Source organism: Xiphophorus couchianus, chromosome 8, assembly GCF_001444195.1.
Source record: "Xiphophorus couchianus chromosome 8, X_couchianus-1.0, whole genome shotgun sequence".
In the NCBI taxonomy this organism is placed as follows: Eukaryota; Metazoa; Chordata; class Actinopteri; order Cyprinodontiformes; family Poeciliidae; genus Xiphophorus; species Xiphophorus couchianus.
Genome location: NC_040235.1, coordinates 10,694,037 through 10,766,125, shown reverse-complemented (window position 1 = coordinate 10,766,125; position 72,089 = coordinate 10,694,037). Strand labels below are relative to the sequence as shown.

General features: G+C 36.4%; 1 protein-coding gene across 1 annotated transcript; it reads right to left on the bottom strand.

Annotated features, from left to right (window-relative positions):
* Nucleotides 1-15,147: 15,147 nt before the first annotated feature.
* On the bottom strand, nucleotides 15,148-67,556 carry trabd2a (TraB domain containing 2A). Its single transcript, XM_028024577.1, has 7 exons — nucleotides 66,910-67,556; nucleotides 64,864-65,424; nucleotides 38,903-39,049; nucleotides 38,522-38,696; nucleotides 20,622-20,712; nucleotides 18,040-18,312; nucleotides 15,148-16,479 (listed from the first exon to the last, which is right to left on the bottom strand). The coding sequence occupies exons 1-7, from the start codon at nucleotides 67,012-67,014 to the stop codon at nucleotides 16,275-16,277; spliced, it is 1,557 nt and encodes a 518-aa protein (XP_027880378.1). The 5' UTR covers nucleotides 67,015-67,556; the 3' UTR covers nucleotides 15,148-16,274.
* Nucleotides 67,557-72,089: the final 4,533 nt, after the last annotated feature.

The window sequence follows — 72,089 nt, the reverse complement described above, 5'->3', positions numbered from 1 at the left end:
AGGTCTTTCTCAGACTTGGATGTCTACACAGTGCAGCTTTACTCCATTCTTCCTTTTAAAACTGTTCAACCTCTGACAGGTTGCATGTGGATCCTGCCCTGGGAGTTCAGTACCTTTTTAGGCACTGTAGATGTAGATATTATGTGACACAAAGACACATTTCCTTTAGCCACTGGTCACCTGACTGAATGAGAACCCATATTTATCTAGCCACACACACAGTGAGCAGGATGGTAAAGGACCTAAAAAAAGATGTTCAAAGCTCACTGTTGGAGAATTGCAGCATGGGGTGTGTGGGCGCATGTGGGCGTGTGTGTGTGTGTAGAGGGGCAGGGGTACAGCCAGAGGTACTTGCAGACTCTTTGGCAGGTTTTTGGTCCTCGATGGCCTGGACAACTCCAAAAAAAATTGATTTCACACAATATGAATTATCAAATGCTTTAGTTATAATATATGTATACTATATGTTTACAGACAAAACATTATTGTATGAAATTTGCTGTAAGATAGTCACTAAGCTGGCAAAATAAGGAGTTGCTTATTAGTACAAAACAAGTTCTTGTAAACAGATTAGTCAGACTTTTTTGTGGCCAACTTGGCTCCTCATGCAAACTCTTTCATTAATCACATAACAGCAAATGAGTAAATCAAATACAGGTCCATGTTTTTTTCCTCATGGTCACTTTTTATTGACTTTGTAAAGTAGCTCATTAAATGTGCCACTTTTATGGCCCAATGAATAAATTGAGGAAGACTAATCAATACTGTTGAGTGCATCTCAGATTCTTCACAAATGTGATCTTACTGACAAGTGTGACTGATATTTGCACAATGAATTGTATGAAAAGCTGAATAAAGAATGTTTAGATTAATAAATGTACCATTTAATGTTTTACTCACTAGCTGACAATTTGTTTGTAATGTGGGGGACTTAACTGGAGTTGGACCCCGAACCTCTGATTGATTCTGCTCCACAGCTACCATCTGACTGTACCAGCATGCTAACCAGTTGCATTTGTGCAACGTAAAATGTCACAATTTGTTGTTAGAACTCAAAGTAATGAGGCAATGTAAAGGCTAAATTATGTTTATAGCATAATAAAAGTTAGTAGCTAATAAAAGACTGAGTTAAAATGGAAGAAGGAAAGTCTAGTTAACTAAATGAATTGTTGCTGAGTGGGGATACAAACTGTAGAGCCGAAGGCAATCAGTAAACAGAGCACGAAATGAGCTCGTCAAAGAGAACCTAAAAATTACAATACAAATCAGAATTTTAATATGTGAAATACTAAAGAACAGAACACCAGAAAACACCTGACATATAAGAAGTAAGAAATGAGCTCAATATTGAACATCAGGTATGCCAAAACCAAAAGTAATCAGATAAAACAAAATAAAAAACCAAAGTAAACTACAGATCATGACACAAAGAATGTAATTTTCTGTCCCAGCAAAACACAATTTGTGGAAAGAATTTATTAAACACTACAGGAGTTTTCCATTAAGCTATGTGATTGTGTCAGATGAGATGAAAATTAACTTTTCATCAGCAACCACCCAATCTGGATCAGGTGTAAAACAAAACAAAAAAGAAGCAATATGTAGAAAATAAGAAAAAGTGGCATGATGTTCTGTGTCTTTTCCAAAGATCCAGGGAAACCTGTTAGAGAACATTGCATCATAAACAGTTTGAAATATCAAACAGTTCAACATCACATTTTCAATTAAAATTTGACAGCATCTGCCAGTTAACTGAAATTGGTATTTAGCAGATCTTTCACCAGGGTAATGACTTAAAACATACTTTCACTCTGCAGCGATTTACCAAAAATCAAAATGAACTCCTTTCATCATCTCACTGCTTAGACTTAAAAGTGAGAGAAAACCTGTAGGGTGCTGAAGAGAAGACAGCATGACAGTGGTCCAGATTTTTAAAAGATCAGAAACATTTAGCAAAAAGTAATAGTTAAATTTACCTTACGTTATATTCTCCAACCTTGAGTGCAAAATATCGACAAAAGTGTTACCAGTTTTTTTTCTCCCACATTGTAGCATTTTGCCAAAAAATGCTACTGTACACATATTATTTGCTTTATTATTTGTTTCAAATTGACTCTTTTTATATGTATATGAACATTGAAGTATGTGGTGAGCACGACAAGAGAAGAAGGCAAAAATAATTTATGTAGATATGTTAAGAACAGTAAAATTGTACATCTCTCGTAACATAAATAGGTCAGATCAATATTGGATACTCATATTTTAAGGAGATCACCTTTTAATTTGTGCAAGAATAGAAGTAAAAAAGATGAACAACCCACTTAAAAAATTGCTGATTTTTTTTTTAGCTTGAATGGAAATACATGTAATTTTGAACAAACTAAAAAGTAGAAACCAAATTAAATTATCTGAAATTATACTGAGCAGACTGTCCTTGAATTTCCACAATTGCACCTCCTCATTGGATTTTATGAGTGCAATTTTAAAAATATATCAGTATTTTCATTTTGTCATACTCCCTGCATTGCTTTTAAGCAGACTTAGATAAATTGTGTCACTGTTGGCCAGAAACATAAAGAGTTATTCGGTGAGTGGCAAATATGAGGGGACAGCCAATGAGAGGCTAAAACTTATAATATCTGGAAATGTAACCATTTCTTACTGAAATTAAATGGTTCCACTTGAGTGCTTAAAGGAAAAATAGCTTACTTTGTATACACAGCCATCCCTCTAATTTTTCAATATTGATGTCCCATTTACAGCTTCTATTATCAAACCTCTGAGTTTACAATGAAAGTGTATTAAAGGTTACCCATTTCTCAAAGTGTTTTAAATTCTCATAGTTCAGTTCAGCTGATTATGTTGCTTTTGAGTGTTTCTCTAAAGGGTCTATTGCAAAACTGAGGCAGTACCTCAGTGTAGGTCTTTTAATCTGTTGTTTTGAATCCAAAATGCATAACAAATCAAGGTTATAGATCTTTACTTACACTCTGCGACATTGTTGCAGATATGGGTTGAATAAAAATGCATGAGTCCTCTTAGATTTAACTGATAACGCAGCTTTAATGCTTGGATTTATAGGAGGCTACACAATGATAAGATCAAATTAAATACTATTTGACATGTTATTGTGAAATCTTGTGTTGCCTGGAAACAGAGCGAAAGAAAAATGATATAAAGCTTGCACCCATAGACACTCAGTGGTGGCAACATACTGTAAATGCATTAGAACCTTTTGTAAAATCTACAGAGATAGTAAGGCTGTACTATTGCTACACTAAATCTAAAGTACATTGGAAACCAAAGTTCTTGTGAATACCTTTGTTTGTTTCTGCTTATCCAACAATGAGAAGATTGAATCATGAGGTTAAGAGACTAAACCAAGACATTCCTCACCCCAACAACTCTAGTTTACTCAAATGTATCCCAAAATATTCCTAGGCCAGAAGAGATAAAATAGGTAATGGGTAATAGGTAGGTAAATTATGTCTCCCTCAGTACAGATGGTCAGGACTTGAAGAAGCTAACAGAACCACATGCTGTGCAAAAAGGTTGCCAAACCTGACGCCCTCCTCTCCATAAGTTTGACAATCAGGTTTGTGAACACCAAAAACGGGATGGATGATAAGGAGCTGCCCTGGAGTAGTCCAATGTGACTGAATGCAGTCAGACAGCGGTACACATAAATAAAGAAATTAGTTATTGTGATTGATGAGGCATAGAAAAAACAAAGTGCTTTTGTCGGGGTATTTCAAACTTTACATTAACTTGAGCAGAAGTCCTTGAAACTCCTCATAGGTCAGTCCCACTGCAGCATCCATCATTGTAGTAACAATGACCCCTTAACATTTCTCACCAGTCACACCACCACATTTGGAGACACAAGAAAATTGATTTGCCCAGAACAGCTTTTTATCACAAATAAACTTTCCCCAAAGAAAATCTTAGATACGTACAGATAAACATTAAGAAGTTTGAGTTCTCAACAAAACTTTTAGGAACACTCTTAGGGTGATTATGAGGGTCTTTGTAGCTGTTCAGAGAAAAGTAACAGTGAGAATACAAAATCAGACAATTTTATATTTAATCATGTAAACACTTTGAATTGCTCTGTTGATGACTAAATTGTCTTGCCTTGTCTTAAATCTGCAAAAAACATTAAAGTAAAAGATGAAAACAATGTTTTGTTTTGTTTTTCGATTGAAGTAAACTAACCTCACACTTTTTTCAACAGTTTTTTGGTTGAAAGTATACATCGGCATTATTACTCAGTGCTTTCATCATTTACATTCACTAACTGAGGCAATGTTTATATCCCAGAGAGAGAACCTAAAATCAATTGTGGGTTACGTCAATCAAGGCTCAGTGATAATTTAGACGGTAATATTATCCCAATCAGCATCACCAAACAACAGCAATTACCATGACAGCTGGCAAAGTAATTTCAGGTCTGAAGTTTCCAGCAGAAACATAGTGTCAAAGTCCCTTCTAGCATTCAAATCCCTCCACAAGTAAAAACCACTGAAGCCTTTCTTTATATTAAGAGATCATTCTTCTCCCCTTTGCCTTGTTGACATAAATCAAGCTGTCATAAATCATACAAGTCAGGTTGTAAAGTAATAATAAATTCTGGACAGAGGTAGCCCTACCTGATTCACACATTCTATCAGTTCTGACATGCATTTCCAAATGCCCTCTGTAAGTGTTCCTCCTTCCTCTCCAGCAATGGTTTTGATCAGTGGCTCTTTGGGGAGTCAATGAGCTTCATCTGCTCCAGCTTTTCCTTGTCAGTGTCAGTTTTCCGAACCTCAGTCTAGAATACCAGAAAAGCCTCGAGCAAGCAGCTTAATCATACGCATTGCCACGGAAGCTCTAAATAAAGAATCAGTCTTGTTTAAAAGTTAATCTTAGTGTGCATGAGAAGAAAATGATTAAACTATTAGGAGAGTGACATTTTCTTTTTTTTTCTAAATAATTTCTTTTGGAATAATGTACTCTGTATGATACTTTCAGTTCAGAAGTAAAATGGAAATATTTTCTTCTCTGCTTCATTGTTCAAATTCCCATGGAGTTTGACCGTCCCTTTGAGGTTAACAGGTCAGAATCCTCTCTTTGTGAAATTAATTGAACATATCTTCACGCATGACAATTTGATATATTATGGTTTACATATTCTCAAAATCTTAAACATATTCTGGATTTTGGAAATGAAAATGCATTCTCATATTTTAGATTTGAACTGTATTGGTACTTGTAACAGAGAAAAGAAAATGGCATTCCTTTGTAGATGACAGAAATACATAATTTAGGAACAACAACATCCACTGTGCTAAAAGCCTTTTTTTCCCCATTTCAGCTGCTCTGGATGCCAATCTGGTCAGGTCACGAGAGGTTAGCTCTCTTCATTTCTCCGTTTGCAGTATTGTGCACTCTGTCCTTCACTCACAAATTATCACAATGCCTTAAAATGGAATCTTCTTCCCAACATCATATTTCAATCTTTTCACTCCATTTGGACAATAGTACTGCAATGATTTTTTTCTACAATTCTCTGAAACAGTAAAAGTCAATAAAAGATATAAAAAAAGATAAATCTCTCCAGATAACATTCATAGCTGGCCCAAGGTTGAATTCAGGCACCGAACAGAATTTGATTTGGGAACCAACTTGCAGATAGGATCTTCCATCAGTCACCACAGTGGCAACCTGTTTAATTGTTTGCACAAGACAATATGTCTTAGAGTTAAATAGTGAACTAATACTGATTTATTTGCCTTGTCTGTATGTCAGTTTACATTACATTTTACATAGAGGCCCTTGTGCTGTAAATAAAGTGTGAAGATTGGGTTATTTCTCCAATTTTGTGCTTTTTTCTTGCAGTCATGCACAGCACAGTACTTTCATACAGAATAAGAGACAGAGAGTATATGCAGAGTGTATTTGATCGTGCTAAACACATCAAAGCAATTGCCACTTACTATTCATAGTATATACTGTATATATCCCATTTAAGTTGTTGATCCCATTTAGGCTAGTTGTGACCTGTGATCAAACCAAAGTTAAACATAGGAAACATTCTGGTGGATATTAATTGGAATTACATAACCGCATCTCTTCTTTACAGGCAAATAGCATATAGAAAAGTAGTTAAAATCAATGGTTGTCAAAGTGGGTATGAAAAATCCCACTTGATGCATGGCCGGTAGATGATTCCATTTGGTACACGAATAAACCTTCAAAGATGCTTGATAATAATCACCTGATTTGCACTGTCTAAGAATGTGAGGGCTCTTGGACTCCCTCTGTTGGCCCGAATGTCCAAGGCAGCAGCTCAGTTTTCTTATGCCTTGATGGAGGTCTGACACCATTTAATTAAAAAGAGGCACTTTCTCTTGAAAGAGATAAGATTAATTTCAATACTTTAGATATGACAGTGTCACATCAAAGATATTGGTTTTCATCTCATAGCACATATTAAGAAGCTGCACTGTATTGTGGTCACGATTTGGGAGCTGAAAAACACTTCAGACTGAAAAAGCGGAACTAGCTTTTGTCTCATTTGCAGCAGGATGATAAGATGAATGCTGTTGTAAGCTTTCATTCATCTAGAGTGGGTTACTTTCAAATGCCAAGAAGTGGGAGAGAGTCAGAATAGGCTTCATCTGAATCACTGTTTCAAAGGTGTGACATCTGATGGGCATGCTAACACAGACCATTTCTTTACAAGATAGATTTTGGCACCTATTTAGCAATGCTATGGTTTAGACAACATTTAGCCACAAGATTCTTTTTAAATCTTTTAAATAAATTGCACTCTGAGAATTTGCAGAAGCGAAACTACTATTTAAACTTTGGAAGGAATACCATGCGATTTTATCTGTTCAACCATTGAGCATTTCACGCCTTTTTTACAACCTCTGACTAAAAATTGCTCCTAGCTGGCTGAAGAGTCACTCCCATTTTTTACTTCATATTCAATTGGGTTATCTCTACTTGCTCACAAAGACGTGGAGGTGAAGAGATGGGGAACAAGGAGATGTGGGGAGTTGAAGGGTGGAAGGGTTTTTTTTTTCTTTTTGTAAAAGATTATGCTTTTAGTCCAAGGAAAAGAAAAGTGGTTTAATATTATATTTTAGAATGGTTAATATTATTTTCTGCCATCTGGTACTTCCTACTTCATAATCTGAGTGACATTGCAAAGATTTGAAGACACTTTGATGAGTTAAATTCTGGTAAAACACTATCCAGACAATTGCTTTATTTACTGTATTCCATCACAAATTAAATGTTGTGTGCATTATGATAATTTGACATGAGTGTTGCAGAAGGAAGAAATTTACATTTTCCTCCTTGTTCAGAGATGTTTTACTTGACTGAAAGATTTTTACATGTTTGTAAAATACTAATTAAATATGCCTCATTTATGATATAATGAACAAAATTATGCCAGTTACATTGGTATCTTATATGGTGTTATCGCCGTCGATATTGATCTTTATAAGCAAAAATAAAACAAAATAAAGTAATATTAAGTTGATTTAAAGGACATTTTGCAGGTTACAACATTAGTTTCATTAAACCTTAATGAGTTTGATTAAACCCGCAACTTAATAAACACTTCATTTATATGTTAATGTTTTCCAACATAAGCAATGACTACTCCTTATTTTCTACTTGTTTATTCAATTTTGATAGCAGGCACTGGTTTGTTGCGTTTTTCTGGAGCGCTTTCATACATTTGTCAATTCAAATGCCGCATTTTCAAAACATTTAACACGCAGGCCTAAACATCAGTACTCATGATCTAAGGGATATTGTATTTGCAAAAGTCACTAACCATGCCAAAACTTTAAAAATATGATACAAAAGCAAATATTGCCTTCAAACAACCCATTGTAAGCATTCAGCTTACAATGAAGCGAGTGACTTCTTCTTATCAGTCATTACATAATGGACAACACAATACCATTCTTGGTGCATTACTGCTTGTCTTTGTAGTGTATTATATCACTTCCATGCCAGGGCCATAGACTGTATTACGTTTTCCTTCTCACAAAAAATTGGATCTAGAATCAAAAATACACTGGTGTAAATTTTATTGATTCCATTTTTAAACTGCAGTTAAAACCTGAAGTATTTTCAATATTAATGAAAATTCTGTAGACATAAACCAAAATAAAATTCATCAAAGTGAGAAATGCAATATCTATCTTCAGACTGGAGCTTTCAACTCTGGAAATGGCTTAAAGGTGATTTCATTAAATGTTTTACTACCTTTGCCATCCTCAATCTAAAAGCCTTATTCTGGTCAAAGCCGGACCTGTTTGTTTTACCCAAATACTAGAATAACTCAAACCAAGTTTGAGAACCTTTATTTGATTTGTGAAAAGTTCAACAAAGGGTAACTTTAGTGTTTGTCTTGCATCTGTACCATCTTAGACCTGGTCTTAGGAACTACAATACATTAACTCTGGACTAGATTATTCTATACTAACAGCAGAATTTGTATCTACATACTCTGTTTTCTGTGTGTTTTAATTCTCCTTTTATAACTTAGACTTAGACTTAGACTGACTTTATTGTCATTTTGCATGCACAGGGTGTATACAGAACGAAATTTCGTTGCATACGGCTCAGGACAATGTTTTGAGGTTCCAATGTTGTGAGGTTACTCCAGAATAAAATAAAATACAGTATAAAATATGAATATAAATATGAATATAAAATATAAAGTGCAGGACTGACAGTAAAATAGGAGTTATTTAGCTCTGTACATGTGCAAGGTATGAAGTGGAGACCAGATTTTGAGTGCAGTCCAGTTAAGAGTTCAGCAGTCTGATGGCAAGTGGGAAAAAGCTGTTTCGGAACCTGGTGGACCTGCACCGGATGCTGCGGAACCTCTTTCCAGAGGGCAGCAGGGAGAACAGTCCATGGTGGGGGTGTGAGGGGTCACTGATGATGTTTCGGCCTCGGGACACGCAGCGCTGGGATGAAATGCCCTGAATGGAGGGAAGGGGGGCCCCGATGATCCTCTCTGCTGTCCGCACCACTCTCCTCACGTTCTTCCAGTCGGAGGCGCTGCAGCCTCCACACCACACAGAGAGGCAGCTGGTCAGAATGCTCTCTATGGTGCTTCTGTAGAACGTCTTGAGGATGGGCGGGGGCAGGTGTGCTCTTCTCATCCTCCGCAGGAAGTACAAGCGTTTCTGTGCCCTCTTGACCAGAGACGTGGTGTTCCCAGTCCAGGTGAGGTCGTTAGTGATGTGCACCCCCAGGAATTTGGTGCTGCTGACCACCTCCACAGCCGAGCTGTTGATGAGCAGTGGAGCGTGGCTGGGCCGGTTCTTCCTGAAGTCGACGATCATCTCCTTCGTCTTGTCAACGTTCAGGATCAGGCTGTTGTCCAGTCCACCAGCTGCTCCACCTCCTCTCTGTAGTCCAGGTCGTTGTCGTCTCTGATGAGGCCCACCACTGTTGTGTCATCCGCGAACTTCACTTTCTTTAGTTTTGCATACTACTGTAAGCAAAATGCTGAAATCTACACAATTTATATCTGCAGAATTCCAGCACAACCTCTTTGTTTTTCAGTTGTAGTTGAAGCAAAAACAACCTTCTTGCAGAAATCAGCAGGTCATTAGAGGTGGAATAAATTACATTAAAAGCACAAGTATGAAACGGTGAAGAACTCTTAATAGCTCAGGTGCTATTAAGATGAAGGAGGCCTCAATCTTTGTCCTTGCCTCGATGCCACATGGGTGTAAATAACTGCAGGGTTAATGAGGTGTTCCACATGTGGGAGCTTACATTTACTTTCTGATAAACTCCTTGCAGGCACAACATCATTCCTTGCTTCTTCTAATGGCATTTTAATAGTTATCAGTTTATAATATCGCTTTGCCATCCGTGCATGGGGGGATGACAGGTATTAGGACCATGAGGTGTATAGACCTTTGTATGAGTGTTTATGGGGAATGCCAAGTAATTGCCTCTAATGATAGGAGGAACAAAATGAGCTAATAAAAGAAAACACAGAAGGCAGACACAAGATTAATATGAGGGTAGGACAAAACTTGACACGACTTCTGTACCTCTTTAAAAAGATTTTTTTGTTGTTTTCCTGGTGTTGAAGTGACAACAAATTCTGTCTTTTCTTAGACATGAAAACAAAGAGGTAAAATTCCTCAAGGTGTCATGCATTTTGATATTTGCATGCCATAGCAATGCAAGGAGAACAATGCACTGCATTGTGAAGCAATTAGGATATGAGGAACAGCTGGAAAAGGAGGTACACTGGCAAGCTGAGGAAAAGTGAAAGGGACAAAGCTCACAGCTGAGAGAAAACATAGAACTAAAAGGAAATAACCTGTAACTAAAAAAAAAAACTTTAAACAAGGAACACTAAAGAACCTCAATCTAAATGTACAAATAAAAAAAAAACCCTGAAAATAACTAGTACTAGTGTGCAATTTTTTAAATGTTTTTTTTTTAAAACATGCTATTTTTTTGTTGTTGTTGATTTTACTTCTAAAAGGGAGCTGAGCATACAGCAACATGGCTGACTTCTGCCAAAACAAGCAAAATAAAGTCAGATATGCTCTTCAATCAAACAAATCAAATGAGAGGAATTTACCTGCCTAACTTGGCTAAACAGGAAAAGAAGAGGATCAAAGTAAAAATAAAAAAGCAGTCCACACCTACAAACTCCTCCAAATCACATGCAAATTGTGAAGGTGAATACTGTCTGCACTTCAAATGTAAATGTATGGCAGCGTCATCTTACAAGTTAGATCCTTGTGGGTAGCCAAAACCTTCTCAGACAGAGTGACTGATTTGGCTGAATGACAGTTCCTGACTTTGCAGCCAGAGGGAGGCATTTGACACAGTTTGACTGATGTTTGCTGCAAGGCATTTTTCTTTATAGAGATGTCTTATCTTGATCTACATTTTCTTTTAGGATAAATAACACTGGAAAACGTGTAAAGTTATGAGCAAAGCAATATGTTTTTTTTTCTAAAGCAGTTCCCTCACACTCTACTTGATTGAGACAATCAGCATATTCTTTAAAAATCCAAACTTTTTAACTACAAATGTTTTCTCTTCTATTTAGATACTGGGTATGAAGTTAACTTTAAGGGAAGCAAGTTTTTAGTCTTTATAAGGTAGAGTACAGAAAGAGTAAAACTGCAAATAAACTTTTCAAACTATGCATGAAAAATTGGTGGCTTTAGATTGCATGGGTTAAGAGCCCAGAGACTCACTTCTGGTATGATGTGAGAGTGTGTGCTTGACTTTTTGGACTAACAGTGCAGTTATAATCATTTATGATTGTACATTTCTTGAGTTTGAGTTTGAATTGTGGGTTTTCTTCTCTTCGTAGCACGTCTCAGAAAAAAAGTCATTCTCGTGAATGGGATCCATTGACCCAAGCTGGAACTGAGTGACACCCTGTGGTGACGTGCCAGCACAAAACCGGCTCATTTGTTCATAAACTGACAATCAAAGGCAGGCCAACCTTGAGAAGCACTGAGAGACACAAAACATGGTTTTGTTCTGAAACCCCAACAAAACCAGAAAATTGATGTTTTAACTGTGCATGAATGACATTTCTTTTGGGTAAGTACTGTTATTTTTTCTACAAGAAAGACGTCCAATATTTGATTACAGAGAGAAATCTTGATTTTAGTTATTCTCTCTAAGGTTTTCCTTTGAGCCTACTCTAAAGAAAAAAGCCTTTCGACTGTGTAAAGACAAGAATTTTTGAGGTAACAGAATGCTTCCCCTGGTTGCTTCCTTCAGTTTTGACAATAAACAAACTCATCAGACTGATTTTCAAGTTTTTCTTTTAAACAGATATGAAATGTATTCTTTTTAATCAATACTCATATAATTTATCAGTTTATCAGTATGCAATGTTTTGTATTATTTTACGTTTTACTACTTCTCTATTGGCTAGTCAGCAGTCAGGGCTGTTTTGACAGCAGCTCTATTTCCCTCCTGTATCGCCAAATCGATAACCCCCAACTTAAAGGCTGCATCATATAAATTTGAAGAAATTTCTCTGTCGTCCCTGCTGCTAGCATGTGCTTGTTCTAAATGAAAATTAATGCTTTCTTCTTTGATTTCCAATTTTGACTTCCAATGATCACTTCCTGTTAAAGAGTCCCCAGGCGGTTGAAGAAAAATCCAGAGAAAAGCCGCACCGGGCTATAAGCCACATGATTCAAAGTGTAGGAAAAAAGTAGCGCCTCATAGTCCGAAAAATACGGTACTCTTTATGTAAGATTCAGAGAACTTACAAAGTAAGTTTCACCAAAGTAATCATTAGTTCTATCGAAGTCCAATGAAAGGTGATGAGTTTAAAAAAATAGCTTCTAAGTTTTGAAGTAATTAGTTTCATTAAAGTTTCATAAAAGTATCTGATAAGTATCAGAAAGTCCTTTGTAAGTTCAGAAAGGTCATCAATATGTTCCAGAAAAGTAACTTCTAGGGTCAGAGAAATATTGCACTAGAGTACTAATTTTTTTGTAAAACAAAGAGACTGTTCAACAAAAGCCAGTTTGTTCTGAGGTTTATAAATTAGCCTCACTCTGTTAAAGGTTTTAAACTCTGTTGTTGAGCTGTTATAAAAACTTCACTGAATAAAATTCAACCAATAGTAATTTATTGTGATTTTTTTCATCACAAGTTATTGACTTTTAGATTACCATTTCTTTGGGTGAATGCAGTAAAGTATAACTATTAAGGCATTTCTTAAATACACTGTAGATGTACAGGACCAGAGACACAGAAGTTAAACAGAAACACACTGAAGAACTTTGTGCAAAAAATAAAAAACGACCTTGTGCAGCAAAAATCTACAGTAAGGTTGGTAGATTTTATGACCTGGGCTGATGGCATGTCTTTATTTTTGTCTATAGTTTCATGTTTTACAGGAAACAGGAGTCTGCAGAGACATCTGCTTTTAATTTCTCCAGGTTCAGTTGGCCACCCAACCTCCAGTCCAATGAGGTGTGCTTCTGTAGGAACCGAGTTTCTGATTATATTTTCTTGCCAAAATAAGATTTACGCAAAAAAGGAAAATAAATATATATTTTTAAATATTTTATTTAATTTGGACAAATTAATGAAGTTCTGTTGGTAAAAAAAATTATTCCATGCGTTGTCTGTGTTTGCTTGAGTTTAATGTGGTTATGAGGTGACTCAATGTGCATTACCCTATAAATTGGATAGTATTTAAAGTGAATACAGTAAATATAATTTCCTCCAGCTGGTTTACTTCCATCGTATTAGTGTCCACTGAGCTCTCGACTTTCAGAAAGGCATTAGTTTCCCATGGTATTGAGTTGAATATTTCAACCATCATTGTTTGTTAATAGTTGCAAAAGCATCAAAGTGAAAATATGTCAAAGAAAAGATCAGCTGATCAGTCAAGAGGTCAGCTGATGATTACCAATCTTCCTGTTTGAAGGTAAGACTTTGGTTTAAATTTTAAAGGATTTTTTTATTCTCTACTGCAGGTAACTATTGTGGCTTGACTCCTGACATTGCCGCTGTTCTTCAAGCTGTGTTTCAAATAGTAAATGAGCTATAACATCTGTCAGCAAGAGCACTCAACAGGAGGTAATTAGGGGAGTGACCTGCAACTTTGTTTGTTTGCTCTTTTATGGAATGACTGAGTGACTTACATGGTTTGTTGTTTTTAAGACGTTTTGAGTTACACGGAACAGATCGAAACCGTCATTTAGAGTTGCATGCTTCTTTAACATGATGTAAGTTTAATGCCTTGGAGCCATAAGACTGACTTACTGAAGTGACTTAAGCGATACAACTAAAGGTCAGTTTTACCCTTCACAATCACCCAATGAAATGTTCCAGTATTTGATTTCAATGTACTTGTAATTTCAGTGGCAAATGTTTGTAATTAATTAGAAGATACAAACAGTATGAAAAGTTATACCTGTCATTTGTATGTTGAATATCAAATTATCATTAGTGTCAAATATAACCAGGCTATGACGGTTCAGCTGCAACCGTGAGGGAATGGTCAGTGAATTATTTTTATTTTAATAAAAGAAACATTCACATAAAACACTTTCTGTGGGGCTCATTCCAGCATTTATCTCTGTGATGAAAATAGCAAAATGTTCAGTGATGTAGTTCAAGAAATAAACACACTTTAGTGGTCTATCTCTTAAATCTCCTTATTATCCTGCACACGTAGATAAACCCGTAAAAAGCGCAGCTCCACCTTAAATAAAAGCACAAGCTAAATAGTCAATTAGCTATCTTTTCCTGTTGACAGAACAAATCTATTAACTTTCATTTCCTGTACACCAAAAAGATTCCTTGCTGCTCCAGTTTCCTGTTTGCTCCAGTTTGTTCCCTTGTTGCTACAGCTTCTTTAGTTTGTTTAGCTTGTCTCAGATCTTAAACAACTTATAATAGCAGCGCTTATTAGAGAATATGTGAACAACCGGTTAACATGCCATGAATTATCAATAGTAGAACAATGGCAGCAATGTTTACAATCCCATTTACAGGTTTGAATGAGTTTATAATGGAACGCTTAATGGAAATAGTATAACATAAAAAGTAGTTTCATCATATTTCTGCTATTCAAAATCTAACACTTTTAATTTTGATAGACCAAGTGATTTCTGACAGTGATAGAAATAAACATCCCAGAATTTAAATGTCAAACTTTGCTGCATAAATGAATTAGAGACATTAAACATAAACATTGTACGACTTGTTAAAACGCTATACAGTTGTTATAATAGCATAAATTATATCTGTTACCTGAACAAAAACTAATATGAACTATTGGACTTGGATTTAACAGTTATCTTTGTTTTTACTTGTATTTAGCTGCTGCTAAATAATAATGTTTAGTTTCCAACCAGCCTTCCTCACATATCTTGGTTTTGTTCCCTCACGGTTGTTTTCTGTTGTCTCTTGTGTTTTTTCCCTTCCTTTCTCCATTTGTTTGTTATGGATTAGAGTCACTGAAAACAAAAGATTTTAATCTCAGAGTTCAAATTTATTTTCCTCAGAATTCTGACTTCTGTTGTTCTACATATAAAACAATAACAGTACCGACTTTCTTTCATGTTAATTACAGTCAAAAAATGGCAATAAACAAAAGAGTGTGTCTAAATAAATATTTTATTGTTGATACTATTACAATTATCTTATTCCTTAGATGACATGTGACTGTCCTAAAATACTACACTGTACATGTTCTACATGTGTGGACAGGCTTTATTATAACTGTAATATTATCACTATAATTATCTTGAAAATATAAAAACACACTTGGATACTGTAGTAACAAAAATATTTATAAAAAGTCTGAAAATGTTCTGTATGCTTTACAGGAAAGCTAATGTAGTTAAATAATTTAAACCTAATAATAAACAAAAATGAGTTCTTTCAACAAACACATCAAAGCAAGAAATAACACTGATAGATTAGATACAATACAATCATCTGTCCATATCACAACTTTAATTTCAGTGTGAAACATGACATGGGCTGTGGTGGTTAGTTCCTGGTGTCCTTTAAGAAATATGATGCTCATTTATTTATCAATTCATATAAAAACAATGTTTCTCATATTTTTATAGCCCTAAAATACAACTGTAGCATAAAAAAAACAATGTACAATTTCCCCAACCAACACATTTTACAACATCAAAGAGATTGTAAATGAAAGAATAAATTAAGTTGTGAAGAACACTTCTGGTTGCAAACACAAGGCGTATAAGAGCTGACAAACTCACTCTCACAAGCAAACACAGCATAAACACGCTAACTCATACAAGCACACTAGATACAAATGGTTCAAGTTGTGTCTATGAAGAATTTTTAATGTTCAAGAATGCTCTGAATGATATGCATGTTGCATGCACTAATGGGTAGCTAACATCTGGCAAAAACGCAAATGAGACATGAGAAAATATTCCGGATTTTATTTCTTTCACTTGCATTTTCTTTTGCATTCTTTGTGCAAAGTGTTATCGCAAAGTGACAAAAAACAAACAAACCTGTATTGTTCCAAGAAAACATGTAACATGTTTTATTATTATTTATTTATTCATTTATTTATTTTTATCAGAGCATCAGTCCATTGACATCAGTCCCAACTCAGGTTGCTCAAGCCTGACAGTTACATGGAAAATATTTTCTGGTGGGCCTCAGGTTCTAATTAGACCTCATGCTGAACTGAATTTAAACTCTTTAATGCTTTTATTACTAAAATAATTGATGTCCCGCTAGAGGACTGCAGACCCTTTCTGAAATACCAAAGCTATAAGTGTGAAGAGCAAAATAAGTAAAACGTAGGGAAAGGAGGTGATGGGTGATGAAGACTGTAAGTGATGGTAGTTGTGTTGGCTGTAGACTCTGTTTGGTGGCTCCACTGTGATGTAGCCATTGATGATACGAACCAAAGGAGGAGGCGGAGACTGAACCATGGAACTGCAAGAGGAAATAGCAAGATAACAAGATGAATATATAATGTAACAATACTAGTTTTCCTGCTCATTTTCTTACAAAAGTTGGTTAAATGAATTTGTCCTAATTGGCTTTATGGTTTAAACACCAACAAACAGTAACTGTAAAGACTAATCTCACATGTTTGAAATGAAAAACCATGTCACACTTCTGAAAAATGTTGGGGGGGTTTCCAGCAAAACTTAGGTATACTGTAGAAAGGAAGTCTGTGCAGACAGGTTCTTTTACTGCATAACTATGCAAGGACTGCATCAGAAAGTCCCTGCTCTGCAGTGAACCTGCCTGTGTGTATACTCTGACCATTTCTCCTTTTCAGACATTAAAATACACAGACATGTTTAGAGAGTGCACTTTGTAGCAAGTATAAGCAAACAGTCTGTTTCTTTTCCCATTTAAAATTCAGAGTCTTGCATAAAGAAAGAAAAATAATTTCTACTGACATTATGTAAAGAGCACTTTATATGATGTTTTCATCCTCTGCATGTATTTGTTTTTTCTTTGGGTTGTCATATTTAATTCACACAGTCCAGCTTTGTGTATGTCAGATGAAACTGGAATCTCTAAATGGCCCATAAGTGCTATTTATTGTGGACTGTATTGGTTGACCCCATGATAAATGACTGGAAATGGAGACACTCTGAACAAATGGTTCTTCCAGATAAATGACTCTAGGAAATGGAAGAACAGAGTCTTACCCTTTTTGACAACTAAAATGAAAGCAAAATCTTGCTGTGACAAAACATACAGAAGTTTTTTCATATGGCAGGCAACTCCTTTTTGTCAAAAAGGCGAGCTTGTTTTGTTCTGCGGTTAGTCCCTGCCTAGAGCTATGGTGAGAACCAAGTCAGGTTTAATTGTCAGGTAGCTATTTTTACATGTAAGACACTGATACCAGCTCCACGGAAGCGTGGATCTAATGTTTGTGTTCTGTAACTAAAAGAAGAGGATGTGATTTGATATGTTGGCTGCTTGTTTGGTGATATGTTGGCTGTTTGAGCCCCCAGCATCACATCAGGAAGTTCCCCACAGTCTTCTCACATACTTGATGAAGTAACGTGTTTATCTTCATTCGTTTATAACTTTTTCTTAAACAACTATTACAATTATAAACCATACTGCGGTGGTCAGAAGTTGATATACAATCATCATGCATAAATGTCATGTTAATACAAGGATTTTGATTAGAATTTGGATTACTCTATTTTTAGGAGATAATTAAACAATTTTAAAGGTTTTTAAAAAGAAAAGATGGATAGACGGATGGATAGATGGAAGCAGAGGTTCCTTACTTGGTCTGCATCCTGTTAGTCTATGGCCGCATAAAACGTACTTTGTTGTGGACAGTGACATTAACTTTCATATACAAGTTTGACCTCTTTTTAAAATGAATTCAAACCGATGCACCAATTGTTGTCTTGAATAACCACAAAAGCTATATGCTGTACATTTTCTCACCCTTTAAATCAGTTTGTAAAAGTCCAAAATAAAGTTGTCATCTTATCTTTCAGCTTTTTGTCTCCTTACCTCTCTTCTATGCGTACCCAGAGATCATTGAAATGTCGATTTTGTTGTTTCTTTTGCTTGTTCCGCCTCTTTTTCTTTAGCATCTTCTTCTCTGCTTTCTCTAGAAGATCCAGGCTGTCTGCAGGAAGGAGCAAGTGGGGTAGTGGGTCCTCTTCCAGGAGAACTCCCTGGTCCTCCTCCTTGTGTGGGAGCACATGGAGGAAGGGTTCCAGAAGAGTAAAGTCATCCTGGTGACCCTCCAGTGCTGGGGAAGCAGGTTTTGATGATGATCTCCTAAATGACACAAAAACATTAATAAGTTGAAGAACATAAATGGGAAATGTGTTTTAAGCCTTTTATGAAGAGGTTCCTAATACACTTTGATTCTTCTCTGTTTGCTTTGGCTCTCTTTGTGACGCATCAGCTTTGAATAGGTTCACAAATATTTAATTACTTTTCACATCTTTGCAGTTAAAGACTGCAAACACTAGAAAACAAAAATCAGAGACATATTCTTTTTTTCCTCCTGGGAACATGTGGACCTTTGAAAAGTTGACACACCCTGGGAGGAAGTTTTTCCTTTTCTTTAGATTTTAGTCAGCCGTGACAAAATGAAGATGAAGGAGAAAAGCAAGACTGAAGAGGGGGGAGATGAATTTTGGAAGTATTGGAAAAGGGTGTGGAGATAATATAGTCAACAAGATCAAGTTTGATAGAAAATACATGTGCACATGTCTGTGCGCATGTATGCAAATACAAATTAAAACATTGTGTACAGTGTGTATGGGTGTAGTGAAGTCTACAGACTTGATCTTCATAACATTTATTGACAGCTTTTAAGTTCCACATGGATCTTTGTCAGGTTAAACATTTGCCAAGTTGTGGACATGTCTCATTGCTTTCTAAATGTTTGACCTGTTGAAGCATTGGAACATAAGCAATGATAACTACCACATCTGTGGACACATCTTTAACAATGAATGATATCCACATACTGTAGAGCAGTGTGTTCTGCCATCCAGATGTTGTCTTTGTCAAGAAGAACCTATTTAGTTAAGCAGAAACACATTCTGTACATATTACAAATGATGTCCTCGCTGTAAATTAGGCTTAAAGTGGTCCAGAGGTGTCATCCACAGTCAGTAGTTAATGTGTTACGAGCAAAACGTTTTGCAAAAGACAAAAAGTTTTAAAGTCCCCTTTAAGAAGCAAACCATGAAAAGCATTTATCTTAAACTACTCTCCTCAATCCTTATCACCTACAAACTTTTACAAAAGCTGATATGATGCAAGTGTTATTTTATTTCAATCTACATAATAAATCGCTCAGTTTCATTTCATTTGTGTTATTACACATAAACAGAGTAGTAAAATTTTTCAGACTCGCGTTAACCCAGTGACACGGGTCAGGTGCTGGTTCATTTCAGGCTCATAATCCCATATCAAACACAGGCTCTTGTGTGTGAAAGTAGACTTACTCATTCATTCGAACACACACAGGAACAAGAACGCAGATTGAAAGTGAGATAGCCACCCGCAGTGCTCCATGCTCGACTGGCTGCACTACATGCTTCGCAGCAGGAGGTACGAGCCAAACTTAGGTTGGACTTTTCAACAATGCTTCATTGGTGGGCCACTGGGGAATTTGTCAGACCTATCAGCTGTGCAATCTAAAACACAGAAGCAGTCAGCAACATGCAAAATCTCTTAAAGAATGAGAGCTGTCAATGAGAATTATTTCTGCTGAAACAGTGAAATGTAAACATTGCATCTACGATATCATGCAGTCCGATTAGGGGACAACCTTTAGCCATATGTGTTATTCTGATGACTTTGGGGGCATGAAGGGTGTGAAGAAAGTGCAACACAATATATAGTAGTTACTATAGCAAAATCTAGTTGTATAGTTGCAGACTGCAGACAACTGAACGACATATCTTTTTTAGTCAAAATTAAACATAAAAACAATAAACAGCTCGGGAGAAAAGGTCTGATTGCTATGTTTAATGGATATAGCATTCTAGTCTTGAACAAATCGTGGCAAAAAAAGATCCTACTAACTATTTTCTCCTAACACCTCAACAATTTGTGATTTTATGCAAAAGACAAAACACGAAATTATTCATTTTCTACTAGTCAATTCAAGTTGGTTATTTATATATTCAGTTCATATTCCATTTTTCATCTTGTCTACTTTGATACCAGAGGCCACTATGATTTTAAAAAGTCAATGATTCAATTATGAAAATGTTATTAGTTATCATGATACCCTTAGTTACTGTTTTTATATAGGAAATAATGTCTTGGCACAATTATACTGAAAAACAGGATGAGTCAAACTCATAAAGGTTGATGGGAAAATTAATGGGCCAGAATAGAGGGCAATCCAGGAAGAAGACCTATTAGAGGATGCAACAGACTGGAAACATCGGACAGTGACCCTAAACATACAATATTGAGCTTGTTACATAACATTTTCCATTCATTAGAATGGTCTTGTCCAAGTACTGACCTGAATGCAACTGAAAACTTTCTATCGGCCTATCATATAAAATCTCTGTGAGACACTTTGTGTTTAACTTGCTTACTACCAGTGTCGTTACCTCTTTATGGGTTGTCCAGCAGGCGTGTGTTCCACCTCATATCCCTGGCGGCGAAGCACATCGATAACTGTGTTGTTGCCAAGAAAGTGACCTGCAATCAAGAAATTAAACTCATGACTCCCCTTTTCCGAAGCTAATGGTGATGCATTAAAGCTAACAGAAGCAGGACATTTGATATAAATGGCTCCAGAATACAGTAGAGTAGGAATAAAGCAATTAGGTCTGGAAGACTCAAGACTGTAAGGATGTAACATGGAAGGAGACAGGAAGGATCCAATGTTGGAGGAGACGTTACAGTCATGCAACAGTAATAATATCCAATATAAACACAATAAATTCAAAATAAAGGGCACGATTCTTAATGTCCACATCTTTGTTACTTTGAAAATGATAAAACATAAAGTTTCAGTGGGTTATAGTGTCCAATTAGCTACAATTTGCCTCCGATTTTGAAAAACAAAACAAAAATACTTGAAGGTTAGGGTTATATTTAAAGTTCTCCTCTCTACTCCTTCTTCTTTTCTTCACCAACCATTTTGATCTCTCCATTCACAACCGTACTAATCTTTTCCATCCCCTCTACTTGCCTGTCCTCTCTTTCTCGCTGTGACCCTCTCAGCTAGGTGAAGTGGGGCCATTGAGGCTTCAGGTTGCCATGTCAAGAGGTCTCCATTCTTCCTCTCATTCTGACAAAAGGGAGCAGTGGCCTATTGTCTAGGCCTGCTCAGCCGTGGCACCATGGAGCTGTGTAAACAATGAACCCCAGCACTTTAATCTGGGCCAGAGCCACCGATAGAAACAGGCTAGCCTGGATGCACTATAGGTGCCATGTTGTTGCCACCATGACTTGGAAAAAATGTTTTCACATATGAATGAATATGCAATGTTTAAATATGCATCGGTTGGAATTAGTCTATAAGATGTATATATACTGTATCCAGACCAAGCTCCCAAATAAAAATAGAGATCAGAATGAATCAAAGAGACAAAGTTTCACAGCTTGCTTTCATTTAGAAACAGCTTAAGTCTTATTCAAGCTCAAGATTTATTCAAGTCTACATCACAGGACTGAGGTGGGATAAATTGTGCTGCTCGACACAATGTAGGGGAATGGAAAGGTTTGTGGACTTCAAAACGTCAGAGCCTCATTAGTATACACATAACAACATGCCTACATAAAAATACAGACATATGCAAACTTTCAGGATGTACCACGACAAAGTATCTTTAGTGGGAGAGCAGCAAAAATAAATGTCCTTTAAATCTTTGAAAAAAAAACCCTTTTTTTTTTATCTTTTGAGAAAAATAAATGAATGTAAAGTATAATTTCAAAATAGTGATAGGGTTTTATGTGCCTAAGACATCACAAAAGCAAGCAAATTCAAACTTAGTAAGACACTAAATGGCATTGTGAAACTAAAAGACGTTACAGAAAGAGTTCTATAGCTGTAGTCTTCAAATATGTTTTAGATTCATAGAAACTGATGAATTGTTATAAGTCCAAGTATAAATCTGATTCATTGTATATACTAAATTTAGAATTTAACAATACTTTCTCAAACAGATAATCTGCATTTATTTTAATGCAAGATGACTTTCTCACAGAGGTTATGCAATGTTTTCAGTACCTTGCTCCTAATTTGTGGCTAACTGAAATTGTGCCCTGCTGGTTTCACATATGACTTCTTTACAGAGCCATTTTTAGAGTCATTAAGTCTAACAGACAGCAGATAAAAATGAAAAAAATAAAAATAAAAATTCAACATTCAATATTATCTAATGTGAAATCGCAAAGCTATTTTTTATCTGAAGTTTAATGCATTAGTTACAGAAATTTTCCACCTTAAGCTAAAAAACGTGTTTCTCTGGCCCTGCTTTGGGCTCATGGCATAACTTGCACTTGATATTTATTTACAGCCTCTCACTGGAAACAGACCTGCAGCCCTGCAATTTACAGCCCCGCACAGTTTTGGGCGTCCACATCTGGAGTAATCTGGAGCAACATCTGACATGTATTTCCACTGATTATTTACTTAGGCTTATTTCATACATCTTAAATCGATGAAATTGGCCAGGGATATTTGCACCAATGCACAATATGTTCACTGTATGCCTTTTAAGTTGCATCAAGAGAAGGGAGATGGTGGAGATAAAGATACCAGACAGACCTGAAAGCCTTCATTCACCGTGGACTCTCTTCATCCAGAAACATGAAATGGACCACTTAGTAAGAGAGGCACAGATTAGGTCATGTGTTGCTTGGAAAAGCTTAATTTTAATAATGTTTGGTCCAATTTCCTTTAGCGCGACAGCTTTGAAAGCAGGCCAAAAAAGGAAAAAACTATAAATAAGTTTTACACAAACACACTATGGTTTGAAAAAGTCTTTATCCTCATTGCCTCTAATATTGAAAGCCAATTACTGATTAAGTCAAATATATTTTAGAGGCAAGTGTTGTTTTAGAAAAGACCTATAAGTGTGGATTAGTCATAAATAAGAAAGGCAAATTAGCAGTGCAAGAAAATTTAAGAAATTGCAAACCAGTCTTAAAAAAATATGTTAACGGGACTAATAAAAGCCAAAAATATTAAAAGTCCAATATTACGATTTATTTTAGACAGAGTGGTATTACATGCTCTGCCAAGATACTTGTTTCAACTCAAACACTAAAGAGGAATGCCATTAGGACTTAAAAGACATTAAACAAAAAAAAACAAACATACTGGCTCATCATGATGTTGGAGAATATATTAAAAAACCTTATATGCCTAGAAACGATCTCAGTTCATCCACTGGCTTTACCTGAGATTGCATTGTGGATTGTACAGGTTCAAGAGTAAAGTCAAACACACCTTATTTGTCTTTAAAATTGAGCAAACTATATTTTACTACTCCTCACACCTGTACTTAGAGCTGTGCAAGAGGAGAACCACAGAGGTTCTTCTTGTCAGGAAGATGTGGAATTGCTGAAATCACAGGCTCATATTATTAGAACATATGGAAAGTCTTAAATAGTGTTCCTTTTCCATAGTCTTCAATATTTACACTACAGCTTGAAACCAAGGCCAGAGCAGCAGTTCTCATAACATTACAGCATGCTGGATAAACAAACGCTATAGTCAATACTGAGGCCTTTCCACCCCATACAGACTTTTCTTGCTGTTTATGTACACATTATGTTCTGCTAGTCAGTAGACTTCAGCAGCCTGTAGTCATCACCTCTGTCCACAAAACAAAACCTTCTATTGAGGTAGATAACCATGAGGTGTCACCATGCTGTGGAGGATAAAAAGACAAATTAAGCCTAAGTAAACTATTGTCAAAGCTAAAAAAAAAAAACAGAAAAAAAAAAGGACAGAGACATTTGTGATCCACTGTTTCAGAAATTATGTAACAACACATTTTTTTTTTTCTGGAAAACCCCAACACTGGCTTGTAACAGCCAAGTAAAACCTCAGGGTGTTCAACTGTCAAAGAGTGTCAACCATCCATAAAAGTGACAGTCATGGCAAAGACAATTACTGGTTATTCACTGGCACAAAAACAACACAGGTTTCTTTGTGTTTATCAAACAAGGCCAGCTCTGTCTAGAAATACAAGCTTTGATAATATGACTCTTTTTTTTTTTTCAATTATCCATGATTTACTTATAACGTTATTTGTACTTGATGGGCACAGAATTCCTTCAAACAATAAACATAACCATCATCAATAACCATTTTTAGAGATTGTTTGAAAAGAACACAAACCCACAAGAAACAGTGTGAAAGATTAAAGACTTGTGGGATAGTGGGGGGCTTACCCATATGGGGTGATATATCTAAGTACAACTTCACTTTACAAATAGTTCATATTTGGCCAGAAAAATTCTCAGACTTATTCATATAGAGTGGCAATAAACACACAGATATGGTTTGGTATCAGACTGGTATGACTGCCCACATGTCAAGAGAGTTATTTATTACAAAAGCATCAAACTGGCTCTGGCATGCTCTTGCTATTTCTATCCAAGCAACTATGACAAACAATCTACAATAATGCCACTAATAAAAACAATGCCATGGCCATCCCTTGCAAATAAAGGTATGTATGTGATGTATGTATTTAGAGGGGGGTTGAAATATATAGTGTATTGCTCATGCTGACAACAAGAAGTCCCGGGCTTCTTACTTAGCCATGAGGAGGAGCAGGAGGGAAACTTGTAAGCAGTGTCTTGAAGAGTTTATTGTTTTACAATAGTTGTAGTGCCAGACATAAAAACCTGCTTAATGACTTGCAGTGAACAGAGGAAAACATGCAGGTTTTAGATTTCTGAGAATAATCTCTTTTGATTGAACTCACAGTGACCGCAGGACATAGTGTTGCACCTGGATTAATCCTCAATAGAATACAAATGTATTTTCAAAATACTGCGATACCACATGAAATAGTTTTAGAGCTAATTCAGACTAGACACACGCACACGCCCACACACAAATGTATATGTAGCCTAATGTTTCTCATAACTAAGGATCAGGGCAGATTGAGAAAGGAGCCAAAAAGCAAGTTTTTCATAATAAGACGGAAAAGCCACAATTCAATCACTGTTCAAGAGTACGTAGAGTCGTTTCATCTTGCATTTGTCCTTCATTTTTGTAAAAATGTCAACTTGTGGTCTATAGACTGCAAAAAGGGTAGCACATGTTTGCTATTACAGGCACCAACAATCTTTACAACTAAACAGAAGATGAACAAATCTTGTAGAAAATAAAAGGATTTGCCTGGAACCCATTTATGATGATGTAACTTGTTGTCATTTTGGTCTTTATTTAAGAGTCCTCAGCATTTTAAATTCACTTAAGTTATGTGTACGGATATGGAAGTTCAACCAAACCACTGTCTAAGCTTCAGTAAAACCGTTTTTGAAACACCAACATAAACAGGACATGGTTTTGAAAGTAAGATGCCAATGATAAGCATAAGTCCCAATAAAATATGGCTTTGACATGACTGTGAGAGTTTAAAAGATAAGCTATGCTGATTATAAAAAGCACACATAGCCTATGCCTCAGTTCCACAAAATAAGGATTCTTTATTCTAAAGAATGATAATATTTCAACCAACACCAAAACTATCTTTCAGTATATTTCTCTCAAGCAGACCGTGACTCAGAAACTGGCCACCTTCAATAGGGTATTGCTTTTCTATAATATTGATACCGATCTTCATTTGCTCCACTTTGAAAGCAGATGGAAAATCTGAGAAGCACTAAGAAGGCAGGCAAGAGGGTGAAAAAGGCAGCAGACAGAATAAAGATAAACCCATAAACAGACGGGATAAGATGAACACAGATTTCTAAACTCAAGACAGGAAAAAACAGAAGTGGAGACAATCGGGATACCAAAACAAGCAAAGGAACGCTAAGTTCCCAGATGACAAACTTTGATAAAACAGGACAAGAGCATCTTGGCTCCAACTTTAAAAATGAACAGTTAAGATTATTTAGTACGTTTCTGTGTGCCATTCAAAACACAACTAAAAAAGGTTGTATTGTTAACTTGTACTTCTTACAATAATTTTAACTAACATATTTATTTGTCTAAATCTTTGCTACATGAATTATAAATCCCAAAAATAAGGAGCACAACAACAACATGAACAACTCATTGTTAAAATAAATTTTTGTGGCATAACATCTGTAACTATAAAGTTTTTCATCTTACCCTTTATTTGTTTGCAATTTATATACAGCTGAAAATGTAAACAAATATTCCAGACTAATGTATTTTTAAAATCTATCTTTTTGAAATGCATTATGGATTCATAGAGCATATATTACCAATTTTTTCCCCTTGCAAAACAGAATTAAGCTAAACTATACTGTCTAACACAATGCATTACAGGAAAAGGCAGGTTACCAATACCAGATAATTTAAAGTTTCTAAACTTTAGTCATCAAGTATTGCCAAAATATTTCTTAAAATCACACCAAAATGATTGACGAGTTACTTCCAAAGCTAATAAATGTTATGCTGAGCCATTCAGCTGTTTGCCATTTTGGTGAGATGTCAGAGAAAGTGAGAAAGTGTACTGAAGAAATGACTTTAAAATGATTGTTTGGAATAAATGAGAAACAAGGAGCATGAGAGGTCTGTGGTATGAGGTTGTTTTTAAATAAGTTCACATGGAAAATTTGCGGTGGCTCACAGCACTTTGGAGCCGTGTTAGGGATTACATCTGCCAGCCTAAAGTAGACTCTGCGCTCTCTGTCAGTGCAGCCTTCGCTTTCTCTCCCATTTGTTGCAAGGAAATTATTGTCCTTGACTGCGCACACAGCAGCTGAGACATAACTGCTGTACAAAAAGTTTGACAATTAAAAGTGAGCCGATCTGATGTATTGAAATGGATCTTTGCCAACTCTTAGCCGCTAAAGTAATTACAGCAAATACACCGAGGGACAGTCAATAAAACTAAGGCAATTCCAACAAAATATAAACAGTGTGAGAGCAAACTTTTCTTATTATCATTTAGGGTCATTTTTTATCTGCTTACTAATGCTTGTGTTTTTACCTTTACACATTCAAAAGTGTAAACCTGGGCTTTCAGAAATTTCTACCTTACTTTGGAAGCGCAGTCTTTAGAATTTATAATTAGGGATGTCCAAATCTGATTCCCAAAATTTTGAAACGATATATAAATCATAGTCAGCCACCTAACTTCACCCTTGATATCTTTTGTTGATGAACTGACTGATATTTGCCTTTCTATCTGTTTTCTGTACACCTAGTTTTAGCCAAAAGTTGTAGGGCTACATTATGTGATGCCATGTTTTAGAAATCACAACAAAGTTTTGCACTAACAGTATTCAAAAGTGTGTGGTAGGAAATGCATTACTTTGTCAATTTAGCAAATCTGGGGTTTCCCTGATAATCTATGTTTTGTTGTCCTTTACACTGATATTTGTACTGAGAAAAATGAAAAATCAAACTCTTTCATTCTAAAGATATGGGTTTCTCTAGTTGCTTTTGCTTGAAATCAGAGCTCTGCATCTACAGCATATCTCAATTTTCATCCTAAATAAGTGACAATGGGAATTATGCAAAGCTCAAGTGTCTCACATTATCAAACTACTTTTAAAAAGAGACAAATCTAAAATTAATAGATACCAAATACAGTTTTTAAAAAAGAGTATTTACTGGGGTAAAATCATATACCTATCTTTATTGAGAAAATTAAACAGACGAAACACATAGAGAGGCAAAAAACTTTCCACACCAATGCATAGTTTGATGTGATGGATTGCCTTGCATGTCTTTGCTAAGTGCTTCAAAACACACAAGTAAAGACACTAATGGTGAACAAGCTCAATCATATGATATTCAATCTTCATGTAGGACAAATTCACATTCAAAATTATTTAAAATACAAAATAAACGGGCGCAGATGAATTATGTCTGTAGGCATGGATTCCATTGGCAACAAGGTTCGTAACTCGCACTAAAGTTTGATTAGGTTCATAATATTCCATGTGTTCATGCCAAAGAAAAATAAATCTTGACTCTAGTGTTGCTATATAGCTGGCGTAATACTGAGCAAGTTATGCTCTACAAACAAAGACCATGTTCTTATACCTTAAGTATGTACAGTTATAACATCAGGATTACCCTGTCAATAGGTGATTAACCATTTATACACTTGAGTAGAAGTGATGGTGGTTGGCTCTAGGATGATTAACGGGGGAGAAATGTAAAACAACACATTTTTGGTGCACATCATTATTTTTGGCTTTTCAAATGCTGTTTCTTATCTTTGCTTGTGTCTGCTGGCTAATCTCACATCTTTAAACCCAAATAAAACAGCTTGAATATTTGTTTGAGCTGGCGACGCTACACAGACACAATGTAGTCTACAAGCCATTACAGCAATGTTTAGAGGGGTCATGAGCCAAGATATCAATTTGTCAAATGGGTCTGGGTAGCAAACACAACACAGACAGGGCAGGGATACAAATGAGGGTTATTCTGAGGCAACTAAATAATGCTTCACTAATTTTTACCAAAATCAATTTTTGGCATCATTTAAATTAGGATTAGGCTGTCAGTTGCAAATTTCTTGGTGATAACTCTTGTTTTGTTTTGTTTTTTCTTTATATGATGTGTTTGAATGTATTTCTGCAGTTTAATACTGTAGCCACAAAAATGTCTTCCTTTAAAATAACTTGCATATCTCTGCAGGCCTCAGATCCTGCTGCGAGTTGCTCCTCAGCCTGTCAACTATCTCCATCCCGAAAAAAGGATAGCAATGGGAGTCGGATGCCCTCTCACTTTTTTAAAAAGCATTCCACACAGCGCTTCCATCTAAAACATGTGGCTTAGAGAGCAATTTTGTGCCTGTTTAGTTTGATTAATCTGCAAGCAATCTTGTTGTCGTCCTAGAAGGCCTGGATATCATCTGTGTTTTAGGTCTAGGTCATAAGTAAAAGCAGATCCTTACAAAGGAGTCTTGTAAATTCCCACAGGCTCTGTTTTTGATGGTCAATCTACCCCTATTTAGTGTTCTGTCAATGATTTTCTTATTCACCAGGCAGATTTTGCTGCTAGACAACTACCTTTGTCAGTTAACCATGTGTTATCCCAACTACTTTTCTCATCAGTTGTTTATTTGCCAACTAAACAAATCCATCCAACTTATTCCTTGGTGCAAATATATTAATATCATGGTGGAAAGTGGTCATTTCTAAACAACCTAAGTATCTGAAAAAGCTTTAAAGAAGAGAAAGCTGCATTTTTTTAATGACATGTTGCAATCATCTCAAAAGACCGTTCACAATTTCATCATGATGCCATAACAAACCAAATCATTACCTACCAGCAACTACAAAACACTGTAGCAACATGTTCTTCCCAAATCACCAGATGTCAAATGAGACATCATGCAGCCATCACTTTGCTTTACACCATTTACCACAGATCCCCAACTTCAGGTGTTATTTCGGTGATTTGACTGTACACTCCCAAAGTTTGACTTCTGAGTCCAGATGTTTGCCAGAGTAATAAAACGTCTAATTTCCTACACTATGCAGGCACAATATAACTGCAAATGAGTTTGAAATCGCACAGCAGTAATCTGAAATGGAATGAAAATGGATATAAATCCAGATAGTTTTTGTGTTCTGTCCAAACAGTCAATTAAATCAAACTCATTGTTCATGGGTGGTTAGAGTAATATGTTGAGTTTTAGGAGGTTTTACATAACCATTTACAGTGCAACAATAGTCTTTCCATACAGTAGAAGGTACACTTGTCCTATTTTTTGAGTTTAGATGCCTCTTTCCTGGAAGGATTCATTCATAGAGTTATTTCTACCATTACATACAGTATGTACTCTTACATAAAGCCATTATTGTAGCTACAGCTGACATTGGGTTTGTTTCTGTTTCTGTTAAAAAACATAATTCCTGACTCGATGTTTCAGAGTTTAGTTGTGTCTTTTCTGAACAAAACCATGAAGAAAGCAATTGCTGCCATTTCATTTGTGGACTAATTCTTTGAGTTCTCATAGAAGGTAGCCCTGTCTCAGTCCTCTTGTATTTTATCTGTGTATTTTCTATTCTCCCAATCTTCAGTTGGTCATGGCAGGTTGTAGCTCATATGGAGCTTGATTGCCAAATAGGTTTCTTCCTGTTAAAAACAAGTTGTTCCTCTCTATTGACAACACATACATGTTCAAGAAAAGGAAATTCTATGAAGTCCACAACTCAGTCAGATGGGTCCCTCCTGTTTCTACAAACAGACAATAAATGATCGGTTGAACTGTATTGCATCACATTATATCTTGGATTGAATTTGACTATGTATAATTATATCTGAATCTGACTTAACAATTTGATTTTACTGAAATGGACTGAATAGACCAAAAGTGAAACTGGACTTAATGTTTTTTTTTTTTTGGTTGACTTAATGTATATATGCACTGAATTTGGGGAATGAAAAACTAAATAAATGCATCTCATAAAAATATACATAACACTTTATGGAACAATAAAATTTGATATGTGAATAAACCTCCATAAAAGCACAAATACTTAAGTATCAGAGAACTAAGGGATAATATATTTCTTCGTATCTCCTTCCCCTCTGGGCAGTACATCAGTCCACTTTATGTTTCATCCTCAAAATGAAAGAGGACAACCTCTTCATAACAAGCCCCATTTCAAATCATCAATAGATAGACGACAGCTCTCCTGCTTAATATATAATTTTCCTTCTCCTTTTCCCTTTCATATAGTAGTTTGGTATTTCTGGTCCAAATGAAAGTTGGGCCTCTGGGCAGGCACATAAAGAGCATGTTCCAGGTGGATGAGGAAATACTGCTGGGTTTGAATAGGGTCAGGGGTGAGGAGTTCAACTCTTTCAATAAATCACAGCAAGATGTTGTGACAACTGAGAGAAGAAGTGTGGGCTGTATGAAATATGTCTTTTGCGAACAGACACTGGGGCCTCAAACCATATGAGAGCAGAGAAATGTATATATTTAGGAGCTTTTCACTCAGGAGCTTTACAGGCAGTTAGTTATCCAAAGTGGCTGACAGGTTTATCTTCCTTTTATCCCTCTTTAAGGGGGAAGCGGTAGGCTGATGACACATTACAGATGCTCCTGACTTCTTATCTTTCTGGTTAAAGTTTTTCAGCTTTATCTGAGCTGCATTTGGGATTGTGAATATGACTAAAACTAAGATTAAAGACTCCAGAAGAAAAACAAATCTGCTTTACATACAGTACCTTGCAAAACCCTTCACACCTCCTATACCACCTTGGGTTAATAATTGTCCAAACAGTGCAAGTCTTGTTGGTTATGTTTTCACTAGCTTTGCATATCTAGGGACTGAAACATTTGCTGATTCCCGTGCAGGACAGATCAAGTTCATTCAAAGAGTTTCTTGAAAACACATTTTTCAAATCTCACAATTAATGGGATTTAAGTCTAGAAAAGGACTGGACAAGGGCTTTCATCTAGACTATTGCATTTTTGCTTTGACTGTAGATTCTTAAACTTGAGTTGTGGATTTCTGCAGCTCCTCCAGAGTTCTTGGGTGGTCCTGGGATTAACACTTTCCTTGTCCAGACGGACGATTCAGGTGAATGGCCATGTCTTGGTAGGTTTGTAGTTTTGTTAACGTCTTTCAATTTACTGATGATTGATTGAATAGTGACTGAGAAATCTTCAAAGTTTAGGATGCTGTATGATAAATGAACTCTGGTTGCTTTAAACGTTCCCAGAACTTTATCCCTGACCTGTCTAGTTTGTTTCTTGGTCTTCAAGATGCTGTTTGTTCAGTAATGTTGTCTAACCAACATCAAAGGCCTTCACACAACAGCTGTATTTATACTGACATTAAATTTCACACTGCTGGACTCTGGTAGCTAATGGCTGACTTTTTAGGGCAGTTGGTTGTATTGGATTTTATTTGGTATGTCAAATTAAAAGGGGCTTAATAATAATTATGCAGACATTTATTTTTAAATGGTTTCCCAACTTACAAATGTGCATGTGAAGCTCTGCATTTGTCTATAACAAAAAAAACCCAATAAAACATCTTAAAGTTTGTAGTTGTAACAGGACAAAATATTTTTTAAAGTATAAGGGGTATGAATAATTTTCCAAGACACTATTATATAGATTATTCTATCATATTGGTTTGGATGTGGCAAAACTTGATCGCTCTGTTTTGTAAGACATGAATTCTATTCTTGAATAGCCAATTGAATTTACAATTTGACATTAGGCGGCACAAAAACAGATAAAAAAAATAGAGTAACAACAAAATGGATTGTCCTCCAGTTGCAAAAATTCCCCTTGCTACAGTAATAAAAGTTAAATAAGTCTCTTGAAATAAAACATTCGAACATAAAGGTGTCATTCAAACTTAAATCTGGGAGGCAATCCAGGTTTGGCAGACGCTTCAGTCCCTGCCTGTCGCTGTTTCCCTACCCAGTGTGTATGTGTGTGTGGTGGGTCTGGTCTGCATGTTAATAGCGCTGGATGACATGTGTGTACTCGTGTCAGCGACTACCCCAAACAGTTGTAAACAGGCTGTTTATGAGGGTGAGGTGCTGCAGAAAAACAGCACCTTTTTGAGTTTCGCACCATCTGGGAAAGAAAAAACACGAGAGAGACGGAGCACAGCAGCTACAGACAGGAGGGATTTGGGCCAGGCATGAAGCAAATTCAGACTGGGAATTACGCTTGGAAATTTAATTAAGAATGTCTATTTATTAAATAATGACTGTCTCGCATACAATGAAGACAGAAGCTAATGCATCATAGTTTGTTTATTTTTTTAAATATGTATGTTGACTGGTCTAAGAAACTGACTCTGTACCAGCTGTTCACGAATATTCAAAATGCTGCATGATATCTTCAAAGTCTTGGAAATCCTACTGACTTATGACCAGAGCAAAAGAAACACTTAAATTATTTAAAATAATTCCAATTGTGAATGAATGTTTTAAAATTTAAAAATTCAAAAAGAAATCCGAATATGTACATTTATTTCAAGCCTGTTTAAATAAAAACAAATAAAAAGTGACTTTAAGGTGTTCTAAAAAGTTGTTTCCAGAGTTTCTATACCGGTGTTGGTTTTTGCATTGCTCTGCGTACATATTTAACCTGAAATCTATTTTTCTTATCCTAAGACTGATGATACACTCATATTGCATAGATTAAGAGAAATACTGTATATAGCTGTTGTACTGGTGGAAATAAAGCAAGTGAAAATCTTTCTCATGTGTTTATCTCAACACAAAACAAAATTAAATATCTTCATAACTGTTTTCATAATTTATCTTGTTAATAAATACTGACAAGAAAATAGCTACTCACCTAAACCTTTCCATGTATACTAAAATAATTAAAAATGTTTAGAAAATAAAAGGATTCTAATCTCCATAGAGAAAAGTGGCACATTTTCAGTGTGACTGTATATTTTTAAGGTAAAAGAATAATTTAGAGTGGGATCTATTACTTATATTAAATTACCAAAGACAAAAAGGGGAATTTCAACATATCTCAAAAATAAATAAACAATGCATAGTACTTGGATTTAATGTAGTTATCCAACATAGTATTAGAAAAATGTACGTGACTAGGGACAACACTTTTAATTTCCATGTTTCACTTTATGGTGCTCTTCCAAGGAAATTCCTTTGAAGCATACTACTGTTAAAAAACACATGGTTAGATTTTTTTTCTTCTAGCAAACCCCTCCAAATTTTTTATTTATTTATTTTTTTTCACTTGTACCATAGTTTTAATTTTAATTATGGTCATGCCTGTGTGGCTTGATGTTTCACATTTTAGGTAAGTATTTTCCCACTCTCCTGTGCAGAGTTGCACACCAGAAGTCAGAGAGCTCTGGGAAATTTCATGTCATCTTCTGCCTAGAGCCAGGTCAAAGTCCAAGACATCCATCTGCTACAGTCGACCCGAAGCACTAAACAGCTCACCAACCAAGAAGTATTCACTTTAGAGAGCTCCAACCAAGCTAAATAGTGGAAGATCCAAAGGCAAACCCTAATTGTCTGTGAAACGACTCAAACATTTCAGTGCATAGTAACTGTTACAGCATGTCAGCCACACTGGCAATTACGCTGCCGCAAACATTTAAATTTGTGGTTTTGGAGCAGAGTTTTTAGGAGAAGCATGGTGTGCTAAGCATATTCAGTCAAAACATGAATAGATTCACACTTTTAAACTGGATTTTAAAAAATCTAAACACACTCATTCTCTACTCCACAGTCACAGGGTATAGAAGAGAATATGATTATAACATAATGGACTGAATCACAGTACAGGTTAGGTTCTAACATGATACAGAAAATTCTATCAGTTTTCTGTATTTTGTCCTTGTACAGTATTGTATCAGTGGACCATTGACAAGAACTACATCATAATTCAAGTTCACCTGGGTTGAAATGAAATAATTTATGTTAGTAGTTCACCTTAAAACTGAGTTGTGAACTAGTACATGTTTATTTATCATATTTTGCATGAAAGAAAAAGTAAAGATATTTATCTAGGTCATGATGTCATTTCCTCCTTCACTTGGAATGTCTTGCAATCTGAACTAAAACTGTCAGAACTTGCTTTTAAGGGCTGCACAATATATTGTGAATATATCCCCATTGCAATGTCAGTGTTTTCAATATTTACATTGTAAAAGGACTGTTTGGAGTGCAATAATTGTTGACTGAAACATTCTAGGTCCTATGAACTTGCATTTTTCATGGTAATGCAATATTCAGCCAGTTGGATAGAGTGTTATGGCTGCGGATGTTCACGTTGGACACTAATTATGTTTTCCAAAATGCTAAAGATGACAGAGTGATGGAAGCACAGATGAGAAAGAGAGAAGAACAGAAAAATACATACAGTATATGGCAACTGATATTGTCATAACAATATTTACCAGTATTATTCCCAGCCCAAGATTTTGTAATATTGTGCAGCCCTTATAACTTTCAAATAGAGACACAAACCATACTAACATTCACACAAAGAGGTAAGATCACTGCTGGTGATCATCTTTGGTCAGCAAGATGGTAGGAGTGCAGCATAAGTTTAGATGCTATTCAAGTCGCCTGTAATGTTTCATAACACAATTTATGATGCAGGGTTAGAAAAATCTAAGTTTTTTTTTTTTTTCCAATATCAGTTTCATTTTAAGAAACCAACAACAGAGATACTTTTAACTGTGTTGTATTTAAAATTTTAAATTGTTACTGTAATAATAAGGACTGCATTTTATTGTCAACTTGTTTGCACTCTATATACTTATAGGGTTTATGTTTGTTATTGTCTATTTGTCTTGCCCATTATGATGTGTGCTGTGTCCCTTCTTGGCCAGGAAACTCTTGTAAAAGAAATCTGGATCTCAATGGTTAAATATAGGCTCAATAAACATAAATACACAAATAGAATAATATCAAAGGCAAGCCTTGTAGTCTTTTTTTCCAAAACATGTTGCAACACTTCTGTCGTAAAATAGCAAAGCCTGCAATTTTGATTAAAAGAGAGCATAGCACAGCTGGCTAACAGTAGATAACTTGTTTTATGTATTCAGTGGGACTCTTTCTTTTTTGGTAGTGGCATGTAATGAAAATATATGAAAAGAAAACAGAAATTACTATGGCATAAACACTGCAGGCATTGGGGTCAAGTTCCATAAACACAGATAAGCAGGACATCCAGACCTATTTATATATTTAGTTTTCTTTGGCAAAGTCTGGTCAGTATGAAACTGTGTGCTCTGTCGAGAATTAAATTATTATTTATAAACTGTTTTGTTGAGTTGTTGTGGCAATAAAGCTTACTGCAGGCAAAAATGAAAGCCCACAGTTATTTTCCACGGAGCATCATTCAATATGCTTTGGCAGCTTCTGCACACTGACTGGATCATTACTTGGGAAGAGAAATATGCTCCATATGCCACTGGTCCTTAAGCAACACAACTCCAAATTCCACTGACTCAAATGTGGAGTCCAATATTGAGTACATTTCAGCTAATTATGGATTAGCATAAGCTTGAAAATGCATTGCAGAAAGTGGCTAAACCTTTAACCTGTTGAAACATCCTTTTATACTAATTCAACTAAACAAGAGATGGTGACTGATACGTTTCACAGCTGATGGCAACAGAAAAGTGGGTATGCTGACATAATGGGCTCTATTGTATTAGGTGTATGTATGTGTGTGTCCTTTGACCCTTCTATATAATTAAGGACATATTTTAGCCAGGTTAGTTTTGGAAATGACTTCTGGCTGGGGTTTCTGTGTGTATGGGTAGAGCTCACCATACATTTCGTGTGTGTGTTCTCAGTGTGTTTGCGTGCTGCGTGTGTGTGAGTACCCTAATGTGCCCCATCCCATTGCTTGTACATGTCGACCTAACCTGCCCCCTGTATGTCTACGACTAGTGCTTCTGGGCTGATTGGCCGTATCAGTTTCACTCAGCAGCTCACGCACACACACACACACGCACACGCCCCAACACACCCAACCACACACCTTAAGAGACCAAGCCCTTCTAAAGGCACCTCCTTAGGGACACACTGTGAAATATACTCCTTGTTAGGGCTTGTGTGTGCGTGTGCGTGTTCGGGTGTGTGTGCCTGCTTTTCTTCAGCTGTTTTCTGCCAGTTCAGAGAGCAGCAGACTGTGAAGGTCTCTCTTTCTGCAAAATTCCCATTGATTTTCTGCTTGGAAATGACCAGGGAAAGATAATAAATGTGATGATATCATTGCAGGAAAATTCGAATTTTGTTTTTAGCCACTAGAACATGATACCCTCTTCTAAAATAGCAGATGCTGCAAAAACCATTAGTTATTCTGTGCAGTTCACATAAGATGTACTTTGCAAACAGTTGTCTCCCCATTCAATGGTATGCCTGATAATCCAATTTTTGAATACAATTATTCCTCAGGGAAAGCAATTCAACACTTAGACTTATATATAAATCTTTTGATAACTGTTACACATTTTGTATAATAAATACAAATTTCAATAGGTAATAGTAAGTCATTCTCAAATACCTATGCCTGACTGCTGTATTCGGTGGGATGGATGCTTTAATTAGCCAGTCAAAGGTCTCACACAAAGCCACTAGGAAAAAAGGCTGCTTGCCAAAGATATAAAGTTTCTAACCAGAGAGAATGAATAGAATCCACTGAAGGTAGTGGATCTGAATGACAGATACACATCTATGATTTAGAGGAAAACTATATCACATATTTGAGTCTCTTAACTTAAATATCCGAGACTGCTATACTGACAGAAGAATTTAAAGAATTCTGCTGGTATTTATAATTGATAAAACCTAAATATCCTCTAATTTCTTAGATTAAATTAGGTTTTGCAAATTACAAAAAATGATCTGATTAAAGTATTTGGATAAAGAACTGAAAAAGATTGAGATCCAAACCTAAAGCCACTTTATATCATGATATATTTAAATATAACTCTCTTTAAATCTAGGTTAAATTTAACAATCAATTTTTGTCCAGAACTAAGTAAGCACTATATATTAGATATTTTTAGGTTTGGTAAAAACACATTTTATTTGTCAACTATGCATATAATAATTTAGCTATTTTTTATTTATTTGAAATGGGAACAAGCCATGCTTTACTTCTTTTTATAATAATACATGAAGTTAAAACAAATAATTTTATAAGGATGTAGAGTGAAACTATTGTTTATGTGCAAAATTTGTATACTGAAGTGGCAAAAACTCTGGATTGTTCTTTTTTACAGAAACATATCCAATATTTTTTAAATATTCAAACTGATGCAGAAATAGATGAGATGGGTCATGTTTGACATAATTTATATTGCTAAAATCATTGGGTGACTTATGTTCACACACCTGGCTTTGTATTCCTAATCTGTAGGGTTTAACATGACGTAGCCCCGCCCTTTGTAGTGACATCATCTTCAGTTCTACTGGGAAATCCTTCCACTATATTTACTAATGTTTATTAGGAGATGGGTCTGAAGGGAGGTTTACAAAAATCAATGTCAGTTCTAGAACAAGATGTAAAAACTTTAAACTTTTTGCCAGTTCTAATGATTGTGATCAGGTGCTTATGTAGATAGTGTTCACATTTATCACTGATCAGTTCATCTAACCCACTTGATTTTAAATGTCCAGACTTGGCACTTCCTGGAGACACTGAATGTTAAAAGTGCAGTAAAAGCGAAATACTGTAAATCCCACATTTCTCCTCTAATGTTGGATAGGTCTAATTTTATATCGAGCAATGTCTCAAAAGCAACCGTTGCAAATCTGGAATCACTGCAGTCCATTCACTTGTGTGATCACATTTTGAATCCATATTAGCTTTTATAATAATCAAAGACCAACCTGCACCAAAGGCAAAGAAGAAGCTCTTGTCTGGGTGTTCCTCCAGCAGGGCTTTCACCCTCTTGCCCATCCTCTCATTCCTCTTGTAAATCAGTTCCTGTCGGAAGTAGGCATCGATTTCCTGGGCAGTCACCTGCTCGCTTGGTCGCAGGGTCACATTGTTGAAGTTAGGCACCTTTGACAGTGAACAAAAAATGCCATTCATTTCATAATGATTAAAAAATAGAGATTTTTGAACTTTGACTTGAACTGTAAAGAAAGCAAGGATAATGGCCATGTCAGTAAGATAAACTAAATGTTGATAGGTGAAAATGTTACATGTATTAAGCAGGGTGTTATTAGTAGAAAGGTAGCACAAGTTATGAGATTCACTGGACAGACCTGTGATGTGTCATGATTGAAGATGATAGAATTGAGATCCCCACAGTTGTAGTGTCTGATTAGGTCCTCGGTTGTGTACGGGACCCGGAGGCTTCCTGCTCTCAGTGACTCCTGCTGCAATAATGTCTGGTTCAGGGCAAAGATCACCTAGAGCAAAGCAACCAAATATTGATTTGTTTTTTGTTTGTTTTTTCATTCAAATTTACACCCAAAGTCTTCCTTCTCACAAATACAATTTCAACACAGGGGAGCACACAAATATTTAACTGTGTTATGCTTTAGCTTTTATATTCCATCATGGGAGTGTAGAAGGACAGTGGCCTGGCTTCAGGCAGGTTGAAAACACTGACCTTTTCTCTTTTGCAAAATAGCATTTTAAAACTGAAACTGCATTTGGAAAATAAATGTTTTGTTTCAGTACAGTAAACTACAGTAAGAAAGCGTTCCCACCAAAATATTTATATAGAAAAAAAATATTTAAGGAGTTTAGGCAAAAGACTTTTACTTTTTTAGCACACATAAGTCTGTAACGTTAATACAAGTTGGATTTATCTTAAGTTTTGAGGGTAGATAAAGTAGATGATGCCCAATATTACAACTTTAAACTGATATACTTGCATTTACTTGCATTTAAACTGATATACCTGCAGTTGCCCTGAGACAACATGGCTGTAATTGAATGGGTTTTTTTTGTGCATGTGTGTACAGTTTGTCTTTTTCTGCAACTGAGAAGAAAACTATGTAACACAATTCTTTTTTACTGTAATACTTTCGATGCTTGTGGTTTAAATACTGATCTTGATTGAGCTTAATAACAACTTCACTTGTGGCCATGAGAAAAAAAAACTTCTTTGAATTACTAGTAAAAAATATTTAGCAACATATTTTTCTAATTTAGTGCAAACGTGTGCTCTATATGTATTCTTAGTGGATTGCAAGAGATTTTCAGTCAAATACATGTTGGCTTAATACAAAAATGGGGATGCTAATAAGGCAGACCAAAGCAACAGTCCTTTTTTTTTTCTGCGTTCAGTATTCTAAGGTGCTCCGCAGACACTTTTTTATTGGGCCGTCCCATTATGGGACCCTCTATGTTGCCAAAGAGAGCGGGGCAGCAGAGAGCAGATGCCTTCTTGTTACGGGACAAAGAAGCCCTCCATCACCCTCTTTTCTGCGCTCCTTCCAGCTTTCATCAGCCGCGCATCAAAGTGGTGCTCTGCATATGAAAGGTACCCTGTCTTTATTCTTCTCAAATTAGCCTATCACTGCCCCTCCCCAGCTCATTTCACAAAAAACACCCTCACATCTGTGCCACGTCCGTGAAGGAAGGCCCTCATCTGCAGGGTCTCCCCTTTTTCTCCGCTCTCTACTCTTCTCTTTCTCCGCTCACCATGCCTTTCAGCCCCTTAAATTATGGCAGCAAAGAGAGGAGGAGGAGGGCAATGTGGTGGGGGTGAGGATCAGTCAAATTTCTGTATTTTAAAATCTAACCAACAAAAAGGAAAGAAATTTATAAAACTACTGCAAAAATGTAAGGAAAGGAAGGAAAAACAAACTTTAAAACAATTTGGTTTTGTGTTTTCTCTGTTATCTTCCAGTCCTATTAGTGCACTTAGGGTCAGTGGGTGCATTTTCCCACTCGGTTCCTTTCATCAGGTCCCTCCGTTTCTTCTCCTCCGCTGCTGTCCTCTAACTCGCCGCCCCTCTTACACACACAGAGAGAAACACAGACACACCCCTAGCTGATATCAAAGCGAGCGGAGCCAATGAAAGTCAATAATTGTCCTTTGTCATGGAAATGTCCCCTCTTGTTGAAATGGAGTGGGGTGGGTGTGTGTGTCTAGAGCAAACATCATCACAGTTAGATTCCCACATGTGGAGATTTGGAGTGTTCAGCGGCTCAGTTGAAAGCTCTTGCTCTGGAGTGTGTTAGCTTAGTGTTGGATTTGCCAAAAAGACTGGGGAGAAAGCTTTGTAGAGTGTCTTTAAAGAGACACTGCATCAATTACGGTTAGAAAAATATTATACTGGGATCACCGATTACGAAGAGAAATAGTAACAATTTTTTGTTGAAATCTCATACAGATTTGGCAGCAAAAGCCCTGAATGCAGCTGAGTGCTGGAGGAGCGAACACAATGCACTGACAACGATGAACTTGTTTTGGCGTAACAAAAGCTAACACGCCAACTGGCCAATGGAACATTTTTCCATCAAGTAAAATAAACAATCGCAGGCGTTCTGCTCAGATCATTTCAAATGACAGGTAATCAAAGGAAAATAATGAAAAGGCAAGAGGAAAGTTAAAACATATGTGCAATAACATCTCAATCATGTGATTTCCAACTGTACTTCTTTCTAAGACACAGAAATGAAAAACAATTGCTGTCAGTCTATTACGTCACTTTTCTGTCTCCCTGGAAATACTTTGATCATTTTTTACAGTGTCTTTAATCTGAGTTTCTGCACTTGTAGTTTATGAGCTTTACAACATTACTCTGTGTGCATATTTGTGGCACATAGGTTGACGAAACAGGTCATTTTTGTTTTACAAGTTAGGTCACCATAACTGTTTTAATGTGAACTTTTTGTTTATCCAGATCTTGTAAAACTGGTTTGCGTTGTATGTAGCACTTTAAGCTGTTACCCACTAACTATTACATGAAATAAAACTGTATGTTCAGTCTGATCATTTACATTCAAGTTGTAATTCTTGAATACAAACTGGACTCCATTTTCCAGAAACTGAGCACATTGTTTAAACTTCTGCAAGTAAATATTTAGGGTTGTGTGTTCTTAAAAACTCTGCATTGTGTATAAATTTTTCTTTTGTTAGCAAAAACCAACATTTCTTAAACTAACTTGCATTTGTCTCTGTTTATCCATGCACTGGCTGCATAGGAATCATGTGAAACAGCACAGTATCAGCATGTGACTGATTTTATAAGACTCTCAGAAGAGTATGAACACAGTATGCATCAGCCTCTGTCAGAAGACTTTGTATGGCAGCACAATGTTTAGGTTTGGGGACCTTTCAGACATCGATTTTTCCTGAGTAAAACATAAAAATTCTGGCAACTTTAAAATGTGACATGAATATACAGTATGTGTAGTAAAATAGCAACAATGTCTTTCTACAAGTCCTTTAATATAATATGTTATCTAGCTAAGCAAATACACAGATTTCTCAGACGTCAAAAAAGTGTGTGGCATAAGTGCCACCACATATTCACTTCTTCTGCACAATGTATAGTATATACCTGAACATTGCAACAAATACTTGATAAGGTTACTTTGTCTCTTTCTATACTATGTAGCCACTGTCTGCTATGATAAAGATTCACACACAGTGGCATGCTAAATGATTTCAAGTAACTCTCTGTGACTGTGTAAAGAGCATTAAGCTTTCATCCCCAGAATGACAGTGTAGAATCAAAATATGACTTCACAAATAAAATACCCTAGATGCAAATTCTGAATCATACACCCTTTATCCCAATACACATACATGGTACAGAGTTGAAATGCATCCTGGGTAACCTGCAAACATTCAGTGACAGAACTTGATGTTTCAGGAAATGATCATTTTGTCACACTTAAACTCATAAAAATTTAGTTTTCGGATACATCAGAATACATGGCATGACAAGAAACAATATGATAGCAACTTAGATGACGAGGTACATAAACAGTATTTAGGCTCAATATTGTCGGCAACACATTTACTCTGCACCCAAAAGTACAGAAAATAAAAAGTGAGTGAGGGTTCCTATCAATGAGTGAGTGTGCTGTAATGCGAACAACATGCAAACATAATGATATGCTCCTTGCATGGTAAGGCCTTTGGCTAGCACCGGATTTTCTAATTGCAAGTGCTGGCATTGGCTTTAGAGCGCTCCAGTAACTTAATTTCCAATGCAGTTTTAATGAGATTCTAAAGAGGAGCATGTGTGTGCCTGCATGCAGCACATCTTTCTGCGTGGGTGTTTTTCTTTGTCTTATGACTGATAGTGTGTCTGCGTATGAGTAGAAAACCATGTGTTGTAACAAGTGTATCAAAGTATATATACACGCACACACACGTGCACACCCTCTACTGCAGCCGGTTCAATGAGCCTTGGCTTTCTCCCAAGTACAAATGAAGTCTTCCGAACATTGCTCTGTTTCCCTCTGTCTTTCTCATGTTATCACAGTAACACAACTCTTACTTCTATCTTGCACACGCATGAAGATGTTTCAGGCAAAGGGAAGTCCAATGATTTCTACCAGAAACCGGTAGTGCAAAAAAGTCAAATCAATTATACCGAAAGAAAGGGTAATGAAAAAGGAAAGAGAAAGACTCCCCTTCAAAGTTACTATCGAAACTTCACGAGACAACACGACAGGATGTTAAATCATCTGCATATTCGTGTCATGCACAAGTTGATGTACACACAATTTTTATCTTCTGAACATGTTTGTCTCTACCTAAAACGATGCAGTAGATCTTTTAAAGAATAAGGACTTTCAAACTTACAATGGCTCATGCATAAAATCTGTCTAGACAAAGAAAGCAGCGAACCCAGCAGTGAATGCATCAATCTTTGTTAAACATGTCAAACCCAAACAGTGGTTTGCACAGGCAAACATTAAAAAGTCAACGAGCATTAGATCATCATCCAATTATATCTATTAACAGCCTTGTGTGGTGAAACTAATGAGTAAATTCTTAACTCAGAGAAATAGTTTAGGGTATAAAATAGTTTATATTCTGACCCATGAAAAACAACCATAATCCCTAACTTTTGAGAGCAAAAACTGTTTTGGCTTTTACTCCTTTGGCAAATATCTTTCTAGCTTTATAGATAACATTGACATGTCTTGGTAATGGAATTTTAAAGTGGAAATTGTCTAAACAGGGTAGAATGGGATTAAGAAATATTATTTTTGGATCAATGTTCTGACTCTCGGTAGCAGTGGTGGATGTAAGATGAAGATGCTTCCACAGATGTTTTGTGTCATGTCCAAAAATGTCTATTAGCCTGGCTCAGCTGGTATGATCATTATTAGCTGTATCAGATGCATAGTAAGATGAAGTTGGATTATTTTGCTAAAACCATATCACCCACCCATAAAAATGGACCAAGTCATATCTACAATAATGTGAGTGAAATATTAGAACATTTATTTTATTCATGAGGCAGTTTTTCAACAGATGTTGTGCTATCCTAAGATGAGAAGTTTCATTGAGCTTTAGTATTTTTCTCTGATTTGGTGTGGTGAAATGTGGTAAAAACGATTTCCCATTGTAGATATGAAAACCCAAATGATTTTCTTTTTTTCCACATTTTGAAAGAAATGACTCCAATAACTTGTGGGTTTTGTGGCTTCTAAAATGCACTCAGTCTTATTTAGCAGGAATCCGCAGACACACAGACACACACGCACCACATGCATAAATCTCTCATCACTGCAGAGGCTTTCACTTTCAGGCTGAAAACCTACCATTTAAACACAAATACACACACCTGTCAAATTGAGTTATCTGTATTGTTTCTACACTCCATACCTCCACCCTCAGCCCCCTTTCTTTCTTTATACCTTTCCTCAACACTTTCTTTTTACGTTTCCTCCTTCTGCACCACACCTCCGCTTTCATTCACAAACTCATCTTTCTCTTATTCCTCTCCCTCTCTCTTCTGATCCTATTTATCCTATGCTTCTTTTCCATCCATCTCTCCCTCTCTCTCTCCTCTTCTTCTCCTTTGATCTTATACATCCCCTCTATCAACCAGGTCTTTTAAGATTTGACCTCTACATTCCTCGGGTCACTAATGACCTCCTCACTGCATTTCTGTGTTTCCGTGCATGTAAGTGTGCACACACCTGTACAAGATTAGGTCTTTTCTGTATGCGTCTCCATGCTGGTGTGTGTGTGTATGCATTCGTGTGTGAGGATATATTTAAATGTTTCATCATCATAGATTATGGCAGCTTTCACAGAGCTCAAAGTTGCCCTTTGAAGATAAGTTTATTAATATTTTCCAATACGATGCAAAAGAAAGGAAGTATGGGGCCATGAATTCCTCCACAGGAGAGAAAAAAGGGAAAGTAAAATGGAGAAACTGCCAAGCCACATAGGGAAAACTCCCCAGGCCCATAGCTTTGAAAGTAATGATGGCCAAAAATTGTTTCCCCCTCAGTTTGAAAGGAAAATCTATCCCTAGACATAATTGATATATCCTATTCCTTTTGATCGTCAACATTTCAATCTATGAATGTTGACAGGAGCCACTTTCTCCGCCAGGCAAACTTCTTAAGTCTGTGTGCACACACAAAGTTTCTTTCTTTAAGAAAAATGTAAAAAAAAAAAAAAAAAAAACAACATTGACTGGAATGGAAATTTATTTTCAACTCTACAATAGCATAGCAGCAACCCTTGATTGCTTTATGGCTTACTACTGTGACAATTTTAATTGTTCAATGAAATAAGTGTTAAAAAATTTCAAACTCTACACTGACGTTGGAAAAAAAGTACATATTTATGATAAGTATTAACATGCTTTGCTCAATAATTTGTCTTATATCTTTCTGGGTATGTTTCTACAAATTAGACACACTTGTTTTTGTTTTATTTCTACCACAATTTTCTTCGGATCTTCTGAAGCAAAGTCAGAGTGGAAGGACAGTGTCAGTAGACAGTCATCTTTCGTTCTTTCCAATCACTAAATTGACCCACCGAGTTATCCAAGCAGCTATTTCCATCCACTTAAGTGTACCGCAAAGTGCTAGGTCATCTCCACACCACCAATTCAGGCACTGGAGATGTGTATATGGCCATATGAAATGCACTATGATTGAAGATATATATGTCTAAAATTGATTAATATTGGGGTTGTGGCTGATATGCAAGACATCCCATATTGTGGCTGGGTGTATAACACCCCAGTGCTTGCTGACAGCAAACTCTCCACCATCCAAACCCAAAATCTCTTAATGTGTTTCTAGTGGCCAAATATAGTAAAGGGGAAGGCACTGCGTAATGCTCCCCCGATGCCTGCAAGGTCCATCATCCCACACCTCAAGATCCTTCTGATGTATGGTGTTGCTTAGGGAGGAGGGTAACAGGTGAGGACATTGGGAAGCAGCTCCACAACTGGCCCCTTGCTTGTCCCATCCATACCCACACATAAGTTGCTGACCGGAGCCATGGAACCCTCCACAGATCCCCAAAGATGCCAGGGGGCCAGAGGGGCAGAGAGTAGAGTGAAACCCAGGCCAACCAAGCACAGCAAGTCCACTGGATCAGAGCAGGTGCACCCAGCCTCCAAATCTCTAGTGTCCACCTGGATGTGTCCCACATCTCTTCACCCCCCTCCTAATCTCACATCTTATTCAGCTATTCAGGTGAAACTTTTCAATTTTTCTGCATTTTAATCTGCTAGACTCTGATCAGCTGGTAAGAGTTGCAAAAAAATGGTTGATTTTGTTAACAGTTTCTTGATTGGGGAATAACTTCTTAAAACGGAATCTTAGATATTCACGTTATAAGTTTTATGTCAGAACATGTAAAATATATGTTTGATATACTGTTTTCTTTAAAACATCCATGTCAAAGTGCATCATGTAGTTTCATCCTAACACGACTTTAAAATAAACTAATTTAATGTCAGACCCTTTAAGACACACTGATATCTTTAAAAGCAGGAACTGTCACTTACACCACATTTATATCCACGTTAAAAAGCTCTCTTCATCTCTTTTTTACTGTGTGTTCTTCCATTTTTCTCACTTTGCATCTATCCTAAGCCTACCTCTCTCACTCCCCTTTTTGGTCTTCCCCTTGTGCCCTATAAAAACATTCTTGTGGGGTGCATTTACCTTGGTGCCTGGACACAGCCAAATATTTAGGCTGTCACAGGGAATCAGTCTCAAACCAAATAGCCCGATGGTTTGAGGCGGTGTTTTTGTGTGTGCATAGTGGGGATTGTGGTGATTGAAATGCCAACTTCTGAACCTTTCACACTTTCCTACTTCACTACACCCTAAGCAAGCTGGGAACACACCCCAACCAACTTGTAGATATCTGCCAATATGAAGTACTCTGTAATAGTCTATAAAAAACAGGTGGCTACCAAGAGCTTTGAGAAAATCATGAACTATATGGTGATATTTTAGTAATATCATCTTCAAACTATGAATTGACAGAGTGAGGGTGTATATGACACTTCACCGATCCTCACAACCTACTGTAACTGTGACCAAACACACGTGTTTGTAAGAGGAGTGGGAAACCACAAACATTCACAGCACAGTTTCCTTTATTTCTAAATCTTCCTTTTATTCTCACTCTTATATGCACATGTAAATGGCACAGGCCAGCTTCACAGTCTGGATCTAACAAATGCAGCAAGTCATAAGATATATTGACCACCTTAATGGCTGGCTGTTGACTGAAGAGACAGTGAATTTATGCTTAAAAACACAGAGAAAAATATAGTAAACCATTCAGTAAACATATACCAACCATATGTGTACATGCCTGTTATACTTTCAAGATATTTCAAGGTATCATGGTTCAGACATCCATAATAATTATTATAAGATAAGTGGACAAATATGTTTCTTCAGCCCAGAAACAAGTACTGTTCTTGTAATAATTAAACTGCACATGCAAATGTGTTTCCAGGAAATATGACAAATCTATGGTAGCATTGCATATTATATAAATAAGATAAAAATGTTGTGGGCTAAAAAATTATAACGAGATGGTTTACAGCCCAACTGATTTAATGCTCCAAACCATGTTTTCCATCTCTCATTTTAATTGAAGAACGTTTTTATATTTCATAAATTAAACCCTTGTTTTTCATTTGGAGTCCAGAATCCAAGATGAAATGTTGCACTGAAAATGAGTGCAGTTCCATTCAGACAAGTTCTTGTCAGAAACCAATTCCAAAAATAAGCATCCAACTTTTGACTCTGCTGAAATCAGAAAGATGCAACAGGAAACTAAAATCTGCAGTGGTGGTTCTGAATATCTGCAATTTGTTTAAACCACTGCCCTGACTGAAAAGACCAATTCTTGAAACAAACAAACACAAATATGTATGTAGTCATTCATATCAATTTGCATGTAAACCCTTTGAGGTAGTTTGTACCATTTCTATTGCTCTACATGAAAACACAGAAAACACAATATACTTTCATGTACCACAAGTGGTACCTACACACACAGCAACACATATTAAGATCATATTTTCCATGTAATGGAAAATAGTAAGAAGTATCCAAACCATCTGAGAAATGGATTTGGTTGTTTTGCTGATGGGCAACAGAGACAAGGGGCAGACAGAAATAAACAGAGGGTGAAAAACAGTTTTGAGAGACAAACAGAGTGACAAAGTTATAGACCGTGACTGCAAACAAAAAAATCAACAGCTGAGAAGCCGAAAACTAAGAAAAGAAAGAGAAAGGTGGGGTTACGGCTGTGAAGACATTCGTTTGGCCTGCTGCCTGACCACAGACACGAAAAGAGTCAACAAAGTATGAAAAACACCCAAACTTTGTCAATGTGCATGCTGCTAGGTTTTTATAGATGCAACAATTTGTATTCAATGAAGACGTTGCATGCATAAACAAAAATGTATCATGTGAAGTGAAGACCAAAATAACAGTTGACAGAGCCACAACATAAAAAGCAGCTCACTAAGAAAGAAACTATTAAGAAGGTCTGTGGACAGAGAATCAGTTAGACAAACAAAATTATGGGAGTATGCAAGACATTTTAAAGATTTGCAGCTTCTCAAAGAACAATTGGCTATTTCACCATGAATAATGTCATATTTAGAGATTTTATCTGACTTAACCTCCAGTGGGTGTTTTCCTCTTAACCTATCTCTTAGTTGGACATGGAGCGGGTCGGAAAAGGAAACAAATTAGAATTTTCTTTTAAAAATGCTATTAACATTGTTTCATTGTTCCTAATGACCAACTGGTTTCACACCGTTGAAGTGGCGGTTTCAGGGTGCAGACATTACCAACCTTCAGCACTGACATGCAGGCACATGCAGTTCTAATGGAATCTGTGTGTGTTACAATCTCCCAGCGGCGCCTCAATACAACTTTGTAGGTATTATATTTTCGATTAAACCAAGCTGCAAACTTCTTAAACAGACTTAAGGATTAGGGGGTAAAACTGCATTTTGATTGCATTAATAGTTAAAAGATAAATGCAAAATTTTTAAAAGCACAGTTCTTGAATGCAAGGACACATCTAAAAACATATGGTTTAAGGTAATAGTCTCTTTTAAAACTTTTTCTTATTGGGTTAGTTGCTATTGTAAGGTGGGAGTAATTGGGGTTGGCAGTAATTACACATCAATCTTATACTTGCTCCACCATGTTTTTCCACCATTTTTGGGGAACCAGAGGATGTCGCTATCATACACTAACCATTTCAAATGGCTTAAGCAAACCTGATTTATAACTTCTATGTCAGAGCCAAATTATGGACAAAATATGAAATGTGACCTAAAAGGAAGTCTAATTTTCAAAATAGTTATCTCTAGGTAAATTCAAGAACTGGCCAACTCAAAATAGCAAGGTATGTAGTTACAGAAAAGTGGTTATGTGGCACAGTCAAACCAAACAATCGAAACATTAGAAGTGTGACTTCTACCTGTTATTCAATGTGGGTTTTTTTTACATCTGTTTCAAACAGTTCTGCTAAGTTGACAGTTAATTTCCTTTTTACACACTTCACACGGAAAGTCAACATGTATTTTGGTTTCTGATAGTTACCTCATCTTATTTGTTAATGTTCTCCATAGTTATGGTCGAATTTCTTGACACGGTGGTACAATTTCACAGATATAAATCTCACAAACAGTAATCTGGTGACAGACAGAAAAAATGCTCTGCACATATGCAAACATATACAGTGCTATGCACACAACAGGATTATGCAACATCTCTTCCCTGTATGAATTAAAAACAAGTCAGAGCAACAGACCATCACATTTCCAGTTGTGTTTAGAACAACATCACTCATACTTCCAAAAGGCAAGAAGTACTAATCACAGAGGGTCTTTCGCTAACAAGATCTTATCAAAAATGTATGACTTCTGACTGCTGAAAATGACAATGAAGGTATTGTCTTTTTGTCCACATAAAGAAGAAAAACTGTGTGGATTAACTGAAAATTTAATTCCCGATTTCAAAAGATCCTGTTAAAGCTTTAAGTGGAGAAAAACGGCTATTTTTTAGGTGAGTCAAGTCTCAATGTATGTTTCCAGAAAGAAAACACAATATCAAATTGTCTCACATGAAAGCTTAAAATTGCAAAACGTTAATGAAGATCAAAATTAGCATGCTGTACCACTTTGCACTGAAACAAGTCTCAGGGAGAAATGTATGCAATCGGTATGCTCGAATATGAAATCTCAACCGTTTGCGGACAGTGTGTGCAGAATCTCCGCATTTCACAGAATATAACCGTCATGCGTGATTATATGGGGGCAGTTTCTTGATTCAGTCCAAAGCCCCTTAAAAATAAAATAGGACAAGGTTGAGTCAAAATAAGTGCAATAGGTGGAAGAGGAAATGGTGGATAAAAGTTTAAATTGTACCTTACCAGAATAGCTGTATTGTGGATATTTAAAACAAAAAACTAATCAACGATTATTGATATCAACTGATATGAAATGCTAATATTGTAATATGTTTTTCAGTCATAATGCCAAGCCCTATTCCCTACACTTAACTATCACTTCTGATCCCTAAATTGTTCCTCGTGCAACCACATAAACTAATGTTTGACTGAATCAGTTGCATAATTCTAGATGTTAAAAAACTAAATCATTGGTTTACTGTAAGATGAACTGTCACAGATTGCCAACTACAAATATATATATTATTTTGAATGTTTTGCTAATTTCCACAAAATCAGTTTGTCTATTGTACATCCACATTAACAATAATTTTTGTATAGCGCAATTTATCATAAGATCAAAATCAAGTACATATTGAATAATAGAGATGCACAATTACACACATTTTACATCTCTCATAATTGCCTTCATGTTTCCATCGATTACTGCAAATCATTGAAGTCCTAAAGCAAGAAAGCAACTCCAGAGCATCACAATTTTTGCCTTGGAACTGTGCTGTTGATGGCATTTTTACCCAGTTTATGTTTTATTATTACATTAAGAAGACTGTCTTTAATTAAAGCAAGTGAGGCCTGCAGTGTTTTAGATGTCATTATTATAATAAACAGTTGCCTGATACAAAAGTGGTTTCAGTAAGAAAATCCATACCAGTAAATTGTTGCACTTCTTACTCACATGAATTGATGCATCTATAAATGAAGTACATGACAAAAAACTAATTGTGGACATGCATAATTTCTCCTTATTTAAAGCCAAAATGTAGTCAAGTTGAAGACTTGAACACCAAAGTGTAACTCCTGTCTCAGAGGTAAGCAATGACCACTTGGCAGTGTAGATTGAAACTTCCTGTTGATGTACAGGACACCTATTCATCAGATTTTTGTTGAAAGTAAGAACATCATGACATTTGCTTGTCTGACTCCGACTCTGGTCAAAACATCTGCAGAGTCTGACAGACCCTCCTGTGTGGTGCCCACCTGTGAAATTCCACTAAAGCCACAAAAACGCAGACTGGAACTGGAGAGACACAAGTGGATTTATGGTCATGTTGGTTCAAAACCATAACTTGCTTTTTTATTGGGTTATTAAATGAATTTACTGAAACATTTTATTAGCATCAACTAACATCAGTGTGAGATCTACTTTAGCCTCACCTTCTCAGCTTAAAAGCTACATTCACAACATTTTTGGAAAAGTTTTAGAGGCCACGGAGGATATCTAAAACATGTGCTGTACATTTTAAATCAACTACAAAGAGAATCCATTGTGGAAAAAAGAACGAGACAAATAATCAATAATAATTCCTTCCAGATTCATATTTGGCAGCAGAAACAAGGCCTTTCAACACTTTATAAGGAGGCAGAAACTATTAATGCTCTTTGCTAGAGCTTGTGGACAGGTTTGGCACTGGGTTGCTCGGCCCAAGTCCAGCCAGGTTTGGCAAGTTACTAGAAGTGCTAGATTGAATTCATATCTGCCACAACTTGCACCAGTATAAAGAAAGCATTAGCACAGGGTTCCCCATGTCCAACCTTTGAGAACTACTATCCTGCAACCTTTGGAATCATCACTGCTCCAATACACCTTAATAAAATGGCTGAATGCCTTCATAAGTACATCATTAAGCACTATAGAGATCTGGTAATGAGCCACTCATTTGATTCAGGTGTGTTGGAAACAGGAAAGTTTCAGAGTATTAGCTAACAAGGAAGTTAGGTACCCCACATTGGCACAACAGTCAAAGTTGCAAGTACTGTGTATGTTTTTGTCACAAAATGTCCATTTAATTTCAATAATATTCCATCACGGCGATTGTTCGCTGTTGTGTTCCCTAACTGACTTAACTTTGGCAAAGCTCTAGGCCACAGGTGTCAAACTCCAGACGTGGAGGGCCACTGTCCTGCAACTTTTAGATGTGCATCTGCTGCACCACACCTGAATAGAATAATTGGGTCATTAGCAAGGCTCTGGAGAATTGATCTACACAAGGAGGAGGTAATAAAGCTATTTCAATCCAGCATTTTGTACCTGTGGCATATCTACAAACTGCAAGAGAGTGGCCCTTGAGGACTGGAGTTGACACCCCTGCTCTAGCCACATTAAGAAAAGCCTTACTGTGTAAGGCTTAGACTGCTCTTTGGTAACAAGAGCCCTTTCTCCACTGTCAATTGTCACTTTAGCTAGTCTGTTTCTGTTCTAGCCAAGTTGGATGCATCTCCATTGCAGGATGCTAATATGGGAAGGAACATATTGCTCTGATCACCTAATTTGTAGAGACACTCAGCAATAGAGAACCTCGAGGTTGTGGTTTTGATAAGTTACAATCCGGAAATCCGGCGCCTGCAGTGACTGCATGCAGTGACATCAAGAGTTAAAGTACTGCTGAAGATATTTATTTTTTATTCATTTGTTTTTTCAATAGATTCAAAAGACAAAAAAATTGTTTTGGCTTAGAGTAATAAAAGTAAAATTTTCATTTGGAGTCCAGAAACCAAGATGAAATGTCTCCTACAGCTGAAAATGAGTGCAGTTCCATTCAGGCAAGTTTTTGTCAGAAACCAATTATAAAAATAAGCATCCAACTTTTGACTCTGCTGAAATCAGAAAGAAGCAACAGGAAACTAAAATCTGCAGTGGTGGTTCTGAATATCTGCAATTTGTTCAAACTGCTGCCCTGACTGAAAAGACTAATTCTTGAAGCAAACATGCACAAAGCTGTAGTCATTCATATTAAGTAAAATGTGGCTAATTATCTGTTATTTAAAGCAAGCAGAGCCTAGAGACATAAATACTTTGTTCAAGAGCCTGAAAAGCAAAATATTTAAAAAATGGGATGGGTTAATAGAGCAAAAAACTGTACTTATTTAACATTGATTAAAATTTTTATAAAGGAAAAGATAAATTAGTACACTGTAGATGCTGAGCTTTTTTTTTTTTACTTAAGTTACAATGGTTGAACACAGAGAGACAGCAGAATGTGTTTTCGGTGATTTTCCATGAGCTGTTTATCCGTAGCAAGGTTTCCTAATCAGATGCTGGATCAGTGGATGGAAACTGCCTGCTAAAAAAAGCAGTGGCAAAGATATCTGCTATTTCATCTGCAAGTACATTCAGGGTTGGTTTCACTTGAGTTGTTTTCTTCCTTGTAGAAAAAAAACTGATAAACCAGAAATTGAGTCATAAAGAGCGAGTACTAATTCTAAAATACTTCTACATCCTTTGGTTTATTAACTGACCTATGGTATAATGGCAGAAAATGCAGAGAAGGAATAGAAGTTGAATGCTGCTTCTCCATCTTCGGTTCTGGTTCTGGGGATGCAGAGAAGTCTACAACCAGAAGACCTAAGTGGTCCGTAAGGTTGATGTTTTTAGGGAGACCTGTGAGGACACTGTTGCAGTAATCAATGCGACTAATGATAAACGCATGCATGACTTTCCCTAGCTCTTGCTGAAACAACCTAAGCATTTGTTCAGTGCTTGGATGGGTTCAGAGTCACCTGGTGATATGGTAATGCAAAGCTGTGCATCATCTACGTCATTATGATAGCTAATCTTATTTTCTGCTATAACCTGAGCAAGTAGGATCATATAGATCAGTGTTTCCCAACCCTGGTCCTCAAGGCACACTGTCCTACATGTTTTAGAGGTTTCCCTGCTTTAATGTGCCTGATTCAACTGATTGCAGTTCAACAAACGCATGTTGATCAGTCATCAATTGAAATCAGCTGGACTGAAGCAAGGAAATACCTAAAACATGCAGGGCAGTGTGCCTTGAGGACCAGGGTTGGGAAACACTGATATAGATAGCGAATCAGAGGATTTAGCCATGGGGGACCCCACATGTGACTTCTGTCTGCTTTCATGAGAAATAACCTATCAAAACAAAGAAATTCTTGTTGTTTAGGTAAAATTTCAACCAATTGAATGCTGAACCAGATATTCCTACCCAACTCCCCTGTTGTTTCAGTAATATCTCATGGTCAAAAGTGTCAAATTCTGCGCTGAGGTCCAACAAAACCAGCAATGCGGTTCTTCCACTGTCTGCATTTATGTGGATGTCATTAAACACTTTGACGAGGCCAGTCTAAGTATTGCGGTGAGCACGGAAACCAGACTGAAAGACATCAAAGCGGTTGGTTATCGTTAGAAAGCTATTTAACTGTTCAAACATTGCTTTTCAATAATTTTGATGATGAATGGAAGATTAGAAATAATAGTGGAAAGAGTGTGCATGCAGCAAAAATGTTCATGTTTAAGAATCCAAGTTTTATATTTACAGCTGAAGATGAATATTTATTTAAAATTAGACTTAGTGAAACAGATATTCTATACTCGTATGTCTGCAACCTATGCAACATATTGTGTAATATCTGTCTAATCAGTATTATATAGCCTCAAGAAGTAAAGACATCTCAATCTGTCATCTCATCATCTCAAGCAAACTTGTCATTTTATGATATACATGTTTGGTTTTTAATTCAAATATATAAAGAGAGCTAAATGTAATTTGAAAAGAAATGAGCAAGTAAAATGTATGGATAGTTAAACATATTTTTCTGCTTCCTGACAGGAAATAAGGATCAGAATAATATTACCATAGTGCTAAAGAAAATTCACAATGAAGATTAAGTCAAAATGGAAACTTTTTAAGCATATCATCAAATACATAAAATCCCATAATTTACAGGGGGTGTACTTTATTCTCACCAAAGCTGTTTACCACTTTGTAGTTTTTTTTCCCAATCAGTTTATAGCTAAACAAATTTGTCTGCTGCCAGTTGAAATTCAGTGACTGTTGCCACAAGCATGTATTGAAAAGCATTTAATGCATAGTAAATGATTCAATCCCATTGACTGGGCTTGCTTACACATTTATTTATTTTTTTTGCAGTCAGTATTGCAAACATAATTTAACTGCATTGTAGAATAACTTGGATAGAACTGGAATGCAACTGAATTTCAATCTTTTTAGAGACTAACACTAAGCAGACATGTCAACAGTGCAGACTTCAAAGAAATATGTAAAGTGAAAACACAATAATTTAGTCACTGGCTGTCATGCTAAACTCACAGATTACATAAAAACATCAAAACCTTTAAACTTTAAAAGTAAAACAGTCAGAATATGTACCTCTGGATTGAATATAAAATTTTGTTAAGAAGTGATGCAAATGAAAAGTGACATTTTGAATATTTTTGAAAAATTACATTTTTATATAATTGTATGCTGACATTATTATTATTATTTTATTTTTATGCAAGTCTTGATTCAAGATTGGATTGTGCTTAGAAACATTGTATTAGGAGAAGTATATAATAGACTTTTCTTTCTCTTGCTTAAATATTTCAAAGCCTGTTTGTGACACAACTGTTTGTATATCGTCAATATTTTGGTTTGTTTTTATTTTTGCAATTCCAGGTTTTACAAAGCCTAATTGCTCGGTAGGTCACTCAAACCATGAAACATTTGTATGAGCACAATATTGCTTCTATGAGCTTGCACACATTTTCATGACCTGGTGTTAAGTCTGAGAAACAAGCTATTCAATCCCCTTTTGAGCTGCAGGAGCTTGCATTACACAACCAGGAAAAGCCTGAGGCACTCTCTACTCCAAGGGAGACATTTACTATGTGTACTTTTGGGGATCTAAAACCTTTTTCTTGGCGCACAATTGGCACCATCCAGTGGTATTAGATTCTACCTTCAATCAAATATCTTGGAAAAACAAAGGAACGCAAACTGCGTCCTGCATAGCAATGGAAAATCTAATTTGCGACATCAATATACCATCGTAAGATTGACAGTGGGAAAGAAAAGGGTACTGTGATTAAATAAACCCAACATTTTGAAAATAAACTGAAGCTAAATATTTAAAGAAATGGAAGACTAAAACTTACAAATGTTTCACACATGAGATTGCAAAGGTTGGTTTATCGGTCAAACTTAAAGCTTGAATTATTAGAATTTATATTGACTATCTTCTTGATTGTGCTAAAAAAAGTTGATTCTACATAAAATCCTAAACACAGGTGTCAAACTCGAGTCCTCAAGGGCCGGTCTCCTACAGTTTTTAGATATGCCACAGGTATGAAACGCTGGAATGAAATGGCTTAATTACCTTCTCCTTGTGTAGATCAGTTCTCCAGAGCTGTGCTAAGGACCTAATTATTCCATTCAGCTGTGGTGCAGCAGAGGCACATCTAAAAGTTGCAGACACCAGCCCTTGAGGACTGGAGTTTGACAACCCCACTAACCCCATCATGCCACAGTCCACATATATATTGTTATTGATGTCCATTGTCAGTGGGGAACAGAATATTTGCATAATGGGTGTGCAGCTGCTGTTGCAATTAGGATACTGCGTACCAAAATCTCAGAGGAACGTGTCTAACTTCTATGAATCTATGCCATCTATGCAAAAGTTCTTAAGATAAAAGTGGATGGATGGATAGATGGCAATCAAATTTTGAAAAAGCAAGCACTGATTTTAAAAGTAGCAGGTACATATTTAGCTCACAAAAGAGACATTTATTACACGTGGAATGATTTTATTTCTGTTTATATGAAGCCTTTTGGAAAAGTACAAAGTAAAACTAGGAGGAACTCCGTGTCTTTTTCTCTGGTGTCACATATCCAGACAGATGGACAGATAATGTCGAAGGAAATGCCAGACATAGAATACGCAACTGTTTGGTCAACAGTGGAGAGGAAATAAAGCACTTTGGTGTGACATGAGAACAGAGAAAGGCAGTTGCAAGAACATGTTGGAAATTCAATGATAGAGCTAAATATGCTCATTAAAATACGCATAACCACAGAAAGAACTCATTCATACCCAGGCATGACCTCTTGGAGAGAAGAACAGAAATGCACATATGCATGGAAACATTCATACACACATGCAAACAATATTAAACAGCAATTACATGAGCCAGTACACACTGGACAAATATGCTCCATGCTGTAATTACACATGGAAAGTTTATTTCTACTGATCAAATGCCGTGTGATGCAAAATGAATTATCTCATAACCACAGATAAGACAAAAGAGAAGTAAATATAGACCTAAGATGATAAATAATTTCCTACCACATCAGTGAGAATGACAACACAGCTGTACTAGGAGTCATCAACATAACCTTGGTGTGTATGGTACAATTTTTGTTTTTAAATTACTGCGTTATTCCACTAAACATCTGTTTTCTTGGGTATTGAAAAATACACATTTTCCGTTAATATCTCACATGATGATATTTTCTTGGCATTACCTATTTAAATGTCCACATGATTCATAATTTGTCCCAATAAGGAATGTGTATCTTTTATACCAAAGCAATTACTTGGCAGTGTATTTAGCTTTTGCCTGAAGAATACTGTAATAAGAATAATAAATTCAAGCACAGGTCATAATGTATAGCTACCTTAGTCAAATCTTTGGTCACACGGCCATTAATGTATGCTGTATATTTCATCATTGCAGGCATTTTGCTCTTGACTTTTGCTGAATGGAGGGTCTGGATGGCAGCAGTTCTCTCCTGACTCAGTCTGTTTATTACAGTGTAATACTGTTTTTTCCTGTACAAACTCAATTACCCATTCAGTCATGTACACAAACAAAAGTAATGTTCAAAGTTGGAATGCATTTTTGAGGAATGGTTCACCATTTTCTGGAGAAGAGGATGGAAAAAATCACATTCTGAATCACATTGTATAAATATGTAGCAGTAGCAAACAGCCTGGTTGCAAAAATATGCAGCAAAAGTTTGAATAACAGTGTAGTACAATATTTATTTTTGAAAGGCTGTTATGATTGATAGTGTATTAGAAATTTAAAGATTTGAAATTAGGGTTTGCATCTAACTCATGAAATAATACTTTTTGCAGCAGCTGTCCTTTAAAAGTAATCTTCCACATAACTACTGTAGTTGAATGTGAAAGTCACTATTATCATCTTGTAAGCAAGCCACTCTAATTGGTCCATGTAAACATGTTCCTTTGGTATCTCCCTCTCTCTCTCTCTCCTCCCCCTACCTTCTGTTCTCTCCCATCACACCTGCAATTCATTTCTAATCAGCCATCTGGTCTTTGTTCAGTAATCAACCTCCCCAGTATATATACAACTCATTTTCAGTTTTTCACTGCTGGTTCCACCTGTTAATCATGTCTAGTCATGTTTCTTCCCTGTTATTCCTGGTTCCTGTTATTATTCTGCTCAGTCTGCCTGCCTTTTCTGTAGTTTTTTTTGGGGGGGGGAATTTTTGTTTTTTTCATTATTTATTAAAACTTTAACATCTACTAAATGTCTCAGTGTGCTGCATTTAGGTGCAATACCAGCACACAACATGCCAGGCACATCTAAAAAAAAATTTAATCGTAATCATTCAGCATTTTCATCACTCATTTCACAAAATAAAACGCATATAAATTTGTTACACATGTTGTGAAATATTTCAACCATTTATCTTATGTAATTTTGATGAACATGGTTTATATATAGAATGAAAATTGACAATTTGAACAGACACTAAAATTTGGGTTTTCATTATTTACAAGCTACATTCATCAAAATCTCAAGAAATAAAGGCTTGAAATATTTCACTCTCTGCATGATGTATCCGTGAAGGCGGTGGTCACTGGTTCAACACACCTGTATCTAATTATTTTTAATTAGCAGACCTCTACACAACTTTGACATGCTGAGGAGGTAACTGCACCATTTGAGTCAGCTAGAGCAGAGACGCATCTAGAACTTGAGGACAGTTGGACGCCCATAATCTATGTGGAACATTTCTCTTTCTGAAATGAGCAATAAAAAATACTGAACTTTTTCCATAATATTCTAATTTCTTGAGATGCCCCTGTAGTTGTTTAATTAAAAACAGATACTTTGCATTCTTTCAGAATGGCATGCTGTAAACGTGGCTTTGTTTGAGTTTCATCAAACCTTGCATTGTTTGACCAAGCAGATTAAAAGCCCTGTTGTCTGTCAGTTTAAGTAAAAAAAAAAAAGTACAGGGGTTTCAAGGTTGTCAAACAGAGGTAACATCATCATACCTTTAATGGAGGGGGAGAAAAGCCTTTCTCCTTTAATGCCTCATCTACTGATCTCAGTCGGTATCTCAGCTCTCCTTGTTCTCCAAGTAATGAATGAACTAAATGGGCTTCAAACATTCCTTCTTTGCTCTCACAAACTTACACTGAGACTTGCATTCATCACATTTCCATGCACCATTACACCCAGTGATGGGAGGAAAGAAACAACACTTTCATTAGCAGGTCTGCGCCACTGAGGTGTGGAATGTCCCGTGGGTTTCCAACAACAGTGACAGAGAAAGCAGGCCTTCATGCAGCCATTGTTGTCCTGGAAAAGCTCACTTAGTGTAATGGGCGAGGCTGAGCCCACTCTTCAAAAGACAGAGGGCACTATCCAATAATAAGAGCAGTCATGCTTAGCCAGATTAGAGAACTGACTAAAGAAAGTAAAAATCTTTGTGCTTTGGTAATAATGAGCTAAATGGGCTTAATTTGTATTGACAAGCAAACGCCTAAATTAACACATCACTTCGAAAGGCAATACCGCTCACTTTTAAACCAATGAAATTATGTAGTTGAAGACATGATTAAAAATTCACCTCTAAATCTAAATATTTTGGGCCATTTTTACTCTAAGTTAGGACAGTGATGATCCAAAACAATGAAATGTTCATCTAAGATCAGTGATGAGTTAAGTCAGGTTTTATGAAAGAAAAAATAAATTAGGCTTCTAAACTCAGTCCTGCATGTCCCTTTGATAGAATGTAATATACAATATTTTTAACTGACTCAAAACGATTAACATTAATAGTGATAAAACCTGAAAAATATTATGTTGCCAACTGATGAAGGAAGAGAATTGCTTTGCACCATGTACATCTGCCTGAAAAATCTGAAATTAACAGAAAGAAATCATAGGATTTTAGTGAATGCAAGTCATTTATAAAGCTCAGTTTTTGAAATTGAACATTTTGAATCATGCCCATAGAGCCATACCTGCACTTCTATATATAGATGATGACAAAGTGTGTCGCAGTGCCATTGAGAAATCTTACACGGGCATCATAAAATGAACTGTTTTCTTGACAAAGAAGATGTTTCATATTTGAATATATTGAAGGAACGTCCCAACAGTTACTCAACATCCAGAATAAAAGGATGTAGTGAGTGGTTTTGAAGCTAAGATCATTTACATAAGAAACATCGGTGAGCTTCGTGGAGGTCAAGAAGTGAAAACAAGAGATTTCGCCAAGCCCACAAAAAATAGCTTCTAAGATTCAAGATTATAAAACGATAAATTCTTGAATAAGGAGGAAGAGGACCAACTCAAGACTCCGACAGTTAATTCTACAACAGGGGTAGATAACTGGAGCAGGGAATCAGCAACCCTGAGGCTTCTATGAGTATTGTTTGTGAGGGAAAGGTTTCTTAGGCCAGAAAGTATTGCTTTGTATGTGGTTTTTATTTTTAAACTGTTGCAAAAGGTATGTTGATGTATGGAGATGGCATGATTGAAAAATAAATGACCACTCACGTATGTTTACCCAACAATAATTAACTTAAGCAAAGAATCAGTTTTTATTCTTTCATATTTGATGTACACATACTGTCTGAGTATTTTTCCTTCTTTTCTATCAACCTCTAGACAGAATTAGCTGCTAATGACGTTTTACCATTGGGAGACTAACTGTAGAAAGAATTACAGAGTGCAAGCGTGGTGACAGATGGTCTGTTCAGAATAACATTTTGACTACTGTAGTGCAGCTTTACCTAAACAAGGAATGGGCTTTGTGTAGAAAAGTGACACTCTGACAAACACTGTTTGTCATAGTTTGAGAAAATAAAATAGGCTTTTTTTGTGGTGTAATTGTTTAGAGTAATTGGAGTGCTGACACATAGGCATATCAGAGTAACAACGATAGTCAGAACAAGAGCAGAAATTGCAACATTTAATCTGAAAGCTGAGTTTTTGTCACAGACGTCCTTTAATCACGATGATGAAATACAAGCACACTGGGCTCACAACTGAGAAATTTTAAATGCCTAATGAGGTGCTGATTTCTCCAAGCTACTGGGCTCAGATGACATTTATTCTCACTTTCTGCTCTTCAACAGATACATTGCCATAGAAATTGTCGTCTTAGTAGCTTACATTGCTTTCACTATTTTGTCTTTAGTGTCTGCAATTTTATATAATAGTGCAAAAGTAGATGTTTTAAACCAAGGCTTTTCAAAGTGTGGGGTGTCATCCCCTAACCCCATAAGGGGCGCCAGAGCACTTCAGGAGGAGCACGACATGAGGGGAAAAAAATTAAGCACCAAAAGTAACTGCGAACATTTAGCCAACTTCACCATGACAATGCCAAAAACAAAATGGATAGATTTTAACTACCTAAAGGTATGGTAAGTAAGGAGACAGAGTCTGGGCCAAGGAAAATAAAAAAGTAGGAAGTATGACCATGATTATTTATGGTTAAGATTTTCAGTTGTTTATTTGCTTTCTGAAGGGAAGGCTAGCTCTCCCACACTTTGAAACCCCCTGTCCCAGACGTAATGCGAGTACAAAAGTTGTGTTCACAGCTGCCTTTCTGTCATGCTTTTTGAAATAAGCCTGAAGACAACTGCAAAATTTGTGATATATGCCCTTTACTTTCCATATCTTAAGCTCACTTTAAGTGGGTGCTGTACATGAAAATATAAAAATGAAACATAACTACAGGGCCAGCTTGTCTAAAACTTTGTCAGAACTTTATTTCAGAACCCTAAAGGAAAATGGAAAGGAATTGCCAAGTGTGGAAATCTAACTCAGCTATGAAGTGATTATCTAACCAACTATGCAGATTTTTGTTGATGTTTTGCAAAAAATAACAAATTATGGTTCAATAGTGGCCCCAATTTTTTTTTTAATTGCACATCATAACCCAGCTATGTAACTAGGCATGATATAATTCTAGATATATCCTTAACGCACCCATGTGTTTTTAAGAGTGTCAAATATTTTCATTTTTCATTTTTAGCCAGTAAAAACATATCAGAGGCTATAAAAATGTAGAAATGGGGCTTCCCTCTCTTTCTTTGCAGCCTGATAAAACGTTTTGTTTCAGTCAAGAATGACGATGGGGCAATACCTTTTCACCAAGCATGTCTGTCACTCATCACTCTCTGCACAGACGTTTTACAGTTGAGTTAAACCAAAAGGCTTTTAATGGAACTGGCCCTTTCAACTATAATATGAAAGAGGGAGATAGAGGTTTACTGGAATATAGAGACAGCAGGGTGAATGTGTCTGCTGAGCTGCTGGTAATAAGATGGAAACTGAGTGTGAATATTGTGAAGTTTCAAGCTGTGCCGTATTTTTATGCAGCGTTAGGACAGAGGCTTGTTATGTGGTAGTGAAATTTATTGTTGAGCCTGAGGAACTTTGTATGCCTTATTGGAGCAAATGCAATGATGATGCAAGGTATGTTCTTTTTTTTCTGCTGGCAATCTCTATTAACCCGAGTTATACTTCTAATAGCCAGTCTCATGTGTCAACATAACAAAACACACAAACCCTTTGAAGAAAATTGGTAAAAAAAAATAAATAAATAAATACAAATGACATTTGAATTTTTTTGTACATTACTAATCTAAAAAAGCTTGTTAGATAAAGATCAGTGAGGATGTTTCTAACGTTTCATCTAAGACTATTTGGATCATAAACTTTTTCCCCATGGAAGAAATTACATCCATTCAAAAAGCTGTGCAAAATTTCAACAAGATCTCTATTTCTGATTTTATCTCTGAAGGATTATACTGCACTGTTGAGGGTCCAGTAAGATCTACTTTAAAATAATGCTATTCGAATCTTTTAGGTGTTGTGCTAAATGGCCAGCAGTAACTCCTTAACTCATGACCATCACAGCAGAAACTCCTCAGTAATATGGAACATGATTTCATAGTGATGGCTACCACTGAAATATGTTTATAAAGCCTGAGAAGGTCACAAGGGCACAGAGTAACAGACAGACAGGTAGTCAAGGGTACTTAAGTGTAGCCATCTGAGGAACAAGGCTGCTTTTCTGTGGTTCTGACTGGAGTTGTTAGGATCAATTTTTACTTAATACTAAAGAACATAAGGGAGCAAGTTGTTGAATGTTTGTACAACTGATTATTAACAGCACACTTTCTACCACTTTAATAATACGAAAAACAGCCTTTGTTGGATTTGTCTGTCTATACTCTCATCTGATCTGCATCAGTTTTCAGACTTAACTATTATTTTGTTTTGTTTTTTTCAATATGAGCAAGAGATTGATTTAATAGTTACATTTCAACAGGCACAATATATAATCTCCACAATTAAGTGAAATGAGAAAGACCTGTAATTACATATGTGTTTTAATGAATAAGAATATAACACAATGTATGCTTATTAATTATGATGAAAAAATACATCAATTGAATTAAGATAAAACTAATGAAGCTGATGTGTTCAGTGCTTTATACTTAATTGTCAATACTGTTTCAGCATGCTTGACAACACATTCGGGTGTATAAATAGTGATGCACAGACAAATCATCTGGTGAACAGAATCAGTCAATTATTTGTTTTTGAAGGTTTTTTGAATAAGGAGCTCAAGAGAAAGGAAAAAATATATATTTTGTTCACATCAGTGAATGACTCATTTATTGGTGCTACCAGGTACTTTGGGTACGAGGTACAGTTTTGTTGGCTATAACAAAAACGCACATGAAAGAAAGTTGTTACTGAGGGAGGAAATCTTAAGCTTATCTGCTTTCTGTATCAGTGAGCTGTTTAAAAATGAACTTAGATGGAACACGTGGATGAAAGACGCAAATTAAAAAAAGAAATTGTACTTTTTACTAAATGTGTGAGATTCATTTAGGTTGAGAGATCAACTCTCAGCAGATAACAGGAAGGCAAAAGCAAAGTTACACAGTTTTATTGTTTTGAGCTTTCAATTCAGCTGTGGTTTTATACTCCCCTGTCAATTTCACCTTTTTCCTCATCTACTCAAGAAGCCAATTAAAGAGATCTCCTTCTATAATGGTGGTTTTATTAGCAAAACACATTCAGCTCAGTTACACTTTTAAGGCTTTTTTCAATTTCTTAAAGGTCTGTGTACATTATATAAAGAATAAATGCAAGCATGTCTTAAAGAGATCTATCCTTTGTAAGATGAACAACATAGTCCTAAATATTCACTCTGCTAAAGACATGCATGTTCAGGAGAAGTAGCTTTAAAGTCAACGCTCAGAAAGTATCAAACTCACCTGAGAGAAATTGAGACCGTTGAGTGGATGGCATTGTTCCTCCACCTTTTCCACTGCTCCTGTTCTTTTCCTCATCCTCTCCGCCTCCTGGGCCAAGTACAGGTCCAGGACAGGCACCCCTCGCGTCTTGATGTCTGCCTCAGTTAACGAGTTCACCATCAGCATCACCCACACAGGACGCTTCCTTTCCCAATTCCCAGCTATTGCATTAAAGAGGTAGTCAGCGTAGAGTCCCTTCCCTCTTTGATCAGGGGTCATCCAAGAGGGCATCATCAGTTTTACGTACTCAAGGTGTCTTTTAAGTCTCTTGTAGATGTCTCTTGGTAGGACATCCTGTAGGTTTTCCCCATGGGGGAGCAGCTGACAGCTGGTCAGGGCCGAGATGGTGTACGGGTCAGTCAGGTCCAGCTCAAAGTAAACAATGTTGCTCTCCTGGAAGGCTTGCTTGGAATTTTCAGGGATGAAGTCCCAAACACGGGTGTAGGGAACATGGATTGTACCATAAAAATAGGAAGGGGGATCCCGTTTGATTGTCCAGAGAAAGGAGTTTAGGTCAGCTTGCTGAGGGAAAAATGAAAAATATATGTTGATGTTTTCAATTTGTACACAATGCGACAAACCATTTATTTTATGCCTTTTCATAGGAATAAATTCAAAATATTCAATGTGGAAATAAATCCCCAGATATATGTGAACTGGATTCAGTAGTTCCTGGTCATTAAACTTGATGCCATTTCACATTGGCCAATTAATTTACGAGGTTCTCAAATGTAAGTTAGGAACACATAAATTCTATAAGAGAGGCAAGGTTTGAATTTGCAATTACTTTACAACCAACACCGAAATTGTCTGACACCTAGAACCTCTTTGTCTGCCTGTTAGTCTGCTAACAGACTGATAATGACTTTTTAACAGGCCACTTAGAAGCCGGGTGCCAAAGAAACAATACACATGTGGGTAATTGTCTGACTAAAGGGCTGTTGCCCATAATGTTTTGCCTTCCTGTTGCCACTGAATAAAACTCCCTGAAAGGTCAAGGAAACTGTGCAAAAACAGACTTACTGTTAAAGTGACTAATGGGTAATCAGCAAAGAGCAGATAAAATAATTAGAAATAGAGAAAAAGACGTCTTAATTTGAAACCTGTTTCCTCAAGGCTAATAATTACAGCATAATGTATTTAAGTATCTCAACTGACACAACACTGACCACAAAAATTGCGCTCCCTTTGCACTGGCCGTATGTCTTTGAAAGTTGGCTGCCACACATGTAAAATGTGATGAGAACTGCAGGCTTTAGTTATATACTTGTAATTCTGACAGCGTGTAGCTCAATAAATTTACTATGTAACTTTCATAAATGTTCATTTACTTTGTGAACATATAACATGGAAGAAAAAAAACATAGTTTTTGGCTTTTAATGAAAGTTACCACTACAACAAATAGCAAATTCCCATATTTTCCCACTTGCAACTAGAACTTACTCAACTCAGTTGTGGTGTTATTCCTCAGAGATAAATCTAACATATCATTACCACAATCTCAATTAAATCAACTCTTACCAATTTCGCGTCACCCACAGAAAATAAGCAACCACACAGCATCATGCTGCCAACACCATGTTTCACTATGGAGATAGCATATGCTTAGCATGAAGTGCAGTGCAACTTTTTAATCACAGTGTTTAGATGTGTTACTATATAGAGTAATGGAGGCTAAATGCATATATACACTATTTTTATTTTGTTTTATAATATTCTTTGCACTAGATGAAATACTTTGTCTTGAACAATCACATCAAATACCCATAAAATTGCATTGCTTTATGTGACTTAAATAGTGCAAAAGTTTTGCAAGCCACTGAATTTGTACTTTAGCAGTCTTTGTTATAATTATTCTTAGGCTACTCAGATTTTCTTGCACGTCTAATGTGATGAGTAAACAAAATATTAAAAGTTCATACAATGCAAACAACATTTGGAATAAAAAAAATAATGAATAATTATAGTCAAGGAGGACTAACTAATTCATGTTATAAAACACTTACCTTCCTATTTAACTCGCAGCTGGAGGAATCCTTCAACCTCCACTGGTCTGCACGTACTAGCAGGATGAGACAGGACTGAATGAATGCGCCCAAAGTGCCCTGCATTGTAGCAAACTTGCCCAAGACAGCTCCAACAACGTGTTTGCAACAGCTCTGTTTATTTCTCCAGCATACATGGAGAGCGGTCCTTTATTTCCGCAGCCCCGGCACCATGCGGTCACGTAAAATGAGCTGACAAGTATCCGACAAAACCGCCGGACATGGTCATGTTGACTGAAGCCTCCTGGACGCTGCTGCTTCTGTTGCCGTTTCACGTGTTGTTCTGGGTGAGGGAAGAGAGATATCCTCCGGGGCTTTAACGCAGGGTCAGATCATCCTTCCACCGCTCCGCTATAAGCAGATTTCTTCACTTCTAAAAAGCTCTGTAATGTTTCTTTTGAAAGACAATTTGATCACAGGCAGAAGTTGCAAGTGAGTTTGATCCAACAGGTCCGAATTGAGTACGCGATTCGAAGTTTAAAATATACAAAGTAAAAGTCTGTGTTGCAACTGTTCGGTTGCAAGCCCAAAGTAAGTGAGAAAAGTTCTTAGACCCAACTTCTTTGCAGTTTGCGCTGCAGGCTCGCTGCTCAACGTTTGTGCGTCTCTGTGTCAGTGTGAGAGCACGCAGCTCCACTACCCCCTTAGTTTACCCGCATAATCCCACCATCACAACCCCCATTCCACCCTCTCTCACACACACGCACACTCTCAGAGGCAATAATCTGATTAAACATCACCTTGTGCGCATCATTCATATAAACTATGTAAACACACCACAAGCGCATTGTCCACATATTTTGCATTTCCCCTTGGTTTAATCAACACCAATATTGGCAAGTTATTCCAAATTAGACTGATCTCTTGTTGTGACCCCAGGAGGGCCAAGACAATCATGGGTGACAGAAAATCCCGGGGATTACTTACAAACTACAGGCATTATTAACATGAGAAAACCTGCAATGACAATGTTTTATTCTGGGGGTCTGAGGACGAAGATCCACCTTTTCAGACGGTATACGCTTCTGCTCCTTCGTCATGTTGGACATCTTTTTTGGACACAATCATGAGATGTTTAAACATTAAAAAGAAAAAAATATATATTGAAGAATGTGCTTTAAAAGCAATGGTTTAGCACTGATTGAGAATTTGGATTTCATGGAATACGATTAGAACCAGATGAGCAATATGTTTCTTATTAGAAAAATGGCCTTAGATCATTGAGGGGCAGTGACGTCAGATGTATGAATAAACACACAGCGAGTTGCTAACGTGAAATTATTCAGCACACCCAAATTAGTTTGACCAATTATGGAAAAAAATGTCACTTTTAAAATGCCATCAACATACCAGCGATGTTAGTCTATTCTCAATTTTTGCATACTCTAGATGACTACCTCTTATTGTACGTTTTAATTTATTTTGAATTATCCCTATAATTAAATTAAAAACAATAGTTATAATGAGCACACCTGATTACATCAGCTGGTGTTTGAACACCAATCTTACCAGGTAAAGTGCCACCTAGTGTCCAAATGCTATGGGGTGAACCGTTTTTCTAGCATAAATTTAAATCAATATATGACTGAAAAAAATGTAACATAAAATAAAGTAGAATATATATGGTGAGGGAAGAAAAGGAAAGTTGTGTTTACTAAATGTTTTGTGCTATATGGTCCATTCCCCATGCATCATGTGAAATGTTTGTGTTAGTAGTCCTTTGTCTTGGGATATAAATACTTGTTCTTGTGGCTGCTCTTCAAAATGGGAAACACAATTACGTGCCTCTGCCTGTTTCCTTATCACATAAAACTTTGCTAAAATCCATTGCTATTCTTTTCAAATATACTATGTTGGTCCCCTAATAGATTGTTTAAAAAGTCCTAAAATTAATGTCTTTTACTGCAGTATTATTATCTATCACCAGTTTATGGATTAAAAATCTAAACGTTTTGTCCAGAAATGGTCTCTGGACACTTGACTTCTTTATGGATAAAAATACAATTTAAAAATAAAAGGGTTGGTTTTTAAACATAAGAAATATAATTACTTTATTGATTAAGAAATTGGTCCTTTACTTTCTGTGTTGCAACCCTCTCCACATTTATATGATGCCCTTATAAAAATATGTAACAATCATTTATTTACTTATTCTGCAGCAACATATTCTCATATTTTTTAAAAAAGTTAGAAATGCAACTTTTAACTGCTGTCATTGAGTAAGCAAGGCAAAAATAATAAGTCCAACATTGATGATGATGATGATTATTATTATTTATATATTTTTTTAAATTATTGGTGCTAAAGAAAATAAGCCACAACCTAAATATATTTATCTGAAGCAATTTTGGAGGCCTGCCTCTGCCAACTATTCTTCAAAATGGAAAAAAACGAGAGAACGCATCAGTTTAGAAAAGCAGATGTGTGTCAGGAAATGACATCACAAAAGCGGCTTCTCATCTAATCTAACAAGGCTGGACAAGAACCCAAGTGTATCTCATCAACACACACAGTGAGGTGGATGGTAGGAAAGGTAATGACGATTTGTGGGAGAGTGGCAGCAAATGCTACAGAAATACAGTATATGATACATTTATTTAAGGCTTTTTGCAAATTTTTCCAATAAGTGAACAGTGACTGCTATCACAGCAGAGATACCTTTTGACTTGTACATCTGCAATACTGTATGTTGAAACATTAGAAGTAGAAAGACATAAAACAAAATAGTAGTCTATAGTTTTTGAAGACACTGCATGCCAAGTTAATTCATAGCAGCTGTTAGAAGCTCACACAAAAAACAGAACTACAAAAATGTACAAGTGTGTTGATGATGGTCTTTTTTTTTCCTATGCTGTTCAGGATTAAAAGATGACCATCTGTGCATCTACTGCTACAAACGCGCACCTGGTCTTCATCTCCTCTGTCAGGCGGCTCTGTCATCCTCCTCATGCTCTGTTAAGAATCATAGGCAGTACGGTTTGATGGAGGACCTGCTGATGGATGTTTTATTCACAAATATCATGTATGATTCTGGACTACAGAGAAGCAAAACCTTATGCTTTACTTTTCACTCAGGGTTTGGTTTGTGGCTCATAATTCCTTGACCAAAGAAAATCTATGAAGAAAAATGAGACTATTAGTGAGCTTTGACCCAATGAACTATCTTTAAATCTTAAACTAAACTTAGATTATTGAAAGGCCGATGAATAATAAAAGAAAAAAATAATTTTATCTTATGTTTTGCTGGGATGGCTGTATACGTATGAATGTTAGTGATCAAATTTAGGCTTACTTAAGACACGTAAACCAAAATTAGTTTGTATTTTTGAGAAAATGGCAGCAAAATCGCATTAATTTATTTAATTCTTGTAATAACTTTAAAATAAAATATTTTAAATGAAGCCTTTGCAGTTGTTTCCTATGTCAAAACTGCTTTCCATAGTGCTGTACATTTTCACATTGGAACATCAAACAGGAGGAGGGTTTTCCAAGTGTTCCCTAGCAAATATCTTTTTCTGCCTCAGTAGAAGAATAGTCAACAGGATTCTGCAATATGAAAATGACTACATATTTGTCATCCTATAAACACTGTGTGGTGAATGTCTTTTATCCTGTGTGGTGAGTCCTACTGCTGTCTTTTTAATTGGTCCCTGAAAATAACATTGTGACAAAAATAAAATTGTAGCCTTTTCTGTGACAAAGTGAAGATATCCAAAGTCACTCTTAAAGTTTGTCAAGAAAACTGGTATGAGGTTTGAGATCTATCCAGGTACACGCAGAAAAAGGTGCATGAAGGCCTGAAAGAAATAAAGCAATCTTGTGTTTTGATTTAAAGTGATTAAGTTGGACATGTATGACTACAATAGGTAAAATGACTGTGTGTAAGTAATCACTGAATGATTCTGAAGTGTACGAATCATGCTCTGTAATGACATAACAACAATGAAATGATTAAGGTTTGATGATTTATAATAAGTGAAAGAGGTGATTAATGCTTATGATTAATGCTTAATGGAAATCAGCACATAGTTTTAATATTTGACTGTGTTTAATAGTTAATCAGAGTAAAGGGTGAGTAAAAAGAGAAGGGGAAGTTGTGAGTTACTGCTGTCGCAAGCAGTTCTGAACAGATGGCCAGACGCACAGGATGGGTGGAGCGGTATGGTTGGCTAAGATCAACACGCTGAGGAAAGAACGGGACTTTCCATCCCAGCCAGCAGACAGGAGGGGCCGACGGGGGTTTCCGTGAAATCAGCAGATGTTCAGGAAACCACGTCAACTAACACTCCCCATACACATACATGGCAGAGAACTGTATAAAAGCAGACGGAAAAGGAGAAGTTCTTGTTCTTTGTCTGCGGCACCGAAGTAGAGCTAACACGAAGAAGCAGATCGAGGAAACAACAGCGGACCACACCCTGGAGCCACGGGAAAAGCTGAAGCTTCGTGCCGCCAAAGGGAGACAAGTTCCAATCGTCCAACCCGGGTTCCTGATTCGATCGTCGGTCTTACCTCAACCCAAACATTGCAACAGACTTGGAGAAAAGACAAAGGTCCCGGAGGGATAAAGAGTTGGGTTTTCAAAAGCAATTGAGCCCTCTCTACTTTGCTTCTATTCTAAAGAGGATTTTTCCACATAGAGGATAAAGACCCAGACCAAGGTTTTCGGACGTTCCTGTTGCTAAAGATCCACCACCAACTGGGTATGAGTTGAATTCGCTTCCTAAAAAGCTATCTCAGAATCTGCGACATAGGTTAGGGAAAGAGACAGGAGGGTATGATTGAACATATTGATCTTATTACACTGCTCTTGAATTATATACAATTGATTATTGATTTGTATGTCACATATCCCTGCTCAAGCTTGCTTAATAAATTCTTACTCTAAAATTCTAATGAGGTTGGTGGACATTGGAATTAATTGAGTCATTTAATCATTTTTCAGTTCTTTTAATAAAGGTAAAACTAAGGTACATGGTTCTAGTAAAGAGGAGGCTTCATAATTTCCTTTGGCGAGAGTAAAATAATGACCTAGGGACTTACATCCAAGTCACTAAATTTAATCTAGCCGGTTCCAAGAGCAAGTTATATTTTAGAAAGCGAGCTACCGTTAACAGGAGTGGTTATTGGAATTATGCAGC

Coding starts and splice junctions, on each gene's coding strand:
- trabd2a (XM_028024577.1), bottom strand. CDS start 67,014: ATGCAGGGCACTTTGGGCGCATTCATTCAGTCCTGTCTCATCCTGCTA. Junction 65,425..66,909: donor GCTGCGAGTTAAATAGGAAG/GTAAGTGTTTTA, acceptor TTTTTCCCTCAG/CAAGCTGACCTAAACTCCTT. Junction 39,050..64,863: donor ACGGTCTCAATTTCTCTCAG/GTGAGTTTGATA, acceptor GCTTTGCTCTAG/GTGATCTTTGCCCTGAACCA.